Raw genomic sequence first — 68,356 nt, 5'->3', positions numbered from 1 at the left:
TTCTTGAAGGTTCCATTAATGTTGGGGGGTTTTTTTTTTGCTTTCTAACAGAGAATGTCCCATGAGGAGCGCGAGCCGTACCAGAAGATGGCCCAGCAGCACCGGGAGTTCTTGCGAGAGAACGGCGAGCGGTACACGTCCCAGGGCGTTCCGCTGTCCGTGGTCGAGGCGGAACAGAAGGCCAAAGAGCAGAAGGCGGACACGATTAAGAACACCATCGCCGGCATGCTGGACGCCGGAGTGGCCAGCAATGGTAAGGATAATTGTCTTTTTGCTACTGTTTTCGGTAAAATTAAGCCAAAATTCGGTTAAATGATGTTAATTTTGACAGATTGTTGACCGATCTGCCAACATTAAAACTTAACCGAATTCGGTATTTAAAACTAATCATTAATTTTTTTACAGAGCTTGAAAAGGTGGAGTTCTTCTTCATCTCGTTCGCGTACTTTTGCGTGACCTCCAACGGCACCTACATTCCGGCCGAGATGGGCCTGGTGCGGTACAGCCTGCGGGACGGCGTCAAGGACCGGCTGCACATGTTCATCGATCCGGGCAAGCTGCCGCTGGGCTTCTCGTACGACGCCAAGGTCCATTCCGAGTCGGACCACGGATTGCCGATTCCGCCGGACGCGATGGGCGAAAAGGACAACGACGAGATCGTGCTGCGGCTGTTCAACTTTTTGTCCCAGGGAGAGAAGATGCCGCCGCTGTTTACGGAGACGACCGAGATTAAGATGGTGGAGAACATCCTGAAGGGCATTTTGACCCAGGCCAACATGGATGAAAACACGCTGCTGGTTTGTCCGCTGTCGGAGTTGTTCTACCAGCTGAAGCGCGCCACCGAGAGCTTCGGAATGGACATCAAGACGTTCCCGTCGGTCCACATCGCCCAGGCCATCATCCAGAAGGACGTGTACGAGTACAGCAAGGACATTTCGTGTGACTTCCATGAGGAAAAGGGCAACGGCAAGTACTGCCCGCTGTCCAAGTGCGTCCGCTGGGCGTTTATCATCTCGGACAGCTGCTGTCTTGATCTGAGCATCGAGATGAAACCAGGCCGTCATCTGCCGTTGAACGCGGACACGGATCTGTGCAACACGACCGCAATCGGGGACACCAGCTCGTACATCAGCACTCAGTTCGATAACTGCTCGTTCGTTTCCTCGTCGGAGGTCACCCACCTCACTAACCCGAAGCTGTCCAAGTTGCCCAAGAGTCACTACGAAAAGTACGACGACGATCGCATGAAGGACCGCTACATGTCCAGTCGTCCCTCGTCCTCGGCGGCCAGTTCCAGCTACAGTGAACGTGTCAAGGTGAGTTCACGCGCCCATCCCACAATTCCAACACTACTAAACCTTCCCCCCTCCACAGGTCAAGGACGAGTACCCCGCGCTCAACGACAGCATGGCCAGCAGCAGCAGCCGAACCCGTGACTCGCGAACCCCGTGGGGAGCTGCCTCGTCCTCGTACCGCCGCGACCCCTCACCGTCGTCCCGGAGCACGCGCGACTACTCGCCATCATCCCGGAGCACGCGCGACAGACGCGACCGCGATTACGACCGGTACCGGCGTGACTCGCCGGACCGCCGTCGGGACGAGCGCAGCTCCAGCAGCCGGCGCGAACGCGACCGCTACCGTGGCCGCGACGAATCGCCCGACTACACCCGCGGAGGTCGCGGCTCGCCGGATTACACCCGCGGGGGTCGCGCCTCGCCAGACTACACCCGCGGCGGCGGCCGCATCAAGCAGGAGCGCCGTTCGCCCGACTCGTCCGACCGGCCGTCGACGTCGTCCGCGCGACCCTCCGGAGGCTACGGCCGGGGTTCGCTTGTGGCACCGCCGGAACCGCCACGCTCGCCGCCGGGCAGCGACGCGTTTTCGTCGAAAGACTTTCCCGAGCTGGGCGCCGTCCGGAGCGCGGGCCGCGGCCAACTTAGCAAGTAAGCGCAGGGGCGAGGCAGGGAAATTTTGAGAAAAGTTGACACATTTCGATCTACCGCATGTTTGTTCCAATTGTATATTAGGTTTTTGAAAGTTTTTATTTCTTCATTTTCTCATTTTAACACACTTTCCATTTCGCTTTTCTTCTGTTTTGTCACCTATTAACAACATCAAATATTAAGAGCCAAGAAAAGCCAAGGCAACCAGATTTTGAAGAACCAAATGTTTTTTTTTTACTCATGTTTGTCAATTTTGCTAAAATTACGTCTAAAATGTCCTAACGGTACAATATATTATAAGAATGAATGTATCTAAAACTTTAGTAATTAAGAAAAGGCAAAATACATTGAGCCAGGAAAAGTTTCTCTCCTTAATCAATAGAATGTATTCTTACTGGTAAGAAATAAACTACAATTTGAAAGATAAAATCACTAAAGTTGCCACACAAAAATAATACACGCATTCAAAAATCTTTAAAAATAAAAATGATGAATCAAACAATAATAGAGATCAAACTATGTAACAACAAAAAGTAGAATGAACCGAAAAGAACCGCACCTCGGCGTGAGCGCGTGCAAATTGAACGAAGTTGAAAGAATCATGGGCGTGGTTTTTAGGTCCACCACACCCCAGCTAGAGACCAGTGTCTAAAAAGCTATCCGTAAATGTGTTACACTACAAACGGCGACAGCGTTTCACGATATGATGAATAAAGGAAAGTAAATCCAATTTGAATATTGTTTTTTTTTTGTTTGCGTTTCGTCCGAAATCCAATGTTTTATTTATGAAACAAAATCGGAGGAATGATTGTTGGTAAGTACTCGTGTTTGTAATCTGATAATATCATAATTTGTCTGCCATATCGTCCTTCGTAGCAACAATAATTACATTTTTAAATAAGAAAAAATGTAGAATAAAAAAAACTAGTTTGGCTAAAACGCCTGACGGTAGGCAAAAGAGCACCTGTCAATCGTTTTGGTACCACAGTTGAATAAGTTTCAGCTCGAGCTTTCTTGCAGCTTGGACTCGAACCACGGAAAATTGGCAACGTCGCCGCATTTACAGAGACAATAACCATGCACGCTAAAGCAAAATACTCCTGAATTAACTGTGTTTTACTTATTATTTTCATTTTCAGTTACCTTAAATAAATATTCACAATTGTTTTTTTTTGCATTTTAGAATTAAAAAAAAAACATGACATAAACGTATTTATATTGGTAAAAAACATCAAAATAGCGCTTTTCAAATTTATTTGCTCAAAGGATTTTACACTCAATTTGAATGGGGCCTTAGAATTGAGTTTAGGTTGTTGATTTTATAATTTACTTATCAAATAAATAAAGATTCTAGGCATGATGACACTCAGTCACGCACTTAGTACCTACATGGTGTCGATTTCTGGAAAAGTCAGGGAAAACCTGGAATTGTCAGGGAATTTTATTTGACCTGGAAAAGTCAGGGAAAGTCAGGGAATTTTAAGCTGGGTCAGGGAATTTCGATGATCTTGAAAATATTACTACAAAATTTCATTTCTTTTTGAAAATTCGCCCTTGATGATATATTTGAATGTCTTCCAGGCCAAACTTTGCAACATTGATAATATTTAATTTTTTATATTGGTCAGTCCGGAAGGAACGCAGAACTCCATATAAAAAAATGCTTAAGAAAAGGGTCACCATGAAAAGCGCCTAGCTTGTTTGCAATATGTTTAGGTTTAAAAATCAAATAATTTGGATTTGATTTGAATTTCCGTTCAACTGAAAATAACAAATTACTAGCGCACACAGGGTAGGACAATATGAGGCAGTAGGGTGTAATATCAAAATCGATTTTCCAGCACAGCAATTTTTCAGTTCCTTTTGGGGTCCTAAACAACTCCCCAAAGTTTGGGAACGATTGGTTTAGTCCTCACTTTGCGCAAAGCGATTCAATTTTCCATATAAATTTGTATGGGAAAACCCATTTTTTTGGATTTTGATATTTATAAAATCCACGTTTGACGCTGTATCAAAACCGGATTCATATTCGGATGCTCTGGAAGGTGCTCTACAACTTTCCCGAAGAGAGTATGGTGCTAGCTTGTCCCTGAAAGAAGATACAGCGTCCTCAAAACTCGTCTAAAACGTGATTTTCGAGCAAAAAACACGTTTTAGACGAGTTTTGAACACGCTGTATCTTTTTTTAGGAGCAAGTTAGCACCATACTCTCTTCAGGAAAGTTGTAGAGCACCTTCCAGAGCATCCGAATATGAATCCGGTTTTGATACAGCGTCAAACGTGGATTTTATAAATATCAAAATCCAAAAAAATGGGTTTTCCCATACAAATTTATATGGAAAATTGAATCGCTTTGCGCAAAGTGAGGACTAAACCAATCGTTCCCAAACTTTGGGGAGTTGTTTAGGACCCCAAAAGGAACTGAAAACTTGCTGTGCTCGCTGAATTTGGACAACTTTATTTTTTTCCATACAACCATATTACACCCTAATGAGGCAGTTGTCCCACCATCCTCAGAGATTTGTTCTAAAATTTGTCGCTTGCTTAGCATATAGGGACCATAGAGAAAATCATACATTTTGTCAGAAAAATTTAATGATTTAAAAAATCAAAAGTTAAAAATTTGAATTTGAATTTAAAAAATAAAAAAATCTAAAATTCTAAAGCATAAAGATTCATTTTTTTTTAAATTTTGAATTTCTGATGTTTTGGGATTGTTGATTTCTTAATTTTTTTAATTCTTATTCTAAAATTCTAAAAAAATGTAAGGCTAGAAAATTTTCCAAAATTTTACTTTAGTATTCGTTATCTAGATTTTTATTTTTCTCAAAATGTTAGCAAAATAGTAATGGTGAAATGGAATTCAAAATTAAAGAATTGAATTCAAGAATTAAAAAAATAAAACAAAAATTTATGGAATAAACAGGGTTGTTACGGACTACACTCAACTCATTTTTAAACATACTGACTCTGAATATTAATTTTCTTTAAAGTTTTGAGTAATGTTTTTTATCCTCATTTATTGTTCTTTTATACTGGATACATTCAATTTTAATATTGTGAATCTTAATCATATTTCAAACTTTTCCTGAAGATACAGACATTTGGATGTAACAAAAATTATTACAGTCGACTCTCTGGCTGTCGATCTTCTCGATATCAATAATTCTCCATCTATCGATGAATTCTTCACTCCCTTCAATCTGCATACTTCAATTATCTTCATTCCCGATATTTTCCCTTGCTTGAAGGATCTTTTCCTCGACGGTCCCTTGGATTCTGTTTGCTTTAAAAATCTCTTCCGGTTGTCAACAATTTCACTTTCTTATGGCTTGCATAGACATTTTTCTTTGAGAAACGAAGCTTTGAAGGGTGTTTGTTTTTGTTTGATGGACGTTGCCATGATTCTCTCCCATAGCTGGGTATCAAGAAAAAAATATTTTCAATTTTGCATCGTTCTGTAAACTGATGATTCTCTTCCTCGACGGTCCCTTGGATATTGACAACCAGAGAGTCGACTGTATTGGGCACAAGATTGGGCATGTTCCAGTGGGTGTACAGTGCTTTTATCCCAAATATGAGCTTGATTGGACGTAACAGAAGCTTCTCCGCTTCTTGAATTTTAGATGGGATTCAACCAGTAGAAATGTTTTTTTTTAATTTGAACATTCTTGAAGAAAAAAAAATCAAAACATTCAAAAATTACCACTCCAACATTCAAAATTGGATGAATCAGAAATTAGGAAATAAACTTAGGAAAAATGGTATTAAAAACCCAATAAAAATCATATTAAAAAAGAAATTAAAGGATCCGAATTTTTTAAATCAAAAATTAAAAAAATCTGAAAACAAAAATCAAAGATATCAATATTCAAAAATAAAAAAAAAGTAAAAACAATCAAGAGAACAAAAAGAATATTATTTTCAAATTCTTGAATTCTTAAATTCTTAAATTCCTAGGTTCTTGAATGCTGCCGTTTTTGTTACCATCTTAGATTATAGAAAACCTGATAAAATTTGAAGTTTTTTGGAGTTTTTTTTCGGTTAGAGAAATTTTGAGAAGAAGATGTAGGAAAATTTGCTTCGATTTTTCTAAGTGACGCTTTGGTAAGATCATCGAGTATGAACTGTATCTTAAATTTAAAACCTCAAGATCGACAATTTATTACAATTTTTAAATTTTATTATTTTTTTTATTAAGATTTCATTCAGTTTTTAGATCTGAATTTCTGAATGTTGAAATTTTTGTTTTTTTTTTTGCCAAAATGTTTGTTTTGGCTTTTTCCTCTATTGTGTTTCATATGTTTATAGGACCCATTAAAAAAAACTCTAGATTTTTTGGTAAAGGGCAACATTTAAAATGGCATCATCAGATAAAAAAACATAGGACAATTTTATGGTTGCTCATTTTGGATGTTCGATTAGAAAAAAAAATGATTGACAAAATAAAATTATTTTTTTTAAGTTTTTGCAGAATCCATCGTTAAAAAAATAAAATAAAAAGGTCATTGATTTTTTTCAATATCTTAAATTTCTAATATTCAAAAAGGAAAATGCATGAAACCATAAACACGCTCCAAACAATATATTAGTAAAAAAAGAAAATAAAAAATAATTGGTGGTCTGGAGAGGTCAGGGAAAAGTCAGGGAATTTTATTTTGGGATTTGGATCGACACCATGTACCTAGGTGCACAAAAACATTAAAATGGATTTTCAAATTAATTTTGGAAAAAAATGCATTTGGACCTTTTTTAACAGTTTTTCGAAATCGAAAAATACGAATAACATTTTGACTAAAAAGTAGTTCTCTAGCATTTCGCATTTTTCGTGATTTAAAATTTTAATTTTTTGATTGAATTCCCGAATAGAGTATGGCACTAGTTTGCCCCTGGAAGAAGATACAGCATCCTCAAAACTCGTCTAAAACTTGATTTTCGAGCAAATAACACGTTTTAGACGAGTTTTGAACACGCTGTATCTTTTTTTAGGAGTAAGTTAGCACCATACCACAGACACGGCTTCCTCCGCAGTAGCGGGCGCCTCAGCAGCAGCCTCGACATCGGCAGGCAATTGAGCAGGCCTACCAGATTAATAGTGGGTCGAAAGGCCATGGCCGAGACTGCCCCAATTTTGTCCTTCAAAGCCTGGATTGTGATTCACCAGTAGAATTCCTGAATCCCACAAATTTTGGTGTTTTCATTTGTTGCTTTGCACGTGTTCACGCTCAACTTAAAAACAAAAACACGCATCACACACACTGAGAAAAGACGGGTGAGCTGTCACGACAGCAGCGCCATCAGCGCCGGGTGAGTGGATGCCGAAACAAAATTGCATTTGAAATAACCGTTTTTGGAGGACGATGGTTCGGCACTCGAGTGTCCCGTCTGTTTGTCTGTGTCAAATGCGTAAACGTATGAAATTCTATATCTTGAGAAGGGATTTTCTAATCGGTTTGGTGTTTTCGGCAAAGTTGTAAATAACAATTATAATTACTTAAGTACACGAAAAAAAAACAGATTGTTTTAATAAACTTTGTATCGCTAATAGTGAAATTCCCGAAATACACACTTTATAATTTACAAAATGATTTTCATGTTGAAAAATGTGGATTAGGAGATATGATTTTTTTTTTGAAAAATTGTGTTTTGAAAAATGTAAAGTTAGCTGGGGCTATAGGCCCCCAAAACCAAAGCTAAAAACACGATTCGCCATCTACATTCGAGTAGGAGAACTTTGGTCTAAGGTTACGTTTACATTTTTGCGCGATAAGTGCAAAGGGGAGTGAAAACTATTTTATGATTTTTTTTTATGAAAACTGATATTTTGGATTAAAATAAAGTCAACAGGAGGTAAGAAATAAAAAGTATTACCGATTGACGTTTTGAATTTTTTGCTAAGTTGCCATTTTCATTGAAAATTCTGAGATCCGGATTGAAAACGCGAGAGTGAGGTTAGATTGCTTATTTTGAAAATCACTCCAATTTAAATTTTTGAGACAGAGTTTTGGTTTTATGGTAAAAGCGACTTAAAAAAACATTAGTCCACTTGAATAACATACTTTCTCAACTAATTAATTTGATTTTGGTTGATTGTAAAATTTCCTAATTTTGAATCAAATAATGAACAGGTAAAATCGGTCATCATAGAAATATTTTTGTTTGTATCAATTAACCTCTTTATTTCTTACCTTAAAATGGTATAATGTTTTACAAATTTCGTTTTGACGATAAAATAAATCAATTTCAAATTTCAAACCGATTTGCTCTCTTTAGGATATAATGTAAACATCACCCCAAGTTGCAGCGCCCTCTACTGGTGGGTAATTTTGACGTTTGATCGCCTATTGTTTTAAGCATCGAGTTTTGTGAAAAAGTTATCGGTTGTCTCCCAACTGGTGAAATAGTTCCAGCTGTCAAAATGCGTATGCGTTCTTTTCAAATGTTGCTCCACATGTTAAAAATACTTAACAGAAAAGCACTGCCGTCCTACGCATAATTGGGTACTAAAGTCCTATGTCAATTTTTATGTACAACGGTAAAAAACACGATTAAAAACCATTTCTGATCACTTTTTTCATTTTAATGCAAAATTTTTTTTTGACAAGACAACATTTTTTCGATGGATCAACTATGGTCCCCTTGGAACGAGCTGTCAAGTAGGAGCTTTTCTGTCAAGAAGGACCGCGAGGTTAATTTTTCAAAATTGATTTAAAAATCCATTTTAAACTCTTTGTGCTCGTACAAAGGGTCATTGTACTCAGAAAAATAAGCTTTATCGCTGTAAACAATAATATCAGCAATCTAAGCTTCATTTTAGGACCCAATTGTCCCATGTTAAAAAATTCCAACTGAGAAAAACGCGATTGAAATTTTTCGATCGATTTCTGTGTTTCTACGCATAATTGTCCCGGCGGTCCCGATTTGTCCTATGTGTCCCTAATTGCCCAAGTTAGTAGTTTATCACTGTTATTTCTAGATTAAATTTTAAAAATGTCCTATCTGCATAGGAAACCCATGACGGATAGGTTGTTTTGAAAATTTAATCTAGATTTGTGATCCTCTAGCTATACAATAGTTACACAAGACATGATAATTAGTTAAACAAACATACTTGATGTTGTTTCTAATGGCTTTCCGAACAAAGTTCTAGATTTTATGTGTAATTTTAAATATTTTCCGAGATATCTTCAGTGATTTTTTTAGGCTTATTAGGTGACATGAAGAGAAATTCATTTTCATCGATTTGAATTTATTTGAGAAACTAATCACCAGATTTTAAAAGTGCTAGAGATAAAATTTTATAAAATTATCTCAACCTAATTTTTTTTCGGGGTGCTTTTTTTATAGAATTATTTTGTAAACTAAAAAAAACTTTACAGAACAGAAAATGTATACCTTAAAGCCATGGAAATCGGCTTCAATAGCACTTATGATGCAGATGTCAAAACACTTTAGCATTAGCTTGCAGTTGTAAAAGCGCTGATTTGTTTTAGTGCTGGATGGTTACCTACTTGGTAACTAGGGTAACCTTGTTTACATTTTAAAACCGACTATAAGAAGCCCTTGCAAATGGTGTGCGATTCTTAGCGAAGCTACACCAAAAAGTAACTTTTTTCAATTTTCAATACGATTTTTTAAGTGAAATTTTTTACTTTTATTATGGTTTAAAAATTGCAATATTCTTTAAATGCGTTTTCTTACATCAAACGCCAAAAATATTGACCAAAAAAGGTCTGCAAACCATTGAACAAAAGAGGAGTTTTTTTTCATAAATCTGCTCCTTTCGTTGTCCCGTCACGTAAATATTGTTCATTCAACATGACATTTCTTTGAAGAAAAATCAATTATTGCGCGTATTGAGAAATAATCAGTTTTGGTGATTATCTTGAAGGGGTCCCAAACATAGGAGCGCAAGGAGTTTTTCAATTGATCGCAGCAATCGGCTTGATTTTCACTTTACATTGCTGTCAGTGCAGATCAGCAATTTATGCTATTTTTTCGTTTTGAGAGTCTTTTTCAGATGGTGAGCGTTTTTAATGGAATAATATTTAATATTTAAAATAAATCTTCTTCCTTCTATTGCAGGGATCATGTTTGATTTAAAAAATGTATCAATCCTGGGGCTTTTTCGCAACTGCGTTCTTTTATTGTGTAACGCAGTAAGGGGGATGTGGTCGAGACTTATAAATACTTTTTTGATTTGCCAAAACGGACTCCGGATGTGACCACCGGGTAACATAGGATCCGACCCAGCAGACAAATTAATACACTAAAGACAGACTCCATTCAAAATCAAAAAGTTTTATACGTCGCATGGTCAGTTAACCAACGAGTTAACGCTGTTTCCTAAATACGGTTCTGGATGTGGCCACCGAAGAAAGTGGAACCGGTTTCTATGTTCCGTCTCATGGTTTTTTTTTGCTATTCTAGTATTGTTTTGCATGGAAAAAGCAATGGAATCAAAATTCTTGACAAAACTGGATCTATCGGTGGACCGTACCCCGGCCACCGGTTTGTGGGATAATTTTTAATAAGATACTGTTTTGACGGTTGGAAGTAATCTTTGGTGGAATCAGAGAGAAAGGAAATACTCAATACTCTTTGGTGGAACCATGTTTTGTTAAATGTTTGGTCATTTTCTCACTCTTAACCATCGTCTCGTGTCATTTAGCGTAATCAAAATCAGGGCCGATAGCCCTCACGCAACTGACCTTAACCGTCAGGTAATGTCCCCTCAAGTGCTCCAACGATGGGGAAGCATGCCCGACAGAGCCAGCAATGCCCGCTGTGCCGACCAGGAACCCGGTTCCATCAAGCTGGCCACAAAGGTCTCAGAACCGTAGATTCCCCCACCAGAAACCAGACAACCGCAGCCAAAACCAACGAGCAATCGTCAGCCAGCAGTAAAAGTCCCTACGAATATCTCAGATTGACAGTTAACAATAATTTTAAAAAATTGTCTGGGCCTACTCTCCTGCCTTCTCTAGGTTTCCCAGGGTTTTCACATTGCGACGATATCTTTCTGCGGCGATTAATTGGAGCGCAAGATTCTAATTTTTCTCGAAATTATTAATATCTTTCCAAATATGTAAAAACATTGGGGGGTTCTTTTATTTTGCCACTACAGCCGGTTGTCCACGCTCCATACAAAAAAGTTTATTTTTGCATGAAAATTGTCCACGGGGGGGAGGTTGAGATTACCGAAAAAGAGTCCACGTGGTTTACGGACGGTCCCTTAGAAATTTGGGAAACTTATGATTGCAAAAAAAAAAAAAACTGGACAGATGTGTAATGCATATTAAGGTGAAATGCCTTCAAATCCGATTTGAGCTTCTTCTTATTTGTATTCTTCTTCTTGGTAGTCATCAAAATCATTAATCATTATCACTATACTTGTGTTTGTATGACTATCACAAATACCAACAATCACCATGTTATCGTTGGTATTGTTATGAAATGTTGACCAAACACAAATTTCTTTGTTTTGTTTGATAGAAAATAAAAAACAATTCACATTGCAGTTTACATATCATAAGTAAAACTTTTTTAAATATTTTTCAAACAAAAAGTGAAACTTTAAAATTGAATCATGTCATATTCTAAAGTAGGAGTGGCGAAATTACGGTCCGCAGGTCCAACTCTCGCCAAGCGATGTCATACGCCCCGGAATGGTTCTAGAAAAATCTTCACCTTAAAACACTTTTTACATTCAAATGTTGGAACCGTGGCCTGTAATTTCAATTTTTTAACATTTTTATTTTTTGCTGATGGACAGTTTTTCGGCGGCTGTGATATTCATGATACAAAGTGCTCGTATTAACAAAAGAATTTTGGATTTTACTTTATTGTTGATTGAACTTTGAAAACTAACACTTTTGCGGGGGTACGCATTTCACGACGTACCTCCCTATATTTATACAATGTATCTATGACAGAACAGTGAAGATATTTTATCAGGCAAAATTAGACTCCAAACTGCACTGTGATCACATTTCGAAACTATAATGGCGACGCAATACGGACTCGTATTAATTTTGTCCCTATACTTTCGTTGAAGGTTCATAAGTCTGTCGATTTATGTGTGTGGATGTGTTTGCTTCCTATGAACTAGTTGTCTGAAAATTTAGTTAAAATGCCTCCTTGCTTTAATTTGGTTATCATAAGATTTGTTCTTCAGTATAAAATAATTCACACGAATTTATACTTATGTACACAACAAAACACATAAATAAACTTTACTAATTTAGTTAATTCTGCTGTGAATGTAAAGAAACCGCAGTGATTTCGGATTGCACTGCACTCAGCTACGAGACGCTAAGTTTCTCAACAAAGAAGTATCATTCATCTGTTTCGAGCAGGACCTGCTTATGTTTGCACCTGATTACGTCTAATGACTTGCTTAATTACAGCTTCCAGTGGTAATATTTACTTTCGAGGTTTAGTCAAACATGTGTTGGTTGTCGTCATTAAGTGCTTTTTCGGTTGCATTGATGATTGCCTTCTGATAAATGACTCTTTGTTTTTATTGTTAAACAAAACCGAAAACCTAAAGTTAAAAAAATACTAGAATAATACATTGGATATAAGCGTCTTTAGCTCAAAAAAACAAACGACTACTAATAAATACAAAAAAGTTAGAAAAACATGGTTTCATGTTCTCACTAGTGTGGGTTTGCCGTCGATTATGCCAGCTGCGTAGTTCCACTCGCAGAGAGAACCCAGAATGTGGCAGCACAAGATCCTTAATCCTTACGCCGGTGAACGCCGTCCGGTACCAATGGTGGCACCATCTGCTTTACCGACGACCCATTGCTGACCAGAGGCGTCCCGGCATCCGCTCCTCCTACGCCTCCGCCACCAAGCTTCGGCTTGATCAACTCATCCAGATACCGAAACCGTCCCTTTCCGCCACTGTTGAGGGTGGTCGCGAGCCCGTTCCCATTCACGCCGTACTTGACTTCGATTTCCTTCGAGGTGGCCTTGAACGTTTCGATCATAACGTTCCGCACGCGCTCCATCAGCGCCGGAATGTCCTCGGTCGTGAGGCCCTTCGTCTCGATCGGTTCCAGCGTGGTCACAATCACGTGCCCGTTGTTGAGGATTTTGGCCTTGTCGTCGAGGAAGGTGCTGTACGAGCTGTACACCACCGGCATGATTGGCAACTGGGAGCTGACGGCCACGTGGAAGGCACCCTTTTTGAACGCGTGAATTTCGTTCGTGTTCCGCCGGGTACCCTCCGGGAACACCCACAGCTTGATGCGCTTTTCCTTCAGCATGTCGGTGCAGTCGTTCATGACGCTGTGCGCTTTGGCCGGGTTCTTCCGGTCGATGTAAATCAGTCCCGCAAGCCAGGCGGCCACTCCGAACGGTCCCGTGTACAGAAGCTCTTTCTTCGCTATAACGGTGCACTTTTGCATCACGTGCCAAAAGTCAAACATTCCTGAAAGAGAGACACAACATTAGAAACAGTTCTTTGATAAATTTCAGTCCTTATCAACCTACCCAAAATGTCCAGCGAGCTCTGATGATTGGAGACGATGACGTAGGCCTCGTCACGGGACAAAATATCCGCTCCCCGAAGCTCCCAGCGCAGGCCGAGGACCGTCGAGATGTGGCGACAGAATGCTCCTGCCCACCTAGAAAGAGATTTGAAAGTTATGAAATGTTACTTAAATTGTTGCTTAAAATTTCACATTTTTTTTTAATCCTTTGTATTTTTTGATTCAGATGAAACTTGATCCATCGATTTCTTAAATCCGAAAGCTTTTCTGCATCATTGGATTTCTCCATAAAGGCTAGTACGCAGATCGGAAGGAAGGGGGTCAAGAAACTAAATATTTTTAGTCCTTAATTCTTCGTATGTCCTTAGATGCATCTTGAAAGCTTTCCAAATTCGGTTCACCAAGCTTATGGTGAATTCTGGTCGTGTTGAAAGTTCAATATTCGCCTAACGAACGTTTTTCTTGAATTCTTCTTTGCATTCAATATTGCAGGTTTACAGATTCCAATCAAGTTTCTTGGATTCTTATTACAGCATTCTTAATCCTTCAAGCCAACCAAACCTCGATGGTCTGGTGGTTAGCATTTTTATATGCTGACCCAAAGTACGGGGAATCGAACCCCGCCGCGAGCTAATGAATTTTTCGTTCATATTCAAGTGTGCAGAATTCCTTCTTTCCATAATTTCTCGATAGGAGCAGATGGGAATCGAACCCAGAACCTTTCGCTTACAAAGCGAACAGCGTAACCATTCAGCCACGCCTACCCCACAAAGTTACTGTGCGAAATGTAAACAAAAATGGGCCAATTTTAGGGAAATAAATAAGAGCTGATTTCTTGCCTGTTTTCGAAAGCCCGTAACAAGGGGTAGGACAGTGAGTAACTGAGTGACTCAATTTCTCAAAGTTACTCAATGTTACTCAAAGTTACTCATTTTTTCTTCTGAGATTTTGTATACGCTGGTTACGGAATGTTTGAATGCCTGTTTTGACAGTTGGCTGTTTATTACTGCGGGCGTCAATAATTAGAGTTCACGCGCGGTGATACGACCGCAAGATAATGGTCGCATGACAGCCGCATGACAACCGTAGAACAAATTGTTGGCTGTTGTCAAAGGTTGCCTTGAGTTTTCAGCTGACTTTTAGGAAAATATTCAAAACAAACCAAGTTGACAGCCAAATCAACGCAGAATTTCAGTTCAACTTACTGATTTTTACCATTTTTACACTGCGGTAGTTAGGCGGCAATAATCTCCTGTCACTCACAGCGAAGGAGAAACGTGATTTTATCTTGCAATAAGCAATACTGTGTTTACAAAACAAAAAGCTTAGGATGCAGAAGAGGTAAATTATTTTTTGAGCAAGGTTCCGGAGATTATTATCCTTGCGGACAATCTCGGAATATCAATTCCAGTGGTCGACTGAGAGGCAAATGGTATCTGGTGAATCGTGCTGCATAAAGAAACCGGTTTCCATGCTAGTGCCGAAATTCTTTTACATCTTCAGCAGATTCTTGAGTAAGTTGTCCTTGTTTCATCAATTGACTTTTCAGAAACGCCAGCACCTCCCGATCGGACACGGACTGCTTGACAACCGGTTGCCTCATCTTCAGCAGACCCTGCCTATTTCGTCGAGGCGATCCCTACTATCAACACTCAACGGCGGTGAACTTCTCCGGAAACAGCTTGATTATGCCAGGCAGAGGATGTGTGACTCCGTGACAAAATTGGAGGATTAAGGTCGTGGTCACAATTAAAGGGTGCAGCAGCACCGTTAGCTGTCCCAGCATCTGCTGTACTCGTGGCTGTACAAGTGTTGGAATAAGGCTTCGCTCCTACAAGCTTTCCCCACAACAAAAAAGCAAGAAAGGGCCTCCGCGACATAAACAGCTGTTTGAATAGTGTTCTTTGAGATGGCCTGTGGTCCGAATCGCTCGATAAATCCTGGCATCGGGACATGCTCTTGCAGCAGGAGGTTTGAGCGGCTTCAGAAGCCAGCGAAGTGCTAGCACACCGAAACCGTAGTCACCAAGACCGAAACGAAAACAAGAGTCGCTGTATCATCCGGTTGCATTCCGTCTGGGAGAAGAAAATCGTTCGTGGGACTGGAGGGGGACGTCTAAAGCAGATGCTCCGATCTTTTCTTATTTTTACCAGAGACAAATTAAGTGAATGATGCGTTTTTTTATGGTGTGTTTTTATTAACTTATTTATTTTGCTTCAAAACCATACTAGTCCGGCAAAACTCACGAAACTTACTTTGATTTCGATTGGTTCCTAGGGCGATACTCATTTTGTTTAAAACGTCTAGTACGATCCGCTGACAGCTTGTAGTTTCCCTCGGTCAGCATCCAAACAATTGTAGACTTTTTCACCGTTCTAATATTTCCCCTCCTGTCTTGCAGACGAAACGTATGCTTGTGTCCTGCCGTTGTGTTTTTCAAATTAAGCCTTCCTTTGCATTCTGGAAACAGTTTATCTAACTCGTACAAGTCTTTGCCATCGTTGATACTGTTAGCATCTTCTGATGAGCCCTCTTCCTGGGCAACTTCAAATTCAACGCCAGATGCATCAGGGTGTTCTTCAAATTGAACAAATTCTGTTTCAAAGGGGGAGCTTGTATCAGTTTCCATGCTCCATTGATTGGGTGGTTGGTGGCCGTAATCCTCTTCTTTATCATCGTTCAAACAGTCAGAATCTTTCGACAAGCCAGCTCCCTGGCCAAAATCGAAATCAAAACCAGAAGCATCGGGGTGTTCTTCAAATTTGACAAACTCCGTTTCAAGAGGGGAACTTGAGGTGTCTTCATTGTCATATTCTGCAAACTCTGTATCAGTCCATTCGTTGGGTAGTTGGAAATCTTCGTCTTCTTCTTGATCCTGGGCGTAATCTTCAACAACTATTTCCGCAGGCATCGTGCTTTCATACTGCTTTCCACGATGAGTTAGAGTTGTGGCTGCCTGAAAGTTTGGGTTTGTAATCCCCACATCTTTAAGCAAGTCTCGCGCGATAATATGGGCTTTTTCAACAATTTTTATAATTTCTTCATCACTCGGAAGTGACCGAGGCGTGCTTCGCTGCTGCATTTTGGTGATTGCCGGAAATTCCACTCGGTCTTTATGGTGATACATAATGTTCAGCTTGTGGTGTATGCGGCTTATCCGTTCTGATAGTTGCTTAATAGAAAAATTCACAACAGTTTGGTTCGTTGTTGATAGAGACCGCAGTTGCCGGAAAAATGCTTCACAATGTTGGCTGTCAATTGCACTGTTTATAAACTGTTCAGGCTTTTCAATTTCTCGACATCTTCTGATATACTGTATGATGGAATGTGCGTTCAATTCGATACAAACATATGTGTTGCTGGTGATAAACTGTTTCAGTCCTTTGGGCTGCTCAACACACCAGTTTCTCCATCCTCTGATAGTCAACGTTGCAGTCCTACGGTTGTATGAATTCTTTAGTATTTTTTAAATTAATTTGCAATATTTGTTTTACGGTTACCAATTTTCCAATATTCTCTCTTCTGGTGTGAGCTTGTTTGTCGCAAAAGAAGCGTACAGACGTCTCATTGTGTTGAGATACAAAACTGTACCTTTACTTTCACTTATAGTTTCAATCAAGCATTTAGTTAGATCAGGGTTCATCAACTTCATGGTAGGTCCAAAACGCATTCGATCTTTTGTTTCAATGTCAGAAATAGTAAGTAGGTGTTTATCTTTGCCAGCTTCTTTGATCATTGCTTTTAGGTGCGCCGTAGTTGCCGTGTAATTGCCTGAAAAATAAAATGTTATTAAAAGTTATAAAACACGATATACGATACGATTGGATTCTTACCGATCTTCAGTGATTCATGCTTGTTTGAATGAACAAGTCTGTTTTTCATTTTCTGTGCAGTATGAGGCATGTCCTGGAAGTATGATGTTTGTCCAAAATTCTCGCTTGCCACGTACCATGGTCCCAAACTTGAGGCACGAGTGAGGTTGAAGTCTGCGTTTATTCTCATTGGTCTATGCACGCGAGGGTCTCCGTCAGCTGCAATCCCTACGACTTCGATTTCTTCCTCGTGCAAAAGGTCCGCCGTGTGTTTCCACCTGTTTTGGACATCTGTTGCACTAAATCGGTTGTCCGTACACGCATGGTATAACACGTACGGCGCCGCATCTTTGCTGAGGGGGATGGCCAGTTGTACATAAGCATAATTTCCAACAGGATACTTTTTAATGTCATCGGCCATTTTGAAAGGTGAGCTTGCAGAAAATAAGTCAACATTCGGTAATCCGTTCTCATTTAGGGGTGATACTAAGCCACGCAGCGAATCAAGTGCACAGTCATACTCCACTTTAGGGGTGATTCTGGTCCCGTCTTCGCATAAAGTGACTGCCAGAGGAAACTTGTTTTCGATTAAATAATTCTTAAGTCCCTTTACGTCAATAATTCCTTCTCGAACGTCGATGGTATTCAACTGCAAATGGCGCTGAATTGTTTTGCTTGACATAGCATACATGTTTTTTGTCAAATACTTGTAGTGGTCTCGCCCGGAGCTCAAATACTCGAACGAGCATATGTCTTTTTCAAAATCGGTGAATCGCCGTCCTTTAGGATCTTGCCCTTTGTTCCGCACATGAATTTCCGCTAGCGTCTGCAAAACCGGTGCATCATCCAGAAGGGCGAAAAGATTATCTGTTAGAAATGATAAAAAAATAATAAAATTATAACAAAATGATCATTGATTTATTTAACTTCTTATCAATCTATTGTAGAGAAATGATTTTGAGGTCAACAGTACGTGTCTGTGTGCCATAGTTTTGGTCATTATTCTCAATTGTTTTTATTTGGTTATTTTGAAACTCACTCTCATCGTTCTCGCCGGAATCTTCTGCCGCACGGTCGGTCAAACTTAGATCGTCGCTGGGTAGGCCGGCATTATCCCGTTGATCCTCATCCAGGTCGTCGCGATCGGAATTCTCGAAATCTTCTGCTTGATCTTTATCTTCAACAATCAGATCGTCGTAACCAAAACCTCCTTCGACCGTAACTGGACCCATCAAGCAATCCTTCGTCACACGCGAAAACTCGTCCGACGGGAATCTGGGACCGCCGGCCGCAGATTTAGTTTTTAAAGTGCGCTGCGTTTCGTGCATCTGATCCTCAAGACTGGGGATCAGACTGCTCGACGGATGTCCGTCGTCGGCCCCGTCCGTATGCCGCTCTCGGCCCATGTCGCCGTCCGCAAAGACGAAACTCTCGTTCGGGTCACCGCGGCCTTCGGTTTTCATAATGCGTTGCGTTTCTTGTATTTGATCCTCACGACTGGGGATCAGACCGCTCGACGCATGTCCGTCGTCGGCTTCGTCCGTATGGCGCTCTAGGCCCATGTCGCCATCCGCAAAGACGAAACTCTCGTTCGGGTCACCGCGGCGCTTGGTTTTGATTCTGCGATGTGTTTCATCCATTTGGTCCTCAAGATAGATACCCGCAATCAGACCGCCCGACGGATTTCCATCGTCACCCACACTCTGACCTTCGCGCATCACTTCGTCAGCTGCAACAACGCGGGTTCGGCGGCGGCGTTTTTTGCCAGAAGGTTGCTGCATCAGCTCGGGATTCTCGGAATTATGTGCATGCTCATCTTCTTGATCTTGATTGTTGACCGTTGCACTACGTTGGTCGATAAGTGGTGTAGTAACGTGAAGCATCATGTGACGTTCCATGTTATGAGTCTTCCAAGACTGGCCGTTTTCGCGAGTTAGTTTCCTTTCGCCACCACAGATAGGGCACTTCACGAAACCTTTCCGGCGACCAGATACGCTCCGGACCTTCACCTCGATGCCATCATTCAGGTTGGGGAAAACATTTAAGAAGCCCCTGCGGATGACACAAAAATGGCATCAAGAAATGAAATTAATGACAAAAACCGTCCAGCACTTACTTTTCGCTGAAACGGTATTTGAGGCGTTTCACCAGATTCTCGCAGTCGACGTCCTCGCTGACTTGATCAGAACTTGGAGTTGCAGAGAGCGTGGAGTGACCCGTGGTTTCACGCCGCAGTAGCTTCGGCAGCCCGTTTGTCTGCACTGTTTTAACGATCGTCTCCACAATCCGTTTTTCCCCCAGGGAAAACCGGAAGTCTTCGGGTGAATCTCCAAAAAGGCCATAGTAGTCCGGCATAGTAACTTCGTGAGCCAGCTTCTTCCGTAAAAGTCCCGCTCTGTTTCGCATGTCTTCCTCCACCTCCTTTAGGTCCTCTCGAGTGATGGTTCCAAGTGCTGCGTTGGGGACTAGCCCTTGGAGCAACAGAATATTTTTTATGTGCTTTGGCACATGGCCTACTTCTGCCTCCACAGACCCCCAGAATATTTCCACGTCCTTGTCAACTTCCATATTTAACTTCTTGCCAGATGTACAGGATTATTCTTGCGGATTACAAAAATTTGAGCTAAAAACCACGTGGAAAGCTGCAAACAACACGTCCGTCAAAAATTAATCTTCAAAGTTCCAAATGTCAAAATTCGTTACGGTTTTCGTAAACATTGAATAACTATCGCTTACACAATTTTACTCAACCTCCAAGGATTTGGGCCAGTGAGTAACTGAGTGACTCAATTTACCAAAAATACTCAGTTTTACTCAAAGTTGCTTAATTTGACTTCTGAATGATTTTCAATTGGGTTACGGAATGTGTGAACACGTACAGATTGACAGATAAAAGACAGATCTTGAGGGAGATAAAAGCATGTTTACAAACAATATTGGAAAAAAATCAGGTTAAGATGCTGCCAAGTTCCCCGATTCAAAGCCGATTTTCCGGATCATTCCGGGAAGATAAACTGGCCTTCGACGCGGAAGTTATTGCAGGGATGCTTCCGTCGGTGCGATTAACATTGAGTGCGACAAGAGGCAGTTCTAGAATTGTAGGCCAAGCTGCCATCAACAGGCCGAGTGTTGACCTTTAGCTTGTTCCGTGTGACCCTAGCGCAGGCCATTCCCGCTGCGACATCCGTAAAATTGTATGTTTGAAAATGGCCACGCACGTTCCGTCGGAGGATCGCCAGCTGTCGTACACCATCCACCAGGTGATCACGTTCGAATCTTGCAAGTTCCTGGAGACTGACAGCGCAGCGAAACGCGTCGCAACCCTGAAGACCAGCAAGATCAACCTGGGCTACGAACCTTGAGAGAAGGCAATCCGCATGGGAATGCTGAGCAAGGTCACCTCCGGAGAGCGACTGAACCCTTGCGGCGATGCCAACTGTGGAGCGAATGCCGTCTGCGTGCCGAACGGAGACGATTCGTATGACTTAAGTTCCAACTTACACCAATGATCGATACCCCACTAACCAATTATGAATCCTTCCAGTGCAACTGCAAGAACGGCTTCACGTAGGTGCCGTACGCGGCCAACGATCGCGTCAACTGCGTCGTAATCGACGAATGCTCCGGCGTGAACATCTCCGACGAGAACGCCCAGTGTATCAACGAGCCGGGCGGTTACAACTGCGTGTGCCATCCGGGCTTCGAAGGTAACGGGTACAAGTGTAAGCGGGCGAGATCGTCAACCAGCTCGGTGATCGTGCCGACGCCACCGAGCACGTACTACGAGGTGGACACGCCACGGGAACCGGAACACCGGGAAGCGCCGCAGGAAGACGATCGGTGCGAAGTAAGGAGATACATGATCGTGATTTGTTTTAAGCTTGCGAGTTTGCGGACTGCATCAACGGACGCTGTGAGTGCAAAACCGGCTACGCTGGAGATGGATTCGTGTGCGAGAACCCGTGCGATGCGGAACACGTGTGGAACGGTGAGACCTGCGTTCGACAAGGCTCCACTGAAGAGTGTAAGTTTGTCGTGGATTCTACCTGCTTGCTGTTACTATGAATCTTCTGTTTCAGACGAGATCGCGCCCTTCTGCACAGTTCAGGGTTGTACCTGTCCTACCGGATACGCCTTAATCGAGTACGCGTTTGACCAGATCTGCCGGTTGTTGGAGGCTCAGCCGGAAGATCCGGATCTACCGTCGTGTGACGTCGAGAACAACTGTAGTCCTTCGGCAAACTGCGTGTGCCCCGGTGGGTGCATTCTACGGATTTTTGTTTAATCAGCACTTTCAATCAAATGTGTATTTCAAATATATTTTAAAAACGTTTGTTTATTGGGATCTCCTTCAAAAGATTTATGAATAGAGTAATTTAATTGTTAAAACACCTAATTTGCGAGTGAGTAATGCTGATGAACCGCCTGTGGTGCTTCGGCAGTGCCTTTTCGGCTTACATGTTGCTTGGACACGCAAGTGCACAGCGGGACAGAGAACAAAAAATGTAGTTGAGAATACATCTCTTCCAGACATCTCGTAGACTATCGCTTCACACTATCATACACCCGGGCTTGTGTTCAGCGATGTGACCAAACGGAACATTGAACACTTTTTGATGATCACCGTACGGACGTTCTAACAACACCAGTGGTTTGTTGTTCTTGATTTTATTCATCGCAGCTTCCGTCGTCAGTGGGTACTTCATGATATTGTAGACATCTTGACCTTGGCGGTGGCATTAGCAGCCTCAGCAGCCGGACGCTTTTTAGCTGACATCTTCTCGGTGGCGACCGGTTTCTTCTCACCCGAGCCGGAAGCAGCAGCTAGCTAATTCTCCTTCTTTTCGGCCGGTTGGCCTGCGGACTTTTCAGACAGTTTCGGAAAAGGATGGGATGGATCTCTTTCCCGATGGGCCAACCAGCTGGGATGTAATCTTTTCCTGTTCACATTCTGTTGTGTTCGTTTTGACCGTATTCGCCATTGCCATCTGAAACAAATCAACTTTATTCAACATAGTTTTATTTATGGTTGCGCTTCTTCCGAAAGAACCTACCTCATGGCAAGGAATAAGAACCGTCGATTTTGCGTGTCGCAGAGAAATTTACGCTTCCACCACCAAGACTTTCGCTGTTTTTGTTTTGTTTTGCGAAATGTCAGTGTCAGCGTTGAAATGTCAATGTCAAAATTAGTTACGTCGTTTGTGAAAATCAAGGTGACGATTGAGAAATTCTGAAGAACATGCGTGGCTCAATGTTACTCAATTCTATTCAAATTTTCTCAAAATCACTCACTGTCCTACCCCTTGGCCCGTAAAAATATAAAAAATATAAAAATTTAAATAACAAGCCATAGGGACGTGGCGTTACATCGAGCTGCCATCTGGTTTTTTTAAGTGCAAGAGTGGAAAAGTGCTGAGTCATCGTCTAAAAATAGACGGCGTCCTATCTCGCCCAGTAAAATTAAGTCGATAAAGTAGTCGGTTTCGATGAGAAAAAGTGGAAAACGTGGTCTAAAAATAGCGACGCCATCCCCCTATGGTCTACACATTTGAATGAAAAAAGTGTTTAAAAGTGCATTTTACACCTGCCCAGTTGTTTTGCCATAATTAGTTTTCAAAATATCCAAGTATTGCAGATTTTTTTTCGCCGAAAAAAAAACTTTTTGCGGTGCTGTACATTGGAATTCCACAAAAATTGAAAATATTTTTGATCGATCCCAGACTTGCTAAATATGATTTTAAACGCCGGAAAATGCATTCTAATTGTTTTCAGTTAGTTAGACTTCTATTTCCTTTAAAATTTTGATATTTTTGAAAAAAAAAGTTTTGCCTCCTGATTTTTCGAACCGATTTTGAAGGGGAATCCCTTAAAAAAATAAAAAAAAAAACATTAAAAACATTCCGAAAATCTTCACAGACTTTCCATAGAAAAGTGCTTTACAAATATTCGAAAATCTGTATCCTGAGAAAAGAATTAATTTCTATTTTTTGTCACCGGGGCCCTTCAAAATTCCCCTTAAAAAATCAAGGAGCAAAAAAGGAAAAAAAAACTTTGAAAGTTGCATAAACAAATTAATAATTTCAAATCTCTTTAGAAATTTTGAATATTGGGTCCACAGACGAAAAAGTATTAATTTTTTTTTTCATTCAAACGAACATTTTTTGCTTCGACTTTTTCACGGAAATTGACAAGTCCTTACCATATTAAATTTCGTCAATTTTGAGTTAATGATGCAGTTTAGTTCAAAATCATGTGAACTTTCAGAAAAACAAATAAAATATAGTAGTTGAGCAATTCTCTACGAAATCGGTCTTTTTTCTTAAATTTTAATTTGTGTATTTTTTAATCCGACTGTAACTTTTTTGGTGCTTTCGGTATGCCCAAAGAAGCCATTTTGCATCATTAGTTTGTCCATACAATTTTCCATACAAATTTGGCAGCTGGTCATACAAAAATGATGTATAAAATTTCAAAAATCTATATCTTTTGAAGGATTTTTTTTTTTATCGATTTGGTGTCTTCGGCTAAGTTGTAGGTATGGATACGGACTACACTGGAAAAAAATGATACATGGTAAAATTTTTTTTGTTGATTTTTTATTTAACTTTTTGTTACTAAAACTTGATTTGCAAAAAAACACTATTTTTATTTTTTTATTTTTTGATATGTTTTAAAGGACATGGCAAATGCCAACTTATCAGAAATTTCCAGGTTGTGCAAAAAATCTTTGAGCGAGTTATGAATTTTTGTATCCATACCTACAACTTTGCCGAAGACACCAAATCGATTAAAAAATTCCTTAAAAAGATATAGATTTTTTAATTTTTATACATCATTTTTGTATGACCAGCTGCCAAATTTGTATGGAAAATTGCATGGACATACTAATGATGCAAAATGGCTTCTTTGAGCATACCGAAGGCACCAAAAAAGTTTCAGTCGGATTCAAAAATAAAAAAAAAAAACGAGTGACCGAAATCTGGGAGAACTGCTCAGTTTATTCCAGAAAACAGTAGAAAATTTCACTTTTTTGTAAAATCCTAACACTTAGCCTTAAGGGCGGGACAAATTTGTCTTGCGTTTTTCTCGGCTTGCTGTTTTGAAATTTGGGATGAACTAATTTTAGTGCGGCAGTACTCTGCCGCTCTAATCTTGTCCGTCCCATATGTAAAAAGTGAGTGCTGAGATAACGCTGTGAGAAGCCCAAAAAAAGTTTCACAATTTTTCTCATTTTAAACCAACATTTTCTATATAAATTTTTATACAGTTATTTCGATATTTGTCTAAAAAACGCCACTATCATAAATTTTGTTTAAAAAATTAACAATTTGATGGTAAATTTGTGAAATTTTCAACAAGAGACCGACTTGACTTTATTTGTCCATAAATAAAGGCAGGTCAGTCATGGTATCAAGGTAGGCTTGAACATTTACACCAGAGGTTCATCCTGATTCAACTGTCATTTCCAGGTTTGTTTTGGGAGTTTCCAAGTAATTGATGGTCACCAAATGATACAAATTTGTTTATTCCAGATTTTTATAGGATTCCAAGATACAAAAATATGACCAGCAACGACACCAGAAATTTAAGAAATACAGAGGCAAATGACATATGAATGCAAATCTCAACTGCTTAACCGTAGAAATTAATTTAAAAAAAATCCGCTTTTCGGAGGTGGAATCTTTTCCAGAACCCGGATCAAGCCTATTCATTCCAGACAAAATAGAACTTATTGTATGGAGTAGATATTAGCCATGACGGCATGCATTTTAATTTTTATATTTGTGGTTTTCCCTTGAAGAAGGAAAAAAGCAAAAAAGGTTTGAATTATTTCGTTTTCAATATTCAAAAATTTCTTCAAAAATGAACAGATAATGATAATTTTATGCTTTACGTATTCATAAAGACATACTCTGTAAAATTTAAACAATTCTGCATCCACTCAAACGATTTGCGAGACATTTCTATATGAGGAACTGACTTGCCTTTATTTTGCATATGGGACAGCACGAAAGTCATATTTATTTTGGAATTTTTAGAACAAACATTGCCTGTTCATTCAATAGGCTAAAATAACATGTAAAAAAAAGACTTTTGTGAAGTTTATCTCATTTTTGACAAAAATACATATGGGACGGACTAGATTGGAGCGGCAGTACTGTTTGCCTACAATTTGTGAAAATCAAGCTTTATTTTTTTTTTTTTGATATTTGGTTGATGCCAAGAAAAGAAATAAAATTACGAAAAATTAGAGTTTTACCCATAAGACTGGCTCGGCGTAAAGCGAAAAAAAAAAATATATATCAAATCAGAACAAAGTTTTGGGCCTCAAAACAACCCCCTAAAATTTGGGAGCGATTGGTTGCGTCCACACTTTGCGCATTGCATTTCGATTTTGTATGGGAAAACCCTCTTTTTTACATTTTGATTTTTATCATTTTTATTTTTCTCTAAAATTTTAAAATCAACACCATTACGATAAAATTGAGAAAAAAATCTAAAATTTTCCCGAAGAAAGTATTGTGCTATCTTGCTCCTGTCAAAAGATATATCGTCGTCTAAACTGGTCTAAAACGTGTTTTTTGTTCGGAAATAACGCTTTAGACCAGTTTTCAGCACTTCAGAGTCGTGGGACATAAGGGAGCGTTCTTTTATTACGTAACGCGAAAAATCGAACTTTTAGACCCCCTCCCCCCCCCCTCGTAACAAAATTTCCATACAAATTTTATAAATTTTGTATGGAGCGTAACACGGCCTCCGACCCCCCTACTGCGTTACGTAATAAAAGAACGCTCCCTAAACTTGAAAAAAAAAAATAGCAACGGCCTTATTAAGTAAAAAATGTTAAAAAAAATCAGACCTAAAAGGGTCAAATCATAGTTTTGCACTAGGTCTAGAAAACCCTCTTCTTGGATGTTTGAATTTTGAATGTTTTGTCTGCTTGGATTTTTTAGTTTAATGAAAATGTAGGATTTTTGAGGTTTAAAATCTTTTTTTTTTCAGCAAGGATTCAATCATAAAGTGGCTGTTTTTACAATTTCGCCAAAAGTACAGTGAACCTTTATACCCACCGTCCATTTCACATAGTCCAGCTTAAATCAATTAATTCCATTGTTGCTTAAACGGGGAGCTAGCAACGAAATTATTATTGTTTACAGCTGCAGCGTCCTAATGCAGTTGCATTCAAATTTATCAAATTTTGCGTCACTTATCGGTGGCCTTTGAAACCCGAAATAACCGATAATATGGCGGCGCGCCTCTTATCTAATCGCCCACCGGATGACAACGCACAGTCCGCTATTCAAAATCTGGTTCTGGGGATTTCAGGCAGCATTAAAGGCAATCCAAGCAACCAAGTATGTTTGCACTAGCCGCTTAAGGTATTTGAGAGGCTAGAGCCTATTTGCCTACTTTGATTTTTCTACTACTTTGCCATTTAAAGACTTTTCTAGACTCCTAGAGTTGAGTACTTCAATGAAAGTCACTTATCAACCTTACAGGAGATTCAGTTCACCGAGCCGGTTGCATGGCACCCCCTGTAGGTCATTACCGTCTACCGTACAACAGGTTTAGAGCTATACGTCCAAGCGCACCACGTGGCAATGAACCTCCAAACGCCGGCATCGAAGTAGTGAAAGCAAATTTGCGCGCAAATCGGTGAACACTTATGTGTTCAGGACTAGATACTGTTTACAGAAGGGCATGAATTATTTTGCAACTCTTTGGTTTGTAATGAAAGTGATATTTTTTGGCGATCGCCGTCACTTTGTGAAAAGTTACAATAAATAACTACCATTAAGGTCAATGCTCACGAGGAGGTACCTCTTTGGAGTAAAAAACGATTAAGCTACATGTTCACCAAGTTAGGTCTTGGAACACATTTAAGCTAATTCTGGATTCTGCCAGCGTCGTTGTCGTCGTCGCAAGTGTCCACAGACTGAGTAGTGTCTCTGTCCAGGCAGTTATATCAACCTCGTTAAGGAGACAGATAAATTGAGTGCACCGGCCGGCGCGCTCTTCATTGATCACGTCGTATCAAGTCGAGCCGCTCCAGTGAGGTGGAAGTATCAATTTAGGTATGTATCTTTGTATCATGGCCCAAACGCCAAAGTGTCTGCCGGGTCGTTTGCGAACAAGTTTGTGCACACATTTTACTTATTCAGCCGGACAGCAGAGGTCTACCGGTGACGATGTTTTTACTTTTCGCCTGACCCAGTGAAATTAGCGCCAGGTGAGCAGCATGTTTGGATCCTTAACCTAGTTGATTATTTATTTCATTTGCTGCGGGGATCTGGAAAGTTCGAACGACTTCAACATTCAATATTCAACGTTAATTGACTTTTAAAAAATAAACACATTTTTAGCACAACTTTTAGACAATTGTTTCTAATACTGGTAATTTCACATGTGGGCCTATCTGATCACATAATCGCTCGTGTTATCTATTGGCCATTGAGAATGTGCCTAGATTAGGGGAAAAGCCACCTTCTGGTAGTAGCGTCAGTTACTATACAGCGCCATTGTTACCGCACGTGTGTATTAGGGTGGCTCGATATGCCATCAGAAGGTTTCTTGTCCCATTAAATTCAATGTCTCAAACTTTCATAGCTAATGATTTCCGGAACCTTGCATGTCATGGTTTGCACTACCAAGCAGTAAAATTTATATTACACTGAACTTTCACTATTGTATTATCAATGTTCTTTGTCATACTGGTCATGTCTGTAACATAACCACCTGCTCCTTGAGCACTAGGGTGCCCAGAATATGGGCCTTTTTTCAAAACCTCGCTCCACAAGCTGATTATTGTTCCTTGAGCTATTTTAGGACTCTGGGACAAATATGAGTAAAATCGGTCAAAATTGACCTATTGATACTCGAAGATAAAGTTTGTTTAGGAAAAATCGGAAAAAAATGTATGAGGGTAATTCTCTGCCAACTCACACAGCAGTTGCCCCAACCCCTCTTCGATTTGCGAGAAAATTTGCCTTAAGGGGTAACTTTTGTCCCTGATCACGAATCCGAGGTCCGTTTTTTGACATCTCGTGACGGAGGGGCGGTACGACCCCTTCTATTTTTGAACTTGCGAAAAAATAGGTGTTTTCAATAATTTGCAGCCTGAAATGGTGATGAGATAGAAATTTGGTTTCAAAGGGACTTTTATGTAAAATTAAACGCCCGATTTGATGGCGTACTCAGAATTTCGAAAAAAAAACGTATTTTTCCTTGAAAAAAACAATAAAAATGTTTTAAAAATTTTGAGGAAAATTTAATGTACCTTTCGAATCTACATTGATCCAGAAGGGTCATTTTTTTCATTTAGAACAATAATTTTCATTTTAAAATTTGGTGTTTTTTCTAACTTTGCAGGGTTATTTTTTAGAGTGTAATAATTTTGTACAAAGTTGAAGATCAGACAATTACAAATTTTTTGATATATGTACATAAGGGGTTTGCTTATAAACATCACGAGTTATCGCGATTTTACGAATAGTTTTGAAAAAGTTGGTCGTCGTTGATCATGGCCCTCCGTCACGAGATATCAAAAAAACGGACCTCGGATTCGTGATCAGGGACAAAAGTTACCCCTTAGAACAAAGTTTCACGCAAATCGAAGAGGGATCGGGGCAACTTTTCCCGATTTCGTGTGAGTTGGTTGAGAATTACCCGTGAAAACAATTTTTTTTTCTGGGCACCCTAATGTGGCCTAATGTGGTATAAACAATGGAGCACCAGATTCGAGTGGTAGAAATGACAGTTCTACATTGTAGACAGAATACATTGTAGAAAAAAACAAAAACTGCTCGAATGGAAGTGCTCGTGGGGAAGTGCTCCATTATAAGAAAATTTTGCTGTATTTAATAATTTTATAAAAGGCAAAAAAATCACCCGAAAAAAACTTTTTTATAAGTAATTAGGCCGTTGCAAATATTTTTCAAAGTTTATGGCTCTGACCAAAGTCGAGGGGGAATTACAAGCCTAGGTTTCAACATTTGGATGAAAAAAGTGTTTCAAAATGCTTTTTACAGCTTTCCAATCATTAGTTTTGAAAATATCGAGGTATTGAAGGAATTTTTCTCCCCAAAAAAAATTTTTTTTCTGGTACGGTACATTGGTATTTCATGAAAATTTAAAATGTTTTCAAAGGAGCTCAAACATGCTAAATATGATTATAAACGTGGGAAAATGCATTTTAACTGGTTTTCAGTTGGTTAAACTTTAATTTTCATCAAAAATTTTGAAGTTTTTCGAAAAAATATTTGTTTTGCCCCCTGATTTTTCAGGCCAACTTTGAAAGGGGCAGGGGGGGGGGGGGGGCGACATAAACTTTGAAAAATATTTGCAACGGCCTTATCTACGATTTCACAAATTTTGTCGATTTTTAAATTTTGTTCATGCTTTCCCTAAGGTCAAAAGAAGCAATTTTGCATCATCAGACGGTAAATAAATTTAAAAAAAAACCTTCAAGGTTTTATTGAAAAAGAAGTCAAATCAATTGAAATAATCTAAATTTGTCTGCACTGATGATCATATTTAGCATGTTTTGCCTGGTTTTAAATTAATTATATATTTTTATAAAATTTTGATGAACAGCACCGCAAAAGAAAATCGGTAATACTTCGATATTTAAGAAAATAACAACCAACTTTTTTCCACTTTTTTTCATTTAAATGTTGAAATCTATAGAAATTTTGCAGCAAAGTTAACATTCCAACGCCCAAAAAAGTTGGAACGGTAACTTCAACTCAACGGATCTCGGGTATAACTCAACCAATCAAGATGATTCTTCTTTCCAGTGATTTGTTAGGATGTCTAGATGATTCTAGAACTTTGCAGAATTTAATTTGATCAAATCTGTAATTTTTGCGATTAAAAACATCGTTCCAACTTTTTTTTTCGCGTAGAAAAAAAAAATCACCAAAAATTCCGCGGAGGCAGTTGTTTTGAAAAAAGGTGGAACGATGTTTTCGGTCGCAGAAATTACAGATTTGATCAAATTAAGTTCTGCAAAGTTCTAGGATCATCTAGACATTCTTACAAATTACTGGAAACAAGAATCGTCCCGATTGGTTGAGTTATGCCCGAGAACCAGCGAGTTGAAGTTACCGTTCCAACTTTTTTGGGAGGCTTGGGCGTCCGTGTAAGTTGGACATGCGTTGGACGTTCCAGTGTTAAAAGACTCATGTCGCCACCTAGCAACAATATTTTTTAAGTACACGTGCGTGCCCGCTTGCCTGCCTGTCTCCTGACAGTGCGCCTGTTATGGTCATTTTTGGAAGCTAATTACTGTGGTATTACTATTTAATGAAGGTCCCACATCTGGGAATTGATAAAGATTGGACACCTATTGTGCCCTCCGCAGGAAAAACTGAAACAGTTGAATTTCTCCGTAAATTTTGACGATTTTCCCATACAAACTTTAAGCGATTAGAGGCAGGGGTTCCCGTGGCCAGAATGAGCTCAAATTTGGAATTTAACTTAGTGATGGGTCAATCTTTAATTTCAGGGGGTAGCCTCGAGAAAGCTCGGATTTGAACCACCCTACTGGATATATACTTAATATTTTTTTTGTTCATCTATTTCCACAACAAACCAAAAATTTCCAGACCACAATTTGATATTTTTTTCCAATTTCAAGAAATTCCCGGGACAAAGTAAAATAAATCCCGGGATTTGGGAAATCCCCGTTTTGGAAAAATCCCGGGAATTCTCGGGATGGACGCACTAGGCATAAAAATCCCTTACCAATTAGCCAAAAAGTTTGAAAATTTGAGAAACCTAAAATTTTGACAGTTAAATTAAAAAAAAAAAATGAAATGAAAACGACACATTTTGGGTAAAAGCCAAGAATTAAGTTACTTTCATTCTGTACCGATTTCAATAAAATGTTATGTGGCCTAACTAGGTCCGAAATTCATCAGTTTTCATTAAGTTGAAAAAAGGTGAACTTTGGACCAACCTAATGCGTATTGGGTGGAAGGTAGTTTAGAAGCTGTAATGATAAGCGATATTTGCTTATCACACCAATTCGAGCAACACCTCCAATCTGTGCTAACATTACGAATTGGCTTGCGTTTAAATCCAAACAGTGATCTATTTTTGCGCACACCAAGCATAAACATCTAATAAATATTAGAATGTGCTCTAAGGGTACGTACTCCTTTTTCAGATGTAAACACAGCCTTGATAGGAGTAATCGAAAAACGATGTGGGAATTTGTTATTTTGGACAATAAAAGCGTACAAAACAGCGCGATAATGGTCCATCGAAATCTGCCAATCGATACGTGTGTGTTTCGAGGTGAGGAAGCATTTTAAGAGTATATTTAAACGTTTTTGATATCAATCTGGTTGTTCAATGATATTTTTAAGCGTTAAAAATGTTCTTTGTAACATTTTGTTCTAATTATGACGGACTCAATTTAGCGAGTTATGCTCATCTAGATCCAAGCAAGCACTGTATTCGCCAGACGATGATGCACCATCATCATAATCATCCACGTCTGTCGCAGCAACCCACTGCAAATTATCGTTTTCACTCTCATTCATATAAACACCACCAACTACCTACTACTCTGAGTAGGCTTCGTCGCCGCCGCCATGAGCACTGCTAACTTGATTGAGCGTTCTAAATCAAAGTGAATGAATTAGTAAGTGCTTTTCCGCGGCGAAGAAACGCGCTCCATCGGGTGAAAACAAGGCGACGATGATATGATATGGGTGTGAATGAAAACCGTTGTTTATTATTTTGTCGTGTCCGTTTCTTCACGTCTGCTTCCTCGCGGAGTCAGCCTTTTCTTAGGTCAATAATATCGATTTTCGGAATTTTCCTCGCGAGTGAAAGGAAAAACTTAAATTTAGCCTCGCAATGATGTGCAGTTGGAAATGTATAAATTACATAAATGTTTGATGAACACTTACACCAGATTTCGTACATCCTTGGCTCGGAAAAGCATCGCTGGTATCAATATCAACGAGTTAATCATGACCGCAAAGTAGTACACGAAAAACTTGAAGTTGTATCGAAATTTGTGGCTCGTTTCATAGCAAATGGGCAGCAGGATGATGCCACAAATGAGCAGGATCTCGTACCAGCTGGCAATCATATTGACCTGGGAAATCGAACCGTCGCGACGCAAAAAAAAACACTGCCTGCTTATCCAATTAGGTGCACTTTACACTGTAACCAACTACCCCTTCTAACGGATATTCATCTGTTTTAAACTTTTAAAGCACAATCTCCCGAGCACAGCAGGCTGATTTTACAAGACTATTCCAAACACTTTGTCTACCAGCGGCGGTAGCACCTTAAATTCCCTGTTCTGCACACGGCGACGAGGTAGGCGTCGCGATGCTCCTGCTAGCATCGATTCTCACAACCGACTGCGGTAGAATGAATTTATTTATGCTCTCCTCTTTGGTTACTCCTCCCACGCACGCACATAAACGCTCGCCTGCTGCTGCTGCTGCTACCGACAGACGACCCGGGCGGCACCAATACCAACGCGCACTGTTGTCCTTTTGGGGTTGTTGGCTCTCGCTCTCGCTCTCTCTCTCTCTTGGTGCTTGAAAAACGTTTGGAATTTGATTATTGTCTAATATTTATTTTTCTCAAAGGGTGATAGAATAGTCTGAGTAACTGATTTTGTTTGGTTAGATATCAAATCAGTATTTGTTAAAACATTGTAAAAACGCACTTTTTAATAAATGAGTCATGAAAAAGTTGTACCTTGATTAGACTAACAGTTACTCTCGCTCTCTCTTTCTCTGTTATTATTTATTTTACAGCAAACACAACTACCAACACTGTTCTACCCAGACGTTATACGAAAAAGTAAAAATATGCTGGAATGACGTTGAATAACGTAGTTCCTGTTGGTTTAGTTTACCGAAAGGGACTAGAAATTATGGGTTTGTTTAAAAAAATGTGACATAACTCAAAGTGCTTATATTCATGTTAAGGAAGCGCATTTAATGCTACATTACGAAACCATCATTCAATCTTCTGCTAAAACGCTCAACCAAACCACAATCATTCAATCGTTAATAACAGCAAACAACATCCAAGTTTATTTAAATATTAAATTTATTTTATTTAAAAACATGTTTTACAAAACTCGAAGTGGGAAACATAATATAGCTGGCCACCCGACTATCTCTCAACACTGCGGGTTTTGTTAAAAAGTTATCTATTGCCTCGGAAATTTCAAGTTAGTTCCATCTTTGCCGTATGTAATTGTTGTTGAAGACATGTGCGGAATATTGACGTAAATAACATAATTATCCTAACTAAAAAATCGTTTAATCGAATGATTTTTCTTTCTTTAACTTTTCTTGGATCGATGAGTTCGAATTTTATCCCAACAATGTTTTAAAGTGGTTTGGAAATGCAAATCGAATATGGCGGCCAAAATGGCGTTGAGGAAAATAAATCTTAAAAAATGCGCTTGATAATGTAACCAGCAATCGCAAAACAGCATGTTGTTAATGCATTGAGCACTTATAGTTGGCATATCTGTAAAAAAAAAGGTTTCAACCGAGGTTTCAACTAAAATCGACTATCTCAGTAGGATTGAGCAAGCAAGCTCCCAACGTATTTTTGATGCGAGATAATTTATTATTTATATAGTGATAAGTTAATTAGGCGGATACATGAGAATCGGGTCCAAAAATGAACCTTATAAATTTGTGATATTGTGATATTCACAACGATAAAGCTTATTTTTCTGAGTACAATGATACTTTGTACGACAGCAAAGGATTTAAAATGGATTTTTAAATCATTTTTTAAAATTAACTTCGTGGCCCTTCTTGACAGATAAGGTCCTACTTGACATCTCATTCAAAGGGGACCATAGTTCATCCATCGGAAAATGTTGTCTTGTCAATTAAAAAAGTTATCAGAAATGGTTTTATATGTGTTTTTTTACCGTTATAGCGGTATACGCACTTCGGAAGGAACCGATCAAGAAAAAAAATCAAAATTTAAATTTAATGGACAGCGGCGGCTGCGCAAGCAAGTCAGAGAGGGTAAAGAAATCGCTCCCTCTCCTTTGTTCTGCTGTTCGTAAAGCTGTTTCTTGACCCCTTTTCTTCCGATCTGCATACTAGCCTTATACATAAAAAACAATAAATTAGTAGTTTATGCAACAAGTTGCAAAAAGATGATTTTTTCAGCACGAATCGTACATTTATCCAACGAGGTTCACCGAGGTGGATAAATACGAAGAGTGCTGAAAAAATGTAGTTTTGCAACGAGTTCCATACAACATTTTTTGCAATTCCGAAAAAAACACCGATTGAGTGAAATTTTATGTCAAATTTTCATGTATTTTGTAAAAAAATCGTTTAAATCAAAAAAATGTTGAAAAGTGTCACTTTTCGAAACAAGTGCTGAAAAGTTCAACTTTTCAGCACCCATTTCAGTGCTGAAAAGTAGAACTTTTCAGGATTTATTTTGAAAAGTGTTGCTATTCGATTCTGTTATTTTTGGTACAGAAAAGTAGGCTATTTCGTCGTTCAAGAATGACAGGAAAAGTAAGTAGTTTCACGACGCAATTGCAAAAAATATATTATAATTTTCTCAACGCGGAATCCAGTTTTGACCAAATCAGCGCAAACTGTTTTTTCCGAGGTTTTTTCCGTGTGCTGAGCCATCGAATATTAGTACAAAAACAAATGCACATCCCCTGACTGAAAAGTCCGTCGGACGTCCGTCGTTTGTCGTCCGTGCAATCGTACGACGTCGCACGACAATGTCGCACGACTTTCGCACGAATGTCATACGTTTTTGCACCAAAATGTCGTATTTGTCGTACGATCGATCATCGAAATTGTTCGACATTTTCGTACGACATTCGACCGACGTCGCACGGTTTTGTTATTTAGGTTGTCGTGCCTTTGTCGTGTGCTGTTTTTTCGGCTTTTAGGTTATGTTATAATAAAATGAACATTTTTTCAAATTTTAAGGCTTTATTCAAAGATAAATGTCGCTTTATCACCTACAATACACACAAAACAACAAAAAACATTGAGTTTCTAATATTATCTGGCAACGTAAAAATGCGTTTTCAAGTCTGATTTCCTTTCTTTCTGTTTGTCCGGCGGTGATGAATGTCAGCTGATCTCTGGGAGGAAGGGGACTGCACCGCATGCTTTCGGGATGTTCGATGACGCCAGGCCATCCTCTGGGGAGCTGCACCTCGTGCATTCGATGGTGGAGTTGAGCGCCAGGCCTGCCGGTTCTACGGTGGTCGTTCCAGCAGGTTCTGCACCGGCGTATTTGAAAGCCATGACCTCCGAGGAACAGCACCACTTGCGTTCGATGGCGGAAATGAGCGCCAGGCTTTCCGAGTCTACGGTGGTCATTCCAGCAGGTTCTGCACCGGCGTATTTGAAAGCCATGACCTCCGAGGAACAGCACCTCGTGCATTCGATGGTGGAGTTGAGCGCCAGGCCTGCCGGTTCTACGGTGGTCGTTCCAGCAGGTTCTGCACCGGCGTATTTGAAAGCCATGACCTCCGAGGAACAGCACCACTTGCGTTCGATGGCGGAAATGAGCGCCAGGCTTGCCGAGTCTACGGTGGTCATTCCAGCAGGTTCTGCACCGACGTATTTGAAAGCCATGACCTCCGAGGAACAGCACCTCGTGCATTCGATGGTGGAGTTGAGCGCCAGGCCTGCCGGTTCTACGGTGGTCGTTCCAGCAGGTTCTGCACCGGCGTATTTGAAAGCCATGACCTCCGAGGAACAGCACCACTTGCGTTCGATGGCGGAAATGAGCGCCAGGCTTGCCGAGTCTACGGTGGTCATTCCAGCAGGTTCTGCACCGGCGTATTTGAAAGCCATGACCTCCGAGGAGCAGCACCTCGTGCATTCGATGGTGGAGTTGAGCGCCAGGCCTGCCGGTTCTACGGTGGTCGTTCCGACCTTCAGCGCGCGTCAGTTTGGCGTAATTTAACACCAAATAATCATGTACCTAAGTCAATAGAGAAATGAAAAGGAATTGAAATAAACATGTTCTTTTTTCAAGTATTCAAACTTACGCTGATTGGTCCAGCAGGTTCTGCACCGGCGTGAACGCCAGGTTTGTCTCCTGACCTCTGGGGAGCTGCACCACTTGCGTTCGATGGCGGTGATGAGCGCCAGGCTTGCCGAGTCTACGGTGGTCATTCCAGCAGGTTCTGCACCGGCGTATTTGAACGCCATGACCTCCGAAGAACAGCACCTCGTGCATTCGATGGTGGAGTTGAGCGCTAGCCAGGCCTGCCTGTTTGTTGAACGCTCGTTTGGAGGCGGAATTGAAACGCCGCCCTTTGCAGGTTCTGAAAGCGAGGTCGAGCTTATAAACTTGACGTTCCTACGTGGAAAAAGAGAGAAAAAACCACTACAATGAATTATCTATGTAATTAAGTAACTTACGCATGACTGATTTCTTAGAATCATTGTCTGTAACAACTCGTGGCTTTTAAAATAAAGTCAATTTTTAAAATTATTAACAATCAATCCTACACTTGTTCGTCATCACTCTTTTGAGCGCGTTGGATGGTTTTTTTTTATAAGGTCCTAAACATATGTAAACATTCAGTTATCTAAATAAGGTGGAAAAGGATACATTTGCTAGCAGGACTTAAAACCATCAAACCCTACACCCTCCCCCCTACCCGTCAATATCCCCATCCCTCCGGTTCCACAATATCAATTTAAAAACATAAAGCGAAAACTTACCTGGGATTTCCAAAAACAGGTCTTCTTTTGAGCACCAGCCACACATTTTTCATGTACGTAGCAACCAGCAATTTGTTATATAAACAACACAAACTAAAACAAAATTTGTTTTGATTTAATCATAACTATATTGATATCGATATCAACTTTATACAGATTTGCTGTAGGAGTATAAGTGCCGGATTATAATCTATACTTGAAAGCTGTTGATTTCCCGATGCAGTTTCATCTGTTTACAATAAAATTATTCGATATCAAGCCACTTTTCCAACACCAATCGCACAACAAAACACTTTCCGAAAGCAAAAGATAAACGATACGACACGCGAGCGCGAAAATAAACCAGAAAAACATAAAAAAAACGGAGAAAACATTTTATTCCAGCTGCACCACAATTTAGAAAATTTTCTCTATCACGTCAGAACAAGATCGACACTCTGGTTACAACTGTCAAAGGGAGCGTTCTTTTATTACGTAACGCAATAGGGGGGGGAGGGGGGGTCGGATGCCGTGTTACGCTCCATACAAAATTTTTAAAATTTGTATGGAAATTTTGTTACGAGGGGGGGGGAGGGGGTCTAAAAGTCCGATTTTTCGCGTTACGTAATAAAAGAACGCTCCCAAAGGAGCATCGACTAAAAATGTCGATCGCTCAAAAAATCGATGGAAAAAACGATGTCGGACATGTCGAGTGTTTGTCGCACGTTTGTCGTCCTTTCGACCAATCGATATCGAAACGGTAAAATCAAAGGGAGCGTTCTTTTATTACGTAACGCAGTAGGGGGGGAGGGGGGGTCGGAGGCCGTGTTACGCTCCATACAAAAATTTTAAAATTTGTATGGAAATTTTGTTACGAGGGGGGGGGGAGGGGGTCTAAAAGTTCGATTTTTCGCGTTACGTAATAAAAGAACGCTCCCAAAACCGCGCGACTGCTCGCACGACGTGCGACATTTTTCAAACAGGGTCTTGATGCACATCGACCTGAACGGAACGCGCTGAAACTGAAAACATGACAGTTCTAAACTTGTGTCTCTCTCCTCCCCTTGCTGTTGTCATAATTTGACGTTTTGTTCAAAAGATCCTGCGAAAAGTGGTCCAGCGAAAATGGCAGCACTCATCAAGGGATTGAAACTTGCCTCCCAAATTCAGAGCAAAAACCCGGCCTTGTTCGCGCTGGCCGTACGCAACGCCCGTAAGTACCTGCTCCAACCGGTCGGGTAGACCCAGACGAAGCACCCTTCACCCGCCTGGAACTAGTTTAATTTTGCGTAGTTTTGGTTTTTACGTAACATCACCCGTCGTCAGAGCACGGAGTTGTGTTTACATCTGGTCCCGAAGACACTCGTCACGAATCTCTTCCCCTTTTTGCAGACGGATGGAACAAAGACTTTAAGCCTGCCAAGTTCCCCGAGACGGACAAGGAACGCGAGGCGGCTGCCCGCAAGTATGGTCTACATCCGGCCGAGTACCAGCCCTATCCGAACGATGGCCTCGGCTACGGTGACTATCCGAAGCTGGCCGATACGCCGGTTGAGGCACGCGATCCCTACTATCCGTACGACTTTCCCGAGCTGAAGCGGAACCTGCACGAACCGGTGAGTGATTTGGGGGAGAGTGATGTGGGTGGGGTGTTTTACCGTGAAAATCAACTAAATGTTGAATTTTGCTTCCAAATAAAAAGGCGTAAAGAAATTGCTATTTGAACAGCAAAACAAAGTAGAGGGAACGATTTCTTGGGGCTTTATTACCCTCACTAGCTTGCTTTCGCTGCCGCTGCTACCCAATTGAAATTTGTCTTGACCGGTTTCTTACGTAGTGCGTATACCGCTTAAAAGCAAAAACCTGCAAGAAGAACTAAATGTTTAGATTAAAAGTCTGGAATTAAATTTTAAAATTTTCATATCCGTTTATACTTAAATTTTATTTTTAGAATTAAAAAAAATATTATTTTTTTTAACCTTTTTCACCTTACTGAGGAAAGGCTATAAAAATACTCGAAAAATGAACTTCCTAATTCGACCTCGTAGACCTTCCTTCACGTAATACCTATCGACTCAGAATCAAATTTTGAACAAATGTCTGTGCGTGTTTGGATGTGAGTCCGTGCACCAAAAAAAAAAAATGCACTCGATTATCTCCGGACTGGCTGAACCGATTTGGACCGTTTTGGTCTCATTCGATCCGTCTTGGTATCCCACAAGACCCAAGCTAATATTATGAAGTTTTGTTAAGTATTTTAAAAGTTATGCTCAAAAAACGATTTTAACAAAAGTGCGGAGTATTATTTTTGTGTTTGAGTGGTTTTTGTAAAAAAAAACCCGTCATGTTATACATTTTTAGAAAGGTACTTGAAATACCTTTCTAACGATTCCAAAACATTAAAGATCTGACAACCCCGTCGTGATCGGGGACTTTCTTTTATAATAAAAACACAGATATTTTGCAATTAACAAACAACATTCCACACAAATTAACCACAAAACTGTTTTGACAATTTTCATTCTCTCTTTCGTCGGCCGCGCGCATCTCGTTGATTTTCTCGCTCGTTGTTCTCACGCGCAGCTCGCTAGCGCGCTCTCGCACTCAATCCGCAATCTGTCTGCTAGGTAAAAAGGCAATATTCATGAAGGTGCGCACTTTGTGTTGCGCTCTTCATGTTACTTATGAATTATATCAATCTTATAATAAATACTCATTTGATAATTTATTACATATTCAATCCTGCAACCCATAATCCCTACAAACCCCTTAAAAATGTATTAGCACTTGCAGGGTTGTTACGGACGGCGCGGATCGCGCGGATGGCGCGAATGGCGCGTATCGCGCGGATCTGGCGCGGATTTGCTGGCTAATTTTGCTCAGACGCGGATTTCGCGCGGATAGCAAATTTTGATAAACAAAATAATTGAGAACGATAGAATTTCTTTCAAATTACAAAGAAAAATATTATTAGGAATTAATTAAATTCAATCTTTTTCGTTGAGTGCGAAAACATCAATTTCTAAGAAGTTGTTAATGAAGAAAATTTTCTTCTAAAAATTATTGATTGTTTTTTTTTTTCATACGAAACTTTGAAATAATCTTCAAGGAGCGATGTTTTTTAATTTGTTATATTAATTTAACATAACATTACAACTCATTATTTTTAAAAAATCTGCTTAATAATTCAAATAAATACCAATTTATTAAAAAATTATCCAATTATTTAAACATTAAATTATGAAATTATGAAATTATGAAACTTTGAAATTATGAAATTATGAAAATATTATAAAATAAAAAAAATAAATTATAAAATTATTAAATTATTAAATCATTAAATTATTAAATTATTAAATTATTAAATTATTAAATTATAAAATTTTAAAATTATAAAATTATAAAATTATAAAATTATAAAATTATTAAATTATTAAATTATCAAATTATTAAATTATTAAATTATTAAATTATTAAATTATTAAATTTTTAAATTATTAAATTCTTAAATTATTAAATTATTAAATTATTAAACTATTAAATTATTAAATTATTAAATTATTAAATTATTAAATTATTAAATTATTAAATTATTACATTATTAAATTATTAAATTAATAAATTATTAAATTATTAAATTATTCAATTATTTGTAATTTGTTGCTATATTGGATACGAAAACTTGTACTTTTCGTCAAGTCAAGGAAGGAACTGTAGGATTTTACAATAGGGCCGTTTTCTTAGTTCGGATCATTTTCGGAGTCATATTTTTGTTTTGAAAAATTTAGAGAAGAAAATAATAGAAATTTCGTGTTTCGATTTTCCAGAGTAAAGTTTTGGCGAGAATTATCAAGTACTAAATCCCTAGATTTGATAATTTGGTGATTTATTTTATGGTTTTAATTTTTTTAAATTTTCCAATTTAATTTTTTTTTCCTGAATTTGTTTTTAAAACAACGATATTAAAAGTGTTGCAAAAAATGCTAATATTGTTTCAGAAATGGTAAATATGGTTCCATTTGGTACAGGCGGGATATGAATCTACAACTGATCAACGGTACTGATCCAAATGCCTTGTGTATTATTCTTTTTTCGTTTAAAATTTCATTCATTATGTTACTCTCTTCTTTGTTTGTCGCGATTTTTTTATTATGGCGCGGATCTGGCGCGGATTTTTTCTCGACTTTTCCGTAACAACCCTGATAGTGTTATTTATACAATTTTTAGAGGTAGGATCGGAGGCCAAAACATTGAAGATCTGTCAACCCTATCAAAAGTTATAATCACTTAAGTGTTGTTTATACACTCTCTTGAAGCTGGATCTCAGGTATTTCGATGAAAATGATGTCCGATTCCATCATATCGACAAGTCAGTAGTTAGATAATTGAATGACCTTTCAAATGAGCTTTTAAAACATCGAAGATCTGATAACCCTATCAAAAGTTATGATCACTTAAGTGTTGTTTACACACTCTCTTGAAGCTGGATCTCAGATATGAGCAGTTCTCTAGGATTTCGGTCATTCGATTTTTTTTTGTATTTTTTAATCCGACTGAAACTTTTTTGGTGCCTTCGGTATGCCCAAAGAAGCCATTTTGCATCATTAGTTTGTCCATATAATTTTCCATACAAATTTGGCAGCTGTCCATACAAAAATGATGTATGAAAATTCAAAAATCTGTATCTTTTGAAGGAATTTTTGATCGATTTGGTGTCTTCGGCAAAGTTGTAGGTATAGATATAGACTACACTGGAAAAATAATACACGGTAAAAATTTGGTGATTTTTTATTTAACTTTTGTCACTAAAACTTGATTTAAAAAACACTATTTTTAATTTTTTTATTTTTGATATGTTTTAGAAGACATAAAATGCCAACTTTACAGAAATTTCAGGTTGTGCAAAAATCATTGACCGAGTTATGAATTTTTAATCAATACTGATTTTTCAAAAATCAAAATTTTGTCGTAAAATTTTTCAACTTCATTTTCGATGTAAAATTAAATTTGCAATCAAAAGTACTTTAGTGAAATTTTGATAAAGTGCACCGTTTTCAAGTTATAGCCATATTTAAGTGACTTTTTGAAAATAGTAGCAGTTTTCATTTTTAAATTAGTGCACGTATTTGCCCAGTTTTGAAAATATTTTTGAAAAGCTGAGAAAATTCTCTATATTTTGCTTATTCGACTTTGTTGATACGACCTTTAGTTGCTGAGATATTGCAATGCAAAGGTTTAAAAACAGGAAAATTGATGTTTTCTAATTTTCACCCAAACAACCCACCATTTTCTATCGTCAATATCTTAGCAACTAATGGTCCGATTTTCAATGTTAATATATGAAACATTTGTGAAATTTTCCGATCTTTTCGAAAAAAATATTTTCGGAATTTTCAAATCAAGACTAACATTTCAAAAAGGCCAAACATTCAATATTACGCCCTTTTAAAATGTTAGTCTTGTTTTGAAAATTTTAAAAATATTTTTTTCAAAAAGATCGGAAAATTTCACAAATGTTTCATATATTAACATTGAAAATCGGACCATTAGTTGCTAAGATATTGACGATAGAAAATGGTGGGTTGTTTGGGTGAAACTTAGAAAACATCAATTTTCCTGTTTTTAAACCTTTGCATTGCAATATCTCAGCAACTAAAGGTCGTATCAACAAAGTCCGAATAAGCAAAATATAGAGAATTTTCTCAGCTTTTCAAAAATATTTTTTTCAAAACTGGGCAAACATGTGCACTAATTTAAAAATGAAAAACTGCGACTATTTTCAAAAAAGTCACTTAAATATGGCTATAACTTGAAAACGGTGCACTTTATCAAAATTTCACTAAAGTACTTTTTGATTGCAAATTTGATTTTACATCGAAAAATGAAGTTAAAAATTTTTGCGACCAAAATTTCGATTTTTGAAAAATCAGTATTGATTAAAAATTCATAACTCGGTCAATGATTTTTGCACAACCTGAAATTTCTGAAAAGTTGGCATTTTATGTCCTCTAAAACATATCAAAAATAAAAAAATTAAAAATAGTGTTTTTTTGTAAATCAAGTTTTAGTGATAAAAAGTTAAATAAAAAAATCACCAAATTTTTTTTACCGTGTATTATTTTTTTCCAGTGTAGTCTATATCCATACCTACAACTTTGCCGAAGACACCAAATCGATCAAAAAATTCCTTCAAAAGATACAGATTTTTGAATTTTCATACATCATTTTTGTATGGACAGCTGCCAAATTTGTATGGAAAATTATATGGACAAACTAATGATGCAAAATGGCTTCTTTGGGCATACCGAAGGCACCAAAAAAGTTTCAGTCGGATTAAAAAATACAAAAATTAAAATTGAAGAAAAAAGACCGATTTCGTAGAGAATTGCTCATATGTCGATGGAAACGATGTCTGGATTAATCATGCGACCTATCGTTGGATGCGTAATCTAAATGCCTCTCCAACGAGTCCAAAACATTAAATATCTGACAACCCTATCGAGTAATAAGTATATGAAGTTTTATTTAAAGAACATTTGTAGTAGACTTTTTTAGTTTACAAAAAAAACTGTACTATTGTGAGGAAGGCATCAACCACCTTACGATGGATTATGTAACGTTTAGGTTTTTGATTTTCCTATTTTTTAAAATAGTAGAATTATTAAATATTTAAATTTTGAATGTTCTGGGCTATCTAAATTTTGAACTTTTGATTTTTAAATTTTTATTAATTTCTGATTTAGAGATTTTTTTCTGAATGTACATTTTTGAGTCTTTGAATGATTAAATTTTAGATTCAAAACAATTTTAATTTTATTTCATTTTTTAATTTAAGGGTACACAGTAACCAAGAAAGTTGTTGTCTTTTTACTCTAAAATTGTTGAACTTACGGACCCAATCCTGAAAAATTTTGATAATAAAAATTTACAAATTTTGTTGTAAATCTTTATGGAAACTATATAACTGAGGCATTGATAAAAAAATTATATCGATAGTTCCCGTAGTTTCGAAGTAACTAACATGTCTGTAACAAAAAACTGGATACAAAAGCTCTAGATGATGTGTACCGTTAAGAATTGTCAGATTTTTAAATTTTGTATTCTTTAAATTTTTAAATTCTAAATTTTTGGAATCTTCTAAGCTAATTGAAAAAAAAATTGAATTTTGAGTTCCTTTCGAGCCTAAAAAAATCAGCCTCAAAATGTTGTCTTGTTTTGCTTTAGACTGAAAAAAATGATAGAAATGTTTTTCAATCGTGTTTTTTTACCGTTGTAGATCAAAATTGACATAGGGCTTTAAAACATTATTTTTATGAATAACGATATGATCAGATCAGTGTCAAATAGTCTTGTTTTGGATCAAACCTGACTTTAAAACTGCACTAAGTGAGATGATATGAAAACATAAAATAGCGAGCAATAAATAAAAAGAAATGAAATAACAAGCCATAGTCTCAACATTTGAATGCAATAAGTGTTTTAAAATGCATTTTACACTAGTTAAGTTGTTTTGCAATTAGTGTTAAAAAAGTAAGATTTGACGAAAACGAAAAAAAAACATTTTGCGATACTAAACATCGAACATTTTCAAAAATTTAAAAGATGCTAAACATGATTTTAAACGCAGGGGAATACATTTTAAATCAATTGCATCTTATTTCACTTCAATCTCAAAGAAATTTTTATGTTTCTCAAAAAAAAATCCCCCTGATTTTTCGGGTCAACTTTGAAGTTTGACAAAAACTTCAACTAAAATTTGTACCAGCCTATCCGATGTTTCGATTACCCGAGGTGAAAATTTGCCAATAATCGAGTCTGGCAACGTTGGGGAAATTCTCGTATGTTTGGCAGGTTAATCACTCGCTCCTAACTCCTACCAATTTGCAGATTTTCACTATTAAAACAACTTATTTTGTAAAACTGTTGATAGGAACTTGCTTGCTCACTTCATATTAAGCTATTTATCTATTCTGATGTGACAACATTAGAGGTACGATGGAATTAGTAGACGCTGTGCCCCTATGTTTAAAGCTTGGCAACACTGCCAAGTTTTGCTTAGCGTAAAGGCAAATGCTCGTTTGGATACGTCAAACATGGATACGTCAAATTCACTTCGTCCAGTCTTCTTATTTAGAGTCCCTAGACAACAGGGTCCTAAAGCCCTATCCAGCTTTTTAAGCAAAAATGGCGTTCGAATGGCGAACGCTCGAAATGTCAAAATCACGCAGCGGTACCAACATTACGAAAAAAGTGTGCCATGGCATGACAGCCGCATTTTTTTTCTAATGTTGGTGCTACTGCGCGATTTTGACATTTTGGTCGTTCAACATCCGAACGCCATCTTCGCTTAAAAACCTGGATATCAATTTTTTATGTAGGACGATGATTTTGCATTGCATCAAATAGCTTAATTTTATTGTTATCTCACTTCCAGCTGCACGCCGAGAGCGACCTGTGGGGCGAGAACATGTACGGTTCGGCCGAGCGGACGCGCTACCCCATGCGAACGTACTGGCTGGCCTTCCTCGGCGTGATGGCCGGCTGCCTGGGGCTGTACTACTGGCTCGAGGACTACAAGATGTTCCGGCCGGTGCTCGCTAAGCAGTACGCCCGCGACGGCAAGCACTACACCTTTGACTCGAAGTAAATCGAAAGAAGCGAAAAACTCAAAATTTGGTATGGTTCGGTAAAATTGTTTCCCACGTTATCACACACCGGTAACCGATTCGCAGTGATGAATTGTGTAAATAAATTGGTGGAAAATAGTAAAAAGGGAGTTGTTAGTCGCTATATCACAATCTAAAAAAGGAAATTTCTGGAGTACACTCAACACCCGGTGGTTGGTCACTTTTTCGTTTGACACTTTTTTAGTTTGTACCCCGTTGGTTGGTCAAAGTCAAACTAAAAAGTGACGAACTGTCACTTTTTACACGGCGCTCACACACACTATCAAAACAAACGTTTGGTAGTGTGTGTGAACTCCGTATAAAAAGGGTGTCAAACTAAAAAATGACCCCGTTCGTTTGACAACAGTTGGTGTCAAACCATCGGGGTTTGAGTGTATTTTCCAGTTCCAAATGTCCAGTTTTTGCTTTTTGGGTGTTTTTGAACTGCCTTGAGTCAGGGGTATCAAAAACACCCAGAAAGCAAAAACTAAAAATTTGGTTTATTGGACCTCTTTAAAAAAAGAACTTCAGATTTATATAAAGAGTTCTAGAAAGTTGAAAATCTTTTGAAAACACCCTATTGTTTGAATGTTGTTTATCCTGCGCCACCAAACGCACCCCCCCAAATTCAGGTCAGTTCACACCGTTTAGTACACGCAGGGAACACCGCGGAAAGTGCGACTGTCACGCAGGGGGAACACCGCGAGAAACAATCAATCAAAAGCAAAGCCAACGACGACGACGAAGAAGAGGAAGGGCAAAAGAATTCCGATCTGCTTCCCGTTCGAACTGTCACTGCGCGTCCGTTTTTGGCCACAATTAGCCGCAAATCCGGCGAGTCCGCGTTCCGGTGACGATCGTCGAGCATCCCCCGGCGGTGGGAAGTGAAAGGAACGAGCCAGGTGGCGATTTGGGCCGGAAAAGCGCAATTATCTGAGGCGCATTTTGCGGGGGCTGTTTTGGCGGCCGCGGAGGAGGATTGTTGTTTTGGTGGCCGCGGAATTCTTGTGTCCCGGCGCGCGGGTTGAGTGTGGTCCGCACGCGGTTCCCGCTGTTTTGAATGACCAGTTGCATCGGCGGACGGTACGGTGAGTGTCGGATGCTGGGATGCTGGGGGTTTGTGGGAGGTGTTTTTGATGGTGGGATTTGCCTTTTTTAGATGACTCCCTGAGTGGAATGCATTGCGACTTTTTACCTCCGTATCAGCAGCAGCAGCACCACCACCACCACCACCAGCAGAATCAGCACCAGCAGCCCCAGTTGCATCCGGGCGGAGGCGGAGGAGGAATGCCGAAAAAGTCGGAACCAGGGGAGATAAGTGGCCCGCGTAGCAAGAAGATGAATAAGCTGCAGCAGCAACAGCAACAACAGCAGCAGCAGCCGCAGGGGATGGGTCCCGGCGGGGATGCCGATTTGATGAGTAGTTTTGGCCTCAAGGAGGATGGTTCGCCGCTGATGAAGGGTGGAGGTCCGCCGGGAAATGGTCCCGGGATAAAGCACGAACAGGACGCTTGCAGTATGAACAGCAACGTTCCGATCAGCGGACCGGGGATCGATACGATGTCGAAGGGAGGAATGCCGGATGGACATCCGGGAGACATGGGAGGTGGTGGTGTCAAGATGGGGCAGGGCCTGCCGGGCATGATGTCGAGTAAACCGTCGAACAAGCTGGAGTACACGCAGCAGCAGAGTCAGATTTTTGTGTTCAGCACGGCGCTGGCCAATCAGGGTGCGGAAGCGGTCATGAGTGGCCGGTACGCGTCCATCATCGCATATCACTGCGCGCACATGCAGAAGCAGAGCCGGCTGGGTTGTGGACCGATGGACGATGGTGGAGTTGGAGGAGGAGGAGGCGGTGGCGGCGGTGGTGGACCGATGCCAGCGTGGATGGAACCACACGGTCATGGTTCGCCGGATCCACACCACATGCGAATGGGACCGGGGGGAGGAGGACCACCCGTTGACGGGGTGAAAAAGTCCGCCACCATCCATCACACGCCCAATCCGTGTCTGGAGAACGACAACTCTGTGCCAATGTTCGGGAATGATCATCACGGAATGCGCGGAATGGGACCGGACGGAGGTGGACCAATGGGCAAGAAACCAGCTACGATTCACCACACGCCGAACCCGTGCATGGACCAGGACGGATCGCTGCCAATGTATCCAAACGACGGAGGCCATCCGCCGCCACATCCGCACATGCGAATGGGTGGCCCTGGTGGACCTCCGGACGGCATGTCCAAACCATCGACGATACACCACACGCCCAACTCCTGCATGGACGGAGGCCCTGGCCCCGGAGGTGGCCCCGACTCTGGAGAGCACCCCGGTGGAATTCATCCGCCGATCAAAATGGAAAACCCTTCCCCAGGAGGTCCTGGCCCAGGTCCCGGGAACGGTGGGGGTGGTGGTGGCGGCGGTGGCGGTCACTCCAGCTCAACCATTATCGACCAGATGAACTCGCTCGTGGCGTCTCTTCCGCTCATGAAGGGTGGTAACGTGCTGTCGCAATCTCGAGCCCACCCGCAACCCTCACTTCAGGGCGTCAAAGTACCGGACGAAAATCTGACGCCCCAACAGCGGCAGCACCGCGAACAGCAGCTGGCCACCATCCGGCAGATGCAGAAAATGTTCTTCCCCGAGCAGCGCATGATGGATCCGCACGGGATGGGCATGCGGCCGCAGTTCCGAGGCGGAATGCCCGGCCCAGACTTTGGCGGACCGCCGAATCGACCCCTCAATCCGGCCTTCATGAACACCCCACTCGGTGCCAACGGACCAATGATGCCGGACGGAGGGCCCGGCCCAGGTATGATCAACGAACAGATTCCGCCAATGCAATACAACAAACCCGGCGGCGGCGGCCAAGGCATGATGAACCCCGGAATGTACATGGGTGGCCCCGGCGGAGGTGGCCCGATGGGCCCAATGGGCGGCCCCATGAATCGCATGTACAAACCCGACCCCGATCCGATCTTCCCACCCATGAACGACATGGGAGGCGGCGGCTACAACAACATGGGCAACCACGGCGTCGGTCCGGGCATGTTCAACCCCGGCATGCAGCAGCAGCAGCGAATGGGCCCCGGAAACATGATGCCCAAAATGCCCGACCAACAGGGCGGCGGCATTCCCCACCCGCACTCCCCCCTCGTCGACCCCGACGATCCGCTCAAGTCCGGCCCCGGCGGAATGATGCTTCCAAACGCCGGTCCACCCCAGCAGCAACTCCAACAACCTGGCACCCCCGGATCGAACGGCCCCGGCAGTAACGGGACGCCCAACCCCAACGGCACGAAACCCAAGGAACAGTCCGTATCGCCCGAGCACCACCAACAGCAGCAGCAGCAGCAGCAGCAGGGCGGACCGGGCAGCCAGCAGGGACCATTGACGCCGCTTACGCCCCAGGGTGGACCGCTCACGCCCCAGACGTCGATGGCCAACACTTAAGCGCGGGAAGGTAAGTCAAGTCGCGGTAAAATGGAATCATCATTTTCAAATCTGCCTTATGACAACAACACACACACACACATACAAACACACATACAGACACACACGTAAACAAAAAAGAGAAAAGTTTTAAAAAAAGTAAAACCGGTACGACGAAATTGAAAAGTAATAGAACAAACGCGAATGGATTCGCGTGCAGCGGAGAGAAGAAAAAAAAAAACAGTTAAATAAATGAAGCAAACAAAAAAAATCTATAAATAGTTAAGTGACAATGTGGTTAGGTAAAATCAAACACACAGCAAGCAAAATGTTGAGAGAGCAATTGTGTATGTGTAAGCTTACATGAAAATTTTATTTGAAACGTATAACCTTCTCTTTTCCTTACGCATTTCAAAAAACCGTGAGAAATAAGCTTTCTTTAATCAAAACCCCCCGGTAAACCTCCCAAAGTTGAAGAAGGAAACAAAAAATAATAAGATCGTTTTCCTGTTTTCCACTCAAAACTCATTTTATTTGTGCAGTTTTTTTTTCGGTTTGTTCTTGTCCATACCTTTTTCCCCCTCAAGTGCAGCGTTTTTTCGATTATATGTAATAAGACTAACACACAAGAAAAACAGTAAAAACGGTAACGATTAACAGTTGAATAAAAAGTGTAATAATTTTAAGTTTTCAGTGTGTGTGCTTTTGCCGGTTGTGGATATCACAGTGCTCGAACTCAACCCAATTCAACGAATCGTCGCTGCGGTCAATTTTCGGTAGTAGGCCTGGCCGATGGGCGTCAGTCATTCCGTAGGAGCAGCTTATCCTGCTCACACTCAATGAGAACTGTCACTAGAGCAAGTGGGATGGACTGTTTGTTTTTTAACCAAGATTTACGTCTTTTTGAATAGCTCATGGTTTTATTTAATTAACAACCCTATTTAGTAAAACTGTGAAACAAAATTTGAAAGGCCGTAGGAGCAATGTTGCTCCTGAACTGTTCTGTTAATCTTGCATCTCAACGATCTAATATCTATCTATACATATAAAAAATTTCGATGGTTTTGTTCGAACGAGAATCAGTTCAATACGGAGCGTCGGATCGGAGCGCACTTTGTTGCGTTGGGTTCGTTTAAGTCCAAGGAAGGTTCTAATGCCAAAAAGTGACAATTTTGGCCACTCTGGAGCGGATTCCGGAAAATCAGCAGATTGTTACGTAAAATCAAATTTTAATCACAGAAGGCTGAATAAGCAAACGAGCTAAAACCGTCGACAAACGAAAAAAAATAAGACGTTGTTAATCGGGTAAGGCTTGTTTTTTTTTTTCTTTTTTTTCGGGAGGGTGATCCAGCCGCACATCGTTGATGTCGAAACCTCTAAAATGGGCCCTCGTCCTGTCACGTCCGTTAGAAGTCTTGTCGTACATTACAACTAGAATTAGATCTGCCAATGAATTAGTACACTTCGACCAAATAAACACTGACGCTGTATGGATCTGACTCTAGAATAAATGCACAGTTGTGTGTTTTTCATAAGTCCGAATTATTCATATTATTCATATAAGTCCAAATATTCATTTGCTAACTAACTTGAATTGAAAATCTAAACTTTAATCTAAAATCCTTTAAAAGTAACCTATCCGAAAGCTACTCTTATCTCAAATCCCCGACATTTTAATTAATAGCCAAAAAAATCTAGAACGTTTCTTTTAAAACCAGTCTGGCTTCTTTAAAAAAAAAAACAACAACAAACAAATGAATAACAGTTCATATTTTACAAGTCGTGAATTGAAATAGAGACGACCATTTGATCGTCAGAATTCCAGTAGATCCTCGATTCGCAACAATGGTCGATACAATCATAATCCGACAACCGTTAGTTCAACAGATCAACGAACTTAGTCCGATATCATTTCACTATTGATTGATCGAGACTATACGGAAATTTTGACAAATCATAATGGTTTTTATGCTACTTGAATGAAAATCTCAGAATCGGTGTTCTAATTCACTGTTACTAATTTTGTCCCTAAATAACTAAAGGCAAAGTATTAAAAGTTGATATTTATCGAGAAATTAAAAAGAGAGATGTGAGCCGGTAACATGGAGTGAAACTTTCGCAAGTGTTATGGAAAACTTCACAGCAGCTTGACAGAAAGTTTAACTCCATGTTGCACTTTTAATTTCTCGATAGTTAAAATCCTAAATTCTACAAAAAACTAAATTTTAAAAACCCTCATCCTAATCTGACACCCACATTAAGATAGGGAAAAATCACATATGTAGCGGTTCATTGTACAAATGTGATATTTCCACTATCGGAGAACCTCCTTGTCTCGATGACAGCTTACCGGCCATCGATTAAGCCCTGAGACTGCGCCAAAGTGGGTTCTCGCAGCATGAAGTGGTGTCCATGTGTAAAAAATGGAAGCTTCAGCAATATACTGAACACTTCGATTTTAATTCCACATCGAATCAAATCATACTCTTTGCCAAACAAGTATCAAACCTATGACACTCGTTATGACAAAGCCCAGGGAAGTTAATCGGGTATGCTTGTTTTTAAATATAAAAATCCAACTGTTTATGTTTGAAAAAACCAAAAACCTGCTTTCAAACATTCAACAAAACAAAAAATATTTTTTTGAAAAGAAAAACAGTCGATGATCAGTTCGTGTTTGAATAAATGTAAAAAAAAACGGACACATGGTCGTCCGTCTGCATAGTTTTAAAAATGTAAAAGAATTAAAAAAAACTACAAAATATTTACGGAATAAAAAAATTAAAAAGAGAAATTCAAAAGATTAAATCTCTTGATTTTTTTTAATTGTGTTTTTACTTAAATTTTCAAATGCATTTCAGGAGTTTTTTTAAAGGTTCAGTAAACACAATTTCTGGGTGTTTTGAAAAGTCCCTGGCTCTGCGGTTTTAAAATCACCCAGAAACATGTTTTTTTTTGTTTAAAAGTCTAAAAAACTCCAGATAAAAAAACGTTAAAAAAGAGCAAGAACAAATTTAAAATACATTCTACTGCGTTTAAAATCATTTTTGCAATTCCGTCGTGAAACTACTTACTTTTCCTGTCATTCTTGAACGACGAAATAGCCTACTTTTCTGTACCAAAAATAACAGAATCGAATAGCAACACTTTTCAAAATAAATGCTGAAAAGTTCTACTTTTCAGCACTCAAATGGGTGCTGAAAAGTTGAACTTTTCAGCACTTGTTTCGAAAAGTAACACTTTTCAACATTTTTTTGATTTCTACGATTTATTAACAAAATACATGAAAATTTGACATAAAATTTCAATCAGTGTGAGTTTTTTGAAATTGCAAAAAATGTTGTATGGAACTCGTTGCAAACCTTGATTTTTTCAGCACTCTTCGTATTTATCCAACTCGGTGAACCACGTTGGATAAATGTACGACTCGTGCTGAAAAAAATCCTCTTTTTGCAACTTGTTGCATAAACTACTATTTTAGCATGTTTGGGTTTATTAAAAAATCTTAAGATTTTTTGAAAATTTTCGATGCAAAATCTTTTTTTTCGATACAATTTTTGTTTTTGTCAGATCTTAGATTTTTTGAAAACTAATGATTGCAAAACAACTGAACTAGTGTAAAATGCATTTTAAAACACTTTTTTCATTTAAATGTGAAGATTATGGCTTGTTATTTAATTTTTTTTTGCCCCCCTCTTGACCTCGGCCAGGGCCGAGGGACAAAAACTTTTTTAAATATTTGCATCGGCCTAACGCAGAATCTTAATATTTTGTGCATTGCTCGAAATGAAATAAACCAGAGGGAAAGTCCAACAACACAGTTCAACAAAAAATCAAATGTTTCTTGTCTTTGAGACGAGAATATGTGTTCCTAGTAGATTTTTGCCTGCTGAATCCGAATCCGGGTCCAGAATTGCTCCAAATGGTCTCAATTTTGAGATACACCCGTTTGAAATGTAAGTTCAGGCCAAAATTAGCTACTTTGTCGACTATTTTACAAAAGAACTATTGAAAAAAACAAATAAACCAATACATGTATCTTAAAGTTCACGTTCTCCCCTTTCTGTAACACCCTTGGTTTTTAAAATTTGATTGTTTCTTCGCATATTTATGAAAAAAAAAAAATAAAAATAAAAATCGCATATTTATAGCCATTTTAAAATTAGAATTTGACTTGCATGCAAGTTGGAAAACTTGAATGATAACCAACTGAAATATAATTTAAAAATGGCTATAAATATGCGTAGAAACAATCAAATTTTAAAAACCAGGGATGTTTCAGAAAGGGGAAAACGTGAACTTTAAGATACAGGTAGTGGTTTATTTGTTTATTCAATAGTTCTTTTGTAAAATAGTCGACAAAGTAGCTAATTTTGGCCTAAACTAACATTTCAAACGGGTGTATCTCAAAATTGGGACCATTTGGAGCAATTCGGGACCCGGATTCGGATTCAGCAGGCAAAATTCTACTAGGAACACATATACTCGTCTCAGAGACAAAATCTTGTTGGACTGTGGAATTATTATTAAAATGCCTTGCAAAAAAAAAAATTTTTTTTTTCAATTTCTATTTAAAATTGAAAATTAAAAATTAAAAAAAAAAACAAAAATATGTAAATTTTAAAAGTACAGTCGACTCACTCGTTGTCAATATCCAAGGGACCGTCGAGGAAGAGAAGCATCAGTTTACAGAACGATGCAAAATATAGACTCGATTGAAAATATGGTTTGCAAAGAAAAATGTCTATGCAAGCCATGTGAATGTGAAAATATTGACAACCGGAAGAGATTTTTAGATCAAATAGAATCTAAGGGACCGTCGAAGAAGAGATCCTTCAAGCAAGAGAAAATATCGAGGAATGAAGAGAATCGTAGTATGCAGTTTGAAGGGACTAAAAATGAATTTGGCTGTTGGAGAAATATTGAAATCGGGAACGCCGAAGCCAGAGATTCGACTTACAAACAATCTTACAAAAAAAATAACTTCCAAAATTTAAAAACTCAAAGAATCCAGAATTTAAAAATTCAATTCAAGACTAAAAAATTCTAAAATTCAAAAATTAAAAATTAAAATAATCTGAAATTAAAAATTTGTTATGTTTCAACATCAAACATTGAAATATTTAATAATGTTAGAATTGAAATACAAAACAATTAATCAAAAATTTAAATATTCTAAAATACAAAATTCAAAGATCAGGGAATATGTTTTTGACCTAATATAGAACTCCATAAATGTCTGATTTTAGAATTTGACAATTTAAAATTTCAAAAGTAAATAACATAATAATTTAAGAATTTGGGAATTCAAGGATTTATGAATTTTAAAACTGAATTCTAAAAGTTCTGAATTTAAAAATCGGAAAACCTTTAATTTTTGAAATTTTTGTTTTTTTTTCTCTTTTTTTTTGGGCCGCGTTTCTTCCGATCTCTGTTCCGTACTTAAGAGCGAGTCCTCGAGCAAAGCATACCCATCTCGCATCGACCTCACCTATCTGCCTGAAATTTTCAGGGGTTGTTTGTACATATGAAACTAGCATAAAAAAAAATAGGTACTCGGAAACTTTTTTGCCGATATTTTAATTATCATTTTGTTTCTCAAAAACTAAATTTCCCAAAATACGTATTTTTTGATTTTCGAGATTTTTGATATGGACAAAAACCCGCAACTTTTGAGCTATAGAGAAATATGGTCAAAAAATCTGCCGCCGAGTTACAAATTTTTGAAAAAACTTTACAGATTTGTTGATAAAGGGCTCCGTTTTCAAGATACACGTGGTGATTATTGCATTCGATCGTAATTTGTCGACTCACGATCGAGATTTCTCGATAGTAAGATTACGACTAACCATCGACAAATCTCAATCTACCATCGACAAATTTCGATTTACCATCTAGAAATTACGATCGAAATTTTACTGTTGAGAAATTTCGATCGTAATTTGTAAAACATTTTTTTATTATTTTTTTTTTATTTCACCGGAAGTTTAAAAAAAATCTAAGCTCAATTGCTCATTTTATTTGAAAAAAATAAATAAATAAATAACAATGTTAAAAAAATCAAAATTGAAATTCAAAAGAAATTGTCTTTTGAATTTCAAACAATTTAAAAAACATGAAAAGTTCCAATATTTTCTGACTAGAAAGCCTTATTGGACTCTTGATTGGACTTTTTCAAAAAAAAAATCATTTTTTTTAAATTTCAGATTGACAAATTGAAACAATTTGACGCCTAAGATCGATATTTTCTGCTGTTTCCTGCTATGATTCTTGTTTATCTTATGTTTGTAAAGCTGTTTTTTACCCCTTTCTGAAGAGCTGTGTAAGGCGTATTTAAAAAGTTTTTCTGACGGTTTTTTAACAACCCTGCAATTACCAGTCAAGTTGTCGCCTCAAGAATCGTGGCACCCCTCGTCAGAAAATAAAATCAAACTAAAAACACGCATGTTTTGACAGTTCCTCGCGAGTCGACGTCGTCGTCGTTCGCAAACAGAACAGAAACTCATGTAACCTTCGTACGCAATCAACACTCCTGCTGGGCCTGCAGGAGCGGATTTTAGGTTTTAAAAGCCAAACAGGAACCGTTGCCAAATTGTTGCCATGTACCGCGTGTGTCGATCCGGATGGCCGTGTTCGCAAAATTCCAGTTTCAAGCTGCTGCACGATTTGGTGCGACGAACAACACTACCAACAGCCGTAGTGAAATGCGTTCCGACGGTTCGGAGGTTCAGCGGTACGAGTTGTGATTTTTTTGGTTTCAAGATTTTTAAAAGGGGTTTCGTTGCAGACAACGCGCACACGTTCGAGGCGATGCTGGCAGGGCGACGAGCGGAGGCGCGGCGCAGCATTCTGGTGCAGGTCAGCTCGGAACGGTCCTTCCCGGAGCTGGCGACCTACTGTGGCCAGTTTGGCACGATAGCCAGCGCGCACCACTACTGCGTCGGGGGAGGCCAGCAGGGTGACGAGGACTGCCACTACATCGTGGTGGAGTTTGACGAGCCGGGTGCGGCGGACGCAGCGATCGGGTCGGCGGTTTTCAACGAGGAAAAGCCGGGCGTGAGGGCGCGGTCGATTTTTCTGTGGTTTCGGGCGGGGCCGAAGGCGAAGCTGACGGAGAAGCAGCCCAAGTTGGGCGCGGTGGAAGGTTCCAAGGGGGTGGACAGTGGCGAGTTGAGGGAGCTGTTGCTTTCGTCGGAGGGCGTTGAAGATCAGCTGAAGGTTTTGCACAGGACGACCTGCTTGAACGATGTGGGGAAGCGGTTGCGGTTTTTGGCGGTTCGTCAGGTGGAGAGTTCGCTGCAAGGGATGTTCCCGCAGGCTGTGGCGTTCCCGTTTGGGTCGTCGGTGAACGGATTTGGGAAGATGGGGTGTGATTTGGATATCATTTTGGATTTGGACTCGGAAGCGAACTTGAAGCAGAGTAAAAGTTCGCGGCTGGTGTTCCACACTAAGGCGGCGAATTCGAATGAACGGACGCAGGTTCAGCGTCAGCTGGAATCTATTGGGGATGTGTTGCAGTTGTTCCTGCCCGGGGTCAACAGCGTTCGACGAATTTTGAAGGCACGAGTTCCCATCATCAAGTACCACCACGAGCATCTGGATCTGGAAATTGATCTTACGATGAACAACATGACCGGAGTTCACATGTCGGAGCTGCTCTACCTGTTTGGGCAAATCGACCCACGTGTTCAGCCGTTGACCTGTTGCGTACGGCGATGGGCTCAAGCCGTTGGGTTGACCAACCACGCGCCAGGTTACTGGATCACCAACTTCTCCCTCACGATGCTGGTGATGTACTTCCTGCAGCAACTTCCCGAACCGATTCTTCCCCCGGTCAACCGACTCTTCGCCAACGCCACCCGATCAGACCTCCGAATATCGGAAGACCAAATCAGCTGCTCGTTCCTGCGTGACCTGTCCAAACTAGACTTCAAAACGACCAACGCGACCCCACTCGACGACCTGCTACTGCAGTTCTTCGAATTTTACTCCCACTTTGACTTCAACCAGCGCGCCATCAGCCTCAACATCGGCGCCTCCATCCTCAAGCCCGACCACAGCCCGCTCTACATCGTGAACCCGCTCGAGACCGTGCTCAACGTGGCCAAAAACGTCAACCTCGAAGAAACGGAACTGTTCCGCATCCAGGTGCGGAACGCGCTCTGGCTGCTGGACACGCACGACCGCGCAACCACGGCCACCGGTGACGAGTGGGGCCTCGTAAGCCTCCTCTGGAACAAATCCACCGTAAAAGAGCGCATCACGCCGCAAATGTTCTTCACGAAGCGACTGCTCAACGTGCGCGATATCTTCGACGAAACGGACGCGAAGGCAAACGCGACGACGACGGCACCACCAGCGACCACGGAGTACAAAAACCGAACCGTGCAGAACCAGGTGGTGGGAATCCAGCGGGCGACCCGCGAGCAGATTGGCAAAATGGCCAAGCACACGCTTAGTGGCGGGGAGAGCGGGACGACGACGACGAATGGCGGTGGGGTAAAGTTGAAGAGGAATGCCAAGCGGAGGTGATAGTGTGTGCTAGTCGTTGTCCAAATTGTTGGCTTGTGTAGAATAATACATTATAAAGAGGTTGAACGAGAATTGTAATTTATTTCACTGATTATTCAGATTCACCGTAGGATTCTTCCTTGACTTCAATCAAGTCGTTAAACAGCAACGGGTCCGGATTTACCCAATCCTTGCCATCTCTCTCACCATCACTATCATCTAGTTCTTCCTCGTTGACCAACGGTTCATCGTCAAAGCCCGCATTATCCTCCTCCTCCTCCTCCTCGTCCTCTTCCTCCTCTGACTCACTGTCCTTAACCTTTGCCACCACAACCTCCTCCGTGCGGGCCTTCTTCTCTGGCGGTGGTGCTGCCACCGCCTGTCCACCTTGCACGGTCTGCTTGAATCCGTGGCACTTTTCCTCCAGCAGTCCAACCCGATGATCCAGCATCTCAACCAAGTCCCGAATCTGCGTCACGGTCTGTCGCAAAATCCTAACCTCGTCCTCAAACCCGAACCCATCGCTAGTGTGCTCCCGCCGTGCCGGACCGGAAATCAATCTGCGCGCCCGCTTTGAACGTTCCGGCGTTTTCTCCCGCCCATTCGCTTGCTCAACATTGACAAAGTTCTTCATCAAATCCCCCGGCGGCATGCTCAACGATAAATTCGAGTGGTGCTTAACTGGTGCCTTAATAATCCATTTGGCCCACTGTTCAAAAGCGTCCTCACCCTTCGGAATCAGCTTATCCTTGTGCACCCTCATCAAGCGCTTAATCATCGTATCGAGCTTCAGCTCCTCCCCAACCAGCGCCGGAATCCTCGGCACCGCCCCCGGCCTTATCACCCTGTCCACGGCCAGCTCCCAAGCGGCCCTCGAGTGAATCGCCGAACCGTGCAAATAAACAATCAACATCAGATTACTCTGCACCGTCCACTTCCGCCACCGCAAGTCCTCAATCTGATCCAACTTCACGTTCCTCTTGCTGGTGTTGTCCCGAATCAGCACATAGCTCGACAAATCCATCCGGTCGGGAACTTCCTTCTCCGACCAGCACGGCTCGTTCTGGGCGGGAAAGTCGATGGCCCGCCGCACGTACGGCTGCACCAGCTGCCACAGATTCTCGAGCAGCTCGGTCCGTGTGTTGGCCCGAACCTGCCACGTGCGGTACGCCTTGGCAATGCGTTGGCCCTGGAACTGCAACTTTACCACGCGGAAGCGCACCCGAAACAGCCCGTCGTCCGGGCCGATCTCGTGATCCTGCAGCGGCGCTCCAAAGTTGTCGATGAAGGTCACCACTTCTTCGGGTTTGGGTGCGGCCACCACCAGCGGGTCCGGATTGCGATCCGCTTTGGGTGGGTCGTCGTTAAGAGAACTGTTTGTGTCCAGCTCGCTCATTTTGCTGAAAGGAAAATTAATTTAAAATTGATCCTAAATGAAACATCTACCGAAATACCTTGTCTTGTTGTCTGTGGCGATCTTATTGCAAATTACTGTTCCAATTTCCAAACGTTTTTTGTTATCAACACCTTCGTATTTTCACATTTTCATTGTTTCAATCATTTTGGGCTAATCACTAGTTTTCATTTGAAATTTCCCTGGATTTTCCAGTGAAAGTCTTGCTCCAAAAATTGTGTTCACTTCGTTTTGTTTGGGCAGATTCGCACTTTCACCCGATAAAAAAAAAAAAAAAAAAAAAACAAACGGGTTGATGATGGAGGGGTGTGCCGACTGACGGCAATCGTATTGTAATCGTTCCATTTGAAGTGGGGTAAACACGCACATCCTGAGTTGCAGTTTTTTTTATCAAAACTCAACTTAACCTATAGTATAATCAAAAATTAGTTACTTACTTTACTTTACTTTATCAGCAACAGGTCTATCGACCCAACGCTGAACTAATCGAAGATTTCCAGGATGCTCGATCTTGGGCCGCTCGTCTCCAGTCGCCCACAATGTTGGCCGCTCTTGCATCTTCGTCGACTGCACACAGCCAACGCGTACGAGGCCTTCCACGAAGCCGACGACCCCGTCCAGGTTCGCTACTGAATATTGTTTTAGCCGCCCGCTCGTCCAACATTCTGGCTACATGTCCAGCCCACTTCAGCCTGTCGTGCTTGATGACTTTTACGATATCAGCATGTTTGTAGTCTTGGTACAGCTCGAAGTTCATGCGCCTGCGCCACCGGTCTCCTACTTGCTTGCCGCCGAAGATAGAACGCAGGATTCTCCGCTCGAAGACCCCAAGTGCTCTCTGGTCAGCCTCCTTTAGCGTCCACGACTCGTGACCGTAAAGAGCTACAGGGAGTATCAAGGTCCTGTACAGCGTGATTTTCGTAGGCGTCCTTAGGCTGCGGACCTTAGCTGGCTACGAAGACCGTAGAAGGCCCTGTTTGCAGCACTAATCCGCCGTTTCACTTCGCAGCTCACATCGTTGTCGCACGTCACGAGTGTACCAAGATATACAAATTCATCCACCACCTCATATCTTTCTCCATCTATTTCCACCTCCGAAACACCATCACCTGCACTGCCACGCGCTCTGCCAGCAACCAGATACTTGGTCTTGGCAGTGTTAATGGTCAGTCCGATCTTCGCAGCTTCCCGCTTGAAAGGGACGAACGCCTCCTCCACTGAACGACGGTCGATACCAATGATGTCGATGTCGTCAGCGTATCCAAGCAGCATGTTCGATTTAGTGATGAGTGTTCCGTTTCTTTGCACGCCTGCCCTTCGCGCAGCACCCTCCAACGCTATGATGAACAGTAAGTTCGAGAGAGCATCGCCCTGCTTCAATCCATCCAACGTAACGAAAGCTTCAGATGTCTCGTTGGCTATTCGCACGCTTGATTTTGCTCCGTCGAGCGTTGCACGAATCAGTCTTATAAGCTTCGCCGGAAAGCCGTGTTCTACCATAATCTTCCAAAGTTCGTTTCTTTTGACCGAATCGTACGCCGCTTTGAAGTCGATGAACAAATGGTGTGTTTGCAGGTTGTACTCCCGGAACTTGTCGAGGATTTGTCGCAGAGTGAACATCTGATCCGTCGTTGACCGACCCGCTCGAAAACCGCACTGGTATTCGCCGACAAAGGTCTCGGTCATCGGTCTCAGCTTGCTCCACAGGATGCGGGAGAGTACTTTGTACGCTGCGTTGAGGATTGTGATGCCTCGATAGTTGGCACAATCGAGTCTTTGCCCTTTCTTGTAGATTGGGGTGACGAGCCCGTCTAACCAGTCGGTCGGAAGCTGTTCTTCGCACCACCAGAATCTCGGTCATCCGCGTACCCCCGTGCTTGAAAAGTTCGGCCGGAAGTCCGTCCTTTCCCGCGGATTTCCCGTTCTTGAGCTCTTTAACAGCCTTAGCTACTTCCTCCAACGTAGGCGGGTCCACAGCTTTTCCATCTTCCTCAACGTGTATCCTGTCCTCGACGATTCCCTCTCGTGCCTCACCGTTCAACAGCTGCTGGAAGTGCTCCTTCCACCTAGCCGCCACCGCAGTCTTGTCTGTCAACAGGTTGCCTTCCGTGTCGTTGCACATCACAGGGAAGGCGTGGTTTTCCTTCTTACACCGTTGACAGTTGCGTAAAACCTCCGCTTATCGTTCGCGTTGTACTGTGCTTCCGCTTCGGCAAGTACCGTTTCGTCGTACTCCCGTTCTTTTCGGCGGTGGATTCGTTTCTCTGCTCTTCGCAACTCACTGTATCGCTCACAGTTTCGGCGCGTACCCTTAACGAGCATACGCTTCCTGGCCTCGTTCTTCTCGTCCGTCACTCGCTGGCACTCCGCATCGAACCACCCTTTGGGTTTGCGTCCTCTGGTCGTGCCGATCACTTCGGTAGCCGTTGTGTTGACGATGCTCTGGAGGGCTCCCATTGCTCGTCCAGGTTACCCGTAGGCGCGTCCTCGTTGATCCGCTCGTCAAGCTTCCGACTGTACTCTGCAGCAACGTCGCTGCTCGCGAGGCGCTGGACGTTCAACCGCGCTACCCTCGCAGTCCGCGGGGTCAGCACGTTCGACAGCCTAGCTCGGATTTTACACGTTACCAGGAAGTGATCAGAGTCGATGTTCGGTCCTCTGTACGATCGGACGTCCATCACGTCCGAGAAGTGTCGACCATCCACCAAAACGTGATCGATTTGTGTGCACGATTCGCCATTCGGGTGTCGCCAGGTGTGCTTCCGAATGTTCATGCGCGCAAAGAACGTGCTACAGATAGCCATTCCTCTGGCTGCGGCGAAATTGACCAAACGTAGGCCGTTGTCATTCGTGCGAGGATGAAGGCTCTCTTTGCCGATGACAGGATGGAAGAAGGCTTCCCTTCCGACCTGCGTATTTGCGTCTCCGATGACTATCTTCACGTCGTGTCTTGGGCACTCTCCATAGGTCTTGTCCAGACGCTCGTAGAAAGCGTCTTTCTCGTCATCGGGCTTGTCGTTCGTCGGAGCGTAGATGTTGATCAGGCTGTAGTTGAAGAATTTGCCCTTTATTCTCAACACGCAGATCCGGTCATTCACCACCTTCCACTTGATGACTCGGTTCTTCTGATCCCCAATCACTACGAAACCGACTCCGTGCATCGCCTTTTCGCCGCCACTGTAGTAGATGTGGTACTTGAAAGAGGTGTTGGCGATGGGGTCCACCGCCGTGAATTCTCGCTCTCCATGACCGGGCCATCGAACTTCCTGGATGGCGGCCACATGCACGTTCAGCTTGTGCAGCTCCCGGGCAAGAAGGCCAGCACGTGCAGGATCTTGGAGAGTTCGAACGTTCCAAGTACCGAGTTTCCAATCGTTGTCCTTTTTACATCGCCTGGTCTGATGCCGATTAATCCGTCCTGAATTTCTTCTTTCGTTTTTCTGAGTTGGTGATTTACTTCGGTATGCCGCCTAACCAGGGCTGCGAATACCTAGTCTCGGGGTGGGGCTGCCACCTTGCAGCTTCCGGGACCCAGCTGCGGTTTTCTCTCGACACCGTAACGGGGGCTTTTGTCTCGAAGCCTAACGGTACACTCAAACCCCGATGGTTTGACACCAACTGTTGTCAAACGAACGGGGTCACGTTTTAGTTTGACACCCCTTTTACACGGAGTTCACACACACTACTAAACGTGTGTTTTGATAGTGTGCGTGAGCGCCGTGTAAAAAGTGACAGTTCGTCACTTTTTAGTTTGACTTTGACCAACCAACGGGGTACAAACTAAAAAAGTGTCAAACGAAAAAGTGACCAACCACCGGGGGTTGAGTGTACAGCTACACCCTCCGAAGATGGTGGAGCCCCCCTTACCCTGTCAGCATACTACCAAAGTTTCCACCGGGGGTTGGTTACCCGATCTCTGCAATGGTTACTAGTATCCCGGCCAGCACCGCGGGGAGGCCAGGGTATCGGAGTTACAGGACAAGAGGCTAAAGGACCACTTGGTGGGTCTATTTTATACCTACGGTACATAATGTAACTATGGTACGCGTTGTCCAGTCGTTCGCTGACCAAAAATTAGTAAGTAGGGGAAATACACCCTTTCTCCACCTTTTTTTTTTATTATCGGCCTATCAGCACTTTGATCATGAATTCTAAAGTAAATTTTCAAAACAACTTTTCCTATGCCGATAGGACCTTTTGAATATTTAATCTAGAATTAAAGCTCTCATTAGGTTTTACGCTGACTCGATTTGGAGGTTAGAAGGAGTACACTGTTTACAAGGACTTATTGCCAGAGACGCATCGAGCTCTATAGGCTCAATAAAAACTCCACACCTGCTCTGTATGGTAGAACAGAGCCAGCTCTGTATGGGGAAAATTAATATTGAATTGCTTATATTTTAAAAACGATAAGTTTTAGAAAGTTGACATGATCTAGAAAGATGCTGGTACCAATAGGTTCTATATTATTGTCTCAGACGTCATTACAATTTGATTGATTTTAGTTGTGCAAAACCAGAAAAAAAACTAATTATTTTCTAAGATAAAAGGTATAGAATATTTTTGTTTTCGACAAAGTTGCTCAACTACCAAAAATGAACAACTCTCTCGAAGAAACCAAAGCTCTATCTTCAATAGATACCGAAATAAAAAATAAAAAACTATTTTTAATATACATATTGCTTGCGACAAACACAAAGCGACCGCGTCGTAGGCACAGGTAATATCTGGAGTTATTTTTTATATAGACATCACACCGTCTTTTCAGACTGAATTTACTAACTAAACGGGACAAACACAGAACACCCAGAGGAGATGGGCGGGAATCGAACCCGGGCCCCTTAGCACACATGAGGGATCGGCAGCCGAAGCCGCTAACCACCGCGCCACGGGGTCCTGGGTGAAAAGGTTCAATAAAGCAAATTTCCAGTTTTTGCTTATTGGGTTTTTGAAACCGCCGTGAGCCAGGGGTATTTAAAACACCCAAAAAGCAAAAACTGAAAATTTGGTTTATTGGACCTTTAAAAAAATACTCCAGATATGAAACATGTTTGGTAGAGATCGTCTCAAGTGAAAACTAGTATAGCAGAGTGTTCATAGAGAGTTTTGATGTTAAATTTTCTCGTCTGGATGGTTGAAAGCAATTTCAGATAAAATTGTACAAATTTATAAAAGAATATTCTTTTTATTGTACTAGTAAGTAGTTAATATTAGAAACAATATAATTACTTTACAGCTATTTTTTTATTAGAAATTTTCAAGATCTAAATCGAGATCTAAATGCTCTCAATGATGTTTTTTAAATTTTGTTTTGTTGAAATTAGCTAGCCAAAACCAATTTTTCATCATTTTTTCAGGCAAGGAAATCAGTGAAGGATTTTTAGCTCTAAATGCTCTCTATGGAAATTTGTCATTTATTACCTGTATTCTAAATATTTTTTTATTTTTCAAGCAAACGAAATCAGTGAAGAGTTTTTAGCTCTAAATGCTCTCTATGAAAATTTGCCATTTATTAGCTGTATTCTAAATATTTGTTTAATTTTTCAAGCAATGGAAATCAACGAAGAGTTTTTAGTTCTAAATGCTCTCTATGAAAATTTGCCATTTATTACCTGCATTTTAAATATATTTTTTTATATTTTTCAAGCAAAGGAAAAAAGTGAAGAGTTTTTAGCTCTACATGCTCTATATTTCCTTTGCTTGAAAAATAAATAAAAAAATATAATGCAGGTAATAAATGGCAAATTTCCATAAAGAGCATTTAGACATAGACTAATTAGTCTATGTGTAAATCATGATCAAAATGCTGATAGGCCGACAATAGAAATGGGCTGAAAAAGGGTGTAGTTTCCCTACTGCCAAATTTCTTGACAGCTTGAACAATATTGATATCGAGAAGATGCCAACCAGAGAGTTGACTGTATTATTATTTTGTTAAATTTCTTAACATCATTTTGATTTAAAAAAATAATGTTGACTTTTTTGATGTTTTGAATTTATTTTTTTATTTTTTTACGATTTCTTTTATTGAAGTTTTAGTAAAAAATAATAATTCCAGATAGGCGTGCAAACATTTTTTTCATTCCGCGGTAATCCCACAATCGCCCGACCCCCCGTAACAACAACAACAGCACGAAAGTGACGTTTCTCTCGCGTTTCAAAAAAGCATGCTGTTTTGTTGTGGTTCCATGCAGGTTGGATTCCGGATTCGTGTGCACTTTTGAAACCGCCTCTTCCCCAACGCATCACCACGATGGCCAAACCGAAAAAGGACAAGCCGCAGCCGTCCAGCAAAAAGGATAAGGATGGGGAGGGCGGCGCGCCGTCGCAGATCTGGACCGACCAGCGGTTCGCCCACCTGGTCAACGATCCGCGCTTCAAGGGCATCCCGCGCGCCGAGAAGAAGGTCAAGATCGACAAGCGGTTCCAGTCGATGTTCAGCGATGGGCGGTTCAACGTGAAGCACGTCGTGGACAAGTACGGCCGGAAGGTGCAGCAAAAGTCGGAGAGCGAGGAGCTGCGGAAGTACTATGAGCTGGGGTCGGGTTCTGAGGGGGAGGAGGAGGATGGGGAGAAGGCTGAGAGTGAAGGTAGTGGGAGTGAGGTGGACTCGCTGGAGTTGAACGAGGAGGAGAAGGCGATGACCGTGTCGGATAAGGTGAAGGGAAGGTTGGAGGATTTGGAGGTGGATTATGCCCGTGGGGAGGGTGCCATTGCTTCGGATAGTTCTTCGGACGATGATGATGAGGAGGAGGGGGAGGATGAGGATGAGGTGTTTATCGAGCACGTCTGGGGTGAGCTGGACGCGGAAGCGGAGCACACGGAAGAATCGACCAAAAGGTTGGCGCTGTGCAACATTGATTGGGACCGCGTGCGGGCGGTGGACATCATGGTCATGCTGAACTCGTTCCTCCCACGAGGATCGACCATCATGAGCATTACGGTAAGATAGATTTATGATTTCTTTACTTTACAATTTCAAACTTAAATTAATTCCAGATCTACCCGTCGGAATTCGGCAAGGAACGCATGGCCGAGGAAGAAGCGCGCGGTCCGCAGGAGCTGACCGGTGCCAACTCGGACGCCGACTCCTCGGACGAAGACGACGACGAGGAAGCGATAAAGGAAAAGCAAATCGAACGCCTGCGCGAATACCAACTGAACCGGCTCAAATATTACTACGCCGTAGTCGAGTGCGACACGGTGGCCACGGCGGACAAGCTGTACAAAGAGTGCGACGGCGTCGAGTACGAGAGCACGGCGAACAAGATCGACCTGCGGTTCATCCCGGACGACATGGAGTTTGACGAAGCGGAGGTCAAGGAACGCTGCACGGAACTTCCGGAAGCCGGTCGGTACGAACCTCGGGTCTTCACCACGAGTGCCCTCAACCAGGCCAAGGTTGAGCTGACGTGGGACGAAAACGACGTCGAGCGGAAGGAGTTCAACGAGAAGATCCGCGCCGGCAAGCTCGCCGATCTGACGGACACCGACCTGAAGCGGTACATCAAGTGCAGCAGCAGCGAGGACGAGGACGACGAGGAGGAGGACGGTTCCGGCGGGGAAGACTCGCAGGAAGAGTCCGACGAGGAACCGAAAAGCGGCAAGTTGAGCAAGCAGGACCGGATCGCGCAGTACAAAGCCTTGCTGGGAGAGCTCAAAGAGCAGGAAGAGAAGGAAAAGGAGGACAAGGTTGAGATGGAGTTCACCTGGAAGGTGAACGGCGAAGACGAGGAAAAGCAAGATTCCGACGAAGGTTCGGAACGCGAGAAGAAGCGTCGTGACGATGTGAATCCGTTCGAGAAAATTCTCGAAAAAGCAAAGGAAAAGAAAAAGCGTCGCAAGGAGTTGAAGAAGAAAAAGAAGCGCGGAGAGCTGAACAGCGACGGAGAAGCGCAGGACGAAAGTTCCGACGACGATCTGCCGTACGGCGTGGACCTGAACGACCCCTTCTTCGCGAGTGCCTTCGACGAGAAGGAGTTTGACCTGAGCAAATCCAGCAAAAAGGACAAGAAAAAGAAGAAAACAACCGAAGACGAACAAGACGAAGAGGAAGCTGCCCGCAAACGGGCCGAACTCGAACTCATCCTGGACGACGGCGAAGACGACCGTAGCCACTTCAATCTTAAAAGCATCCAGGACACGGAAATCGATCTAAAGAGCGTGTCCAAATCGAAGCGAAAGCGCATCATCAAAAAGACCCGCAAGCAAATTGAGGAGCAACGCGTCCGGAACGAGGCGCTTGCAGCGGCAGCCGGGGACGATTTCGATATTGATCTGGGTGATGACCGGTTCCGGGCGGTTTACGAGCGGCCCGAGTACAGCATCGATCCGACGAATCCGTCTTTTAAGAAGACCAAGGGCATGGAGCGGTTGATTGAGGAGAAGCTGAAGAAGCGGCCGCTTAGTGAGGGAGATGTTCCGGTGGAACCGAAGAAAGTTAAAAAGGATGTTAGTACCACGCTGTTGGTGAAGAGTATAAAGAGGAAGATCGGGAAGTGATGTGGGAGGAGAAGGTGTTCGTTTAATAAAAGTTAAATCAGTAAATTTGTTATTTTTTTTCTATTTGAGAAATAATGTTAATTTCTTATAACTCCAAACACTTTTGCGTCTTTTTATCAAAGACAAAACTACTTTTTAACTAGTAATGTATCGAGAGCTATTTCCAAATTGCCTGCTCCACAATGGTGGTATGTTATTGTGCCTCCCAGGATTGCGAAACACTTGAAATTATAGAATTTACTTGATAATTCCACAAAAAAATGCTCAAACAGTTCATAAAAGTCATTATTATTTAGGAGAATTTCAAACTTTTCATGTTTTCTTCAAAAACATAGAATATGTAAAACGATAAAATTTGCAGAAGGTCGCAAGCCTTCAAATGGCTTTTGACTTCAATATTTTTCTAGATTTATCTGAAGAAAATACCGGCTGAAGAAGTCCATTATTGATCATGTTCCAAGATAGTAACACATTTGAAAAGGCTGTTTGAATGTTGTTGCTTCGTTTCTATCTTGAAACACAATAAATAATTGGATTTTCAGCTAATATTATCTGCAGATAAATTTTAAGATATTGAAGTAATAAGCCACTTGAAGCCCGCAGATTTACATCAGCCTCTACAACCTAACCCCGCCTTTAGACGGGGTTTCGATCTAAAAAATCGCCAAAAATTGATTTTTGATCTTTAAAAAGCATTGGAAAGGAGAACTCTTAAAATTTAAGAAAATTTCAGGGTTGGAAGTTTAACTTGTTTTATGTGACTTTGCCAATGTTTTTAAAAATGTCATTTTTTAGGGGTCAAATTTGGCTGTGTTTTTTACTAACATTTCCTATATTTTCAGTAAAAAGAAGTACCATCATCCCTCATA

The 68,356-nt window shown here is 40.9% G+C and overlaps 10 protein-coding genes across 13 annotated transcripts in view; 5 read left to right on the top strand and 5 right to left on the bottom strand.

The window, feature by feature from the left end:
* LOC6033030 (protein maelstrom homolog) overlaps window positions 1-2,675 on the top strand; it is a 3,098-nt gene extending 423 nt beyond the window's left edge. The window contains exons 2-4 of the mRNA XM_001843484.2: window positions 52-253; window positions 406-1,316; window positions 1,375-2,675. Coding sequence (XP_001843536.2) covers window positions 52-253; window positions 406-1,316; window positions 1,375-1,947 — 1,686 coding nt within the window. The 3' untranslated portion in view covers window positions 1,948-2,675. The remainder of the gene's footprint in view (window positions 1-51; window positions 254-405; window positions 1,317-1,374) is intronic.
* Window positions 2,676-11,759: 9,084 nt separating this feature from the next.
* LOC6033031 (1-acyl-sn-glycerol-3-phosphate acyltransferase alpha) lies at window positions 11,760-32,696 on the bottom strand. Of its 2 annotated transcripts, XM_038262578.1 has the most exons (6): window positions 32,178-32,305; window positions 17,278-18,123; window positions 16,945-17,215; window positions 15,700-16,881; window positions 13,446-13,579; window positions 11,760-13,383 (listed from the first exon to the last, which is right to left on the bottom strand). In XM_038262578.1, the coding sequence occupies exons 1-6, from the start codon at window positions 32,191-32,193 to the stop codon at window positions 12,686-12,688; spliced, it is 3,147 nt and encodes a 1,048-aa protein (XP_038118506.1). In that variant the 5' UTR covers window positions 32,194-32,305; the 3' UTR covers window positions 11,760-12,685. The 2 variants fall into 2 exon arrangements, with proteins under 2 accessions (XP_038118506.1, XP_001843537.1); XM_001843485.2 differs by lacking the exons at window positions 15,700-16,881; window positions 16,945-17,215; window positions 17,278-18,123 and having other exon boundaries at window positions 32,178-32,696.
* Window positions 18,132-22,581, bottom strand: LOC6048160. 2 transcript variants are annotated; one of them, XM_038262580.1, is made up of 2 exons: window positions 22,311-22,581; window positions 18,132-22,244 (listed from the first exon to the last, which is right to left on the bottom strand). In XM_038262580.1, the coding sequence occupies exon 2, from the start codon at window positions 19,152-19,154 to the stop codon at window positions 18,195-18,197; it is 960 nt and encodes a 319-aa protein (XP_038118508.1). In that variant the 5' UTR covers window positions 19,155-22,244; window positions 22,311-22,581; the 3' UTR covers window positions 18,132-18,194. The 2 variants fall into 2 exon arrangements, with proteins under 2 accessions (XP_038118508.1, XP_038118507.1); XM_038262579.1 differs by having other exon boundaries at window positions 18,132-22,258; window positions 22,311-22,580.
* A 2,512-nt stretch (window positions 32,697-35,208) lies between the features above and the next one.
* LOC119770833 lies at window positions 35,209-37,329 on the bottom strand. 2 transcript variants are annotated; one of them, XM_038266389.1, is made up of 4 exons: window positions 37,138-37,329; window positions 36,984-37,076; window positions 36,302-36,615; window positions 35,209-36,234 (listed from the first exon to the last, which is right to left on the bottom strand). In XM_038266389.1, the coding sequence occupies exons 2-4, from the start codon at window positions 37,034-37,036 to the stop codon at window positions 36,227-36,229; spliced, it is 375 nt and encodes a 124-aa protein (XP_038122317.1). In that variant the 5' UTR covers window positions 37,037-37,076; window positions 37,138-37,329; the 3' UTR covers window positions 35,209-36,226. The 2 variants fall into 2 exon arrangements, with proteins under 2 accessions (XP_038122317.1, XP_038122316.1); XM_038266388.1 differs by having other exon boundaries at window positions 36,984-37,329.
* A 685-nt stretch (window positions 37,330-38,014) lies between these two features.
* LOC6033032 (NADH dehydrogenase [ubiquinone] 1 beta subcomplex subunit 8, mitochondrial) lies at window positions 38,015-45,734 on the top strand. The gene is made up of 3 exons (XM_001843486.2): window positions 38,015-38,175; window positions 38,355-38,578; window positions 45,397-45,734. Exons 1-3 carry the CDS (start codon window positions 38,088-38,090, stop codon window positions 45,607-45,609), a joined length of 525 nt encoding a protein of 174 aa, XP_001843538.1. The 5' UTR covers window positions 38,015-38,087; the 3' UTR covers window positions 45,610-45,734.
* A 616-nt stretch (window positions 45,735-46,350) lies between these two features.
* On the top strand, window positions 46,351-49,446 carry LOC6033033 (protein pygopus). The gene is made up of 2 exons (XM_001843487.2): window positions 46,351-46,716; window positions 46,788-49,446. The coding sequence occupies exons 1-2, from the start codon at window positions 46,689-46,691 to the stop codon at window positions 49,079-49,081; spliced, it is 2,322 nt and encodes a 773-aa protein (XP_001843539.2). The 5' UTR covers window positions 46,351-46,688; the 3' UTR covers window positions 49,082-49,446.
* Window positions 49,447-55,525: 6,079 nt separating this feature from the next.
* Window positions 55,526-57,664, top strand: LOC6033034 (poly(A) RNA polymerase, mitochondrial). The gene is made up of 2 exons (XM_038262977.1): window positions 55,526-55,793; window positions 55,848-57,664. The coding sequence occupies exons 1-2, from the start codon at window positions 55,661-55,663 to the stop codon at window positions 57,590-57,592; spliced, it is 1,878 nt and encodes a 625-aa protein (XP_038118905.1). The 5' UTR covers window positions 55,526-55,660; the 3' UTR covers window positions 57,593-57,664.
* On the bottom strand, window positions 57,650-59,254 carry LOC6033035. Its single transcript, XM_001843489.2, has 2 exons — window positions 59,026-59,254; window positions 57,650-58,971 (listed from the first exon to the last, which is right to left on the bottom strand). Exon 2 carries the CDS (start codon window positions 58,965-58,967, stop codon window positions 57,684-57,686), a length of 1,284 nt encoding a protein of 427 aa, XP_001843541.2. The 5' UTR covers window positions 58,968-58,971; window positions 59,026-59,254; the 3' UTR covers window positions 57,650-57,683.
* Window positions 59,255-59,915: 661 nt separating this feature from the next.
* LOC119768898 lies at window positions 59,916-61,107 on the bottom strand. Its single transcript, XM_038260682.1, has 2 exons — window positions 60,855-61,107; window positions 59,916-60,715 (listed from the first exon to the last, which is right to left on the bottom strand). Exons 1-2 carry the CDS (start codon window positions 61,105-61,107, stop codon window positions 59,916-59,918), a joined length of 1,053 nt encoding a protein of 350 aa, XP_038116610.1.
* Window positions 61,108-65,132: 4,025 nt separating this feature from the next.
* On the top strand, window positions 65,133-67,532 carry LOC6033036 (ESF1 homolog). Its single transcript, XM_001843490.2, has 2 exons — window positions 65,133-65,928; window positions 65,985-67,532. The coding sequence occupies exons 1-2, from the start codon at window positions 65,239-65,241 to the stop codon at window positions 67,485-67,487; spliced, it is 2,193 nt and encodes a 730-aa protein (XP_001843542.2). The 5' UTR covers window positions 65,133-65,238; the 3' UTR covers window positions 67,488-67,532.
* Window positions 67,533-68,356: the final 824 nt, after the last annotated feature.

Source organism: Culex quinquefasciatus, chromosome 3 (genome assembly GCF_015732765.1).
Source record: "Culex quinquefasciatus strain JHB chromosome 3, VPISU_Cqui_1.0_pri_paternal, whole genome shotgun sequence".
In the NCBI taxonomy this organism is placed as follows: Eukaryota; Metazoa; Arthropoda; class Insecta; order Diptera; family Culicidae; genus Culex; species Culex quinquefasciatus.
Note: the sequence above shows the minus strand (reverse complement) of the source record. Positions and strands in the feature narration are given on the sequence as shown.

Excerpts from the sequence above, each read along its gene's own strand:
- LOC119770833 (XM_038266388.1), bottom strand. The coding sequence starts at position 36,104 with ATGGCTTTCAAATACGCCGGTGCAGAACCTGCTGGAATGACCACCGTA.
- LOC119768898 (XM_038260682.1), bottom strand. The coding sequence starts at position 61,107 with ATGTGCAACGACACGGAAGGCAACCTGTTGACAGACAAGACTGCGGTG. Across the intron at positions 60,716-60,854 it reads CGAACTTTTCAAGCACGGGG|CGTACAAAGTACTCTCCCGC; the intron begins GTACGCGGATGA and ends TCCTCAACGCAG.
- LOC6033034 (XM_038262977.1), top strand. The coding sequence starts at position 55,661 with ATGTACCGCGTGTGTCGATCCGGATGGCCGTGTTCGCAAAATTCCAGT. Across the intron at positions 55,794-55,847 it reads GACGGTTCGGAGGTTCAGCG|ACAACGCGCACACGTTCGAG; the intron begins GTACGAGTTGTG and ends GTTTCGTTGCAG.
- LOC6033035 (XM_001843489.2), bottom strand. The coding sequence starts at position 58,967 with ATGAGCGAGCTGGACACAAACAGTTCTCTTAACGACGACCCACCCAAA.
- LOC6048160 (XM_038262580.1), bottom strand. The coding sequence starts at position 19,154 with ATGGAACGTCACATGATGCTTCACGTTACTACACCACTTATCGACCAA.
- LOC6033036 (XM_001843490.2), top strand. The coding sequence starts at position 65,239 with ATGGCCAAACCGAAAAAGGACAAGCCGCAGCCGTCCAGCAAAAAGGAT. Across the intron at positions 65,929-65,984 it reads CGACCATCATGAGCATTACG|ATCTACCCGTCGGAATTCGG; the intron begins GTAAGATAGATT and ends AATTAATTCCAG.
- LOC6033031 (XM_038262578.1), bottom strand. Across the intron at positions 13,580-15,699 it reads AGGAACCAATCGAAATCAAA|GTGGGCAGGAGCATTCTGTC; the intron begins GTAAGTTTCGTG and ends ATCTCTTTCTAG. Across the intron at positions 13,384-13,445 it reads GAGCTCGCTGGACATTTTGG|GAATGTTTGACTTTTGGCAC; the intron begins GTAGGTTGATAA and ends TCTCTCTTTCAG.
- LOC6033032 (XM_001843486.2), top strand. The coding sequence starts at position 38,088 with ATGGCAGCACTCATCAAGGGATTGAAACTTGCCTCCCAAATTCAGAGC. Across the intron at positions 38,176-38,354 it reads GCTGGCCGTACGCAACGCCC|ACGGATGGAACAAAGACTTT; the intron begins GTAAGTACCTGC and ends CCCTTTTTGCAG. Across the intron at positions 38,579-45,396 it reads AGCGGAACCTGCACGAACCG|CTGCACGCCGAGAGCGACCT; the intron begins GTGAGTGATTTG and ends TCTCACTTCCAG.
- LOC6033033 (XM_001843487.2), top strand. The coding sequence starts at position 46,689 with ATGACCAGTTGCATCGGCGGACGGTACG. Across the intron at positions 46,717-46,787 it reads TTGCATCGGCGGACGGTACG|ATGACTCCCTGAGTGGAATG; the intron begins GTGAGTGTCGGA and ends TGCCTTTTTTAG.